Source organism: Abrus precatorius, unplaced genomic scaffold (genome assembly GCF_003935025.1).
Source record: "Abrus precatorius isolate BTA unplaced genomic scaffold, Abrus_2018 Scaffold4, whole genome shotgun sequence".
Taxonomy (NCBI): Eukaryota; Viridiplantae; Streptophyta; class Magnoliopsida; order Fabales; family Fabaceae; genus Abrus; species Abrus precatorius.
Genome location: NW_020874384.1, coordinates 9,340,186 through 9,412,274, shown reverse-complemented (window position 1 = coordinate 9,412,274; position 72,089 = coordinate 9,340,186). Strand labels below are relative to the sequence as shown.

At 29.8% G+C, this 72,089-nt stretch overlaps 4 protein-coding genes and 1 non-coding gene across 6 annotated transcripts; 3 read left to right on the top strand and 2 right to left on the bottom strand.

Annotated features, from left to right (window-relative positions):
* Positions 1 to 12,112: 12,112 nt before the first annotated feature.
* LOC113866410 lies at positions 12,113 to 12,219 on the bottom strand. Its single transcript, XR_003505049.1, has one exon. It is a non-coding gene; the product is annotated as a small nucleolar RNA R71 (small nucleolar RNA).
* A 29,206-nt stretch (positions 12,220 to 41,425) lies between these two features.
* Positions 41,426 to 42,249, top strand: LOC113866089 (ethylene-responsive transcription factor ERF022-like). The gene is made up of 2 exons (XM_027500979.1): positions 41,426 to 41,478; positions 41,598 to 42,249. The coding sequence occupies exons 1-2, from the start codon at positions 41,426 to 41,428 to the stop codon at positions 42,247 to 42,249; spliced, it is 705 nt and encodes a 234-aa protein (XP_027356780.1).
* A 7,452-nt stretch (positions 42,250 to 49,701) lies between these two features.
* Positions 49,702 to 52,029, top strand: LOC113865609 (probable beta-1,3-galactosyltransferase 8). Its single transcript, XM_027500292.1, has 8 exons — positions 49,702 to 49,854; positions 49,925 to 49,989; positions 50,092 to 50,285; positions 50,365 to 50,622; positions 50,974 to 51,061; positions 51,144 to 51,269; positions 51,520 to 51,629; positions 51,881 to 52,029. The coding sequence occupies exons 1-8, from the start codon at positions 49,702 to 49,704 to the stop codon at positions 52,027 to 52,029; spliced, it is 1,143 nt and encodes a 380-aa protein (XP_027356093.1).
* A 1,317-nt stretch (positions 52,030 to 53,346) lies between these two features.
* Positions 53,347 to 57,336, bottom strand: LOC113865834 (protein BEARSKIN2-like). The gene is made up of 3 exons (XM_027500608.1): positions 57,174 to 57,336; positions 55,197 to 55,474; positions 53,347 to 53,985 (listed from the first exon to the last, which is right to left on the bottom strand). The coding sequence occupies exons 1-3, from the start codon at positions 57,334 to 57,336 to the stop codon at positions 53,347 to 53,349; spliced, it is 1,080 nt and encodes a 359-aa protein (XP_027356409.1).
* Positions 57,337 to 64,842: 7,506 nt separating this feature from the next.
* On the top strand, positions 64,843 to 66,212 carry LOC113865383 (40S ribosomal protein S20-2-like). 2 transcript variants are annotated; one of them, XM_027499882.1, is made up of 4 exons: positions 64,843 to 64,888; positions 64,996 to 65,132; positions 65,232 to 65,345; positions 65,824 to 66,212. In XM_027499882.1, the coding sequence occupies exons 2-4, from the start codon at positions 65,024 to 65,026 to the stop codon at positions 65,964 to 65,966; spliced, it is 366 nt and encodes a 121-aa protein (XP_027355683.1). In that variant the 5' UTR covers positions 64,843 to 64,888; positions 64,996 to 65,023; the 3' UTR covers positions 65,967 to 66,212. The 2 variants fall into 2 exon arrangements, with proteins under 2 accessions (XP_027355683.1, XP_027355682.1); XM_027499881.1 differs by having other exon boundaries at positions 64,856 to 64,888; positions 64,999 to 65,132; positions 65,824 to 66,058.
* Positions 66,213 to 72,089: the final 5,877 nt, after the last annotated feature.

Here is a 72,089-nt window from a genome sequence, read left to right as displayed (position 1 = left end):
CTTTTCATGCACAATGTTGTACATTGTGTTGATAGTAACTAGTAAAGATACTCTGCATTGCACAGATATGTTATATATTTTTTATTAGTTAATTTAATTTAAAATTAATTTTAAAAATATAATTTAAATATAAAAAATAAAATATTTATTAAGTAATCATCAATTAATTATTTTTAATATAAAATAAAAAATAAAAAATATTTAATGAAAAAATAAATAAAAAAATATTTAAATGTAAAAGAAAAGTTATAAGAAGAAAAAACTCTTATTAACTTTTAAAATATATAATATATAAATATTATATATAACTGTCAAATTTAATTTATATTTAAAATATTATATTTTATTTACCAAATCATTCGTTATCATATAAAAATATTAAACATGAAAATTAGACAATTATTATATGATTTTAATAACAAATCATATTTATTTTCTAAATAAGTTATTATTTTATTATTATAATATTCAATTTATTTTAATTATTATAATTATTTGTTTTTATTTTGAGAATTTTAAATTTATAATAATTACTTAACATTTAATAACAAATAAAATGTTATAACAAAATCATAAAACATAAATTATTATTAATATTTTATTTTAAAAATTTTAATTTATTATCATAATTATAATATAAAATATAAATGAAATTTTATCTAGATTAATAGACTATACATAATTATGATATATCAATTTTTATTAATTTATTTTAAAAAATATTAAAATGATAGAAAAAGTAAAAATTATGATTTTACAATTTTAATAAATGTTAAGTAATATTGAAGAATATATTAAAATGTGCATGTGTTTCTATTGTTCTTCGAATCTTCCATTTCTTATTACAAGGCACGACATTTAGACTCACAGTGATCAAGTCTGATAATGGGCATAGACAGAATAATAAAACTTGTGGAATGTATGTTGATGAGTGTCATCTGAACAACTAATTAATTACTGATCAAACTAGCTAAGTTGATATATGTGTAGTCTTTCCACTCATTGAACGAGTAGACGCTGTTCATTAGCATTCCATTCTTAACTTAATTAAATAATAATAAAAATATATTAGCTGATTAACATGTGCAAATCCCAATCATTATTACATTTACATATACAGTTGGAAATCTGCCATATATTTGGCCTTTAATCAATGCCACTAGTCAGTCCAGAACTGGTTGTTTTAGCAATAGTGGATACCCTTGTTAATTAATTTTCTGCCTTTTACATTTGATTTTTTCATAATTTTAATTTTAAGTAAATATTTTTATTTTATTTTGATTTAAATTTAAAAAATAATATTTATTTGATCCATTTAAATATACTACAATAATAAAAAATAAAATTAAAAAATATAAAATTTTAAAATAATTAAAAATATAATTTTTAATTAACAAGTAAATGCACTTTAATTGGAATAAAAGTAAGTGTTTGAGACTTTTTAGTATCATTCTCACATAGATTATATACCAAGCACCTACTACTATTATTTTAAAATATTAAAAAATTAAAAGTTAAAAATATTTTGTTTAAAATAAAGTTTTGAAATTGAAAAAAAAAATAGCAAATAGAAGTCTAAAGTTTTTTTTATGAATATTATTCGATGATCATGCAATAATAGCAATCTTCTTATTTATATGTCACCCCAATAATATAGTATCATACTTTAAAATTTGTTCCATTTAATATTGAAATAGTGTTTAATTAAGTAGAAACATTAATAGTACTAACAATAAATATTGGAGAAGCAAAATAAATCAATTACATATTCATAATACAAATAAATACAATTTAAGTAGATAGTAATAGACTTATTACAAGATACCGATGTCATCTTTGAAGTTTTCTTTAAGAATGACTGAAAAGGAAGGATCGTCCAAGAGATCTTGCAACCTCAGATTGAATAATTGGAGTGAAGAGCTCATGGTTCTAGCACTAAAAAGAGAAGAATACACAAATGAAAAACAAGGAAAATGGAAGTATAAGGCAATGCGCCACTCCAAAGGATTGGAGATAAGCACCAATGCACTCACCATATAGAAGAATCCATGATAAGAAAGTAGTTCTAAAATTTTCAATAAGAAAATTCAGAGACAACTCACTCACTCAAGTAGAGACATTGCTGAAAAATGCATCAAATAAATCTCAAATCTTCAAATACACAGGAGCTTAGCCTATATATAGGCAAGCTAACTCAACCCAAAATGGTCTTTAATGGGCTTAAAAACAAAGAAAAAGAAAAGGGATGAGATTAGGCTGAATACATGCCCTGAAACATGGCCTAATACAAATTCAACAAAATACAAGAGACTCCATCCCAAAACTCAATGTACACGTGTGATCCTATGACCTCTATGTGGTGGGCCTCTAAATGTGCTACAAGTATGGATAAGGCCTGTTGAGTCTTTTTGGCCCTTGCCTTGGCCATAGGCCTATGGAAGGCCCAACGTAATGATCAAACATTGACAATAAGTTTTGTCAAACAATAGTTTTTCTTTACATCAACTCATTCAATTAAAATTACCAAACAAATACAAGTGGAATAAAAAAGGAAGGAGATCTATAATATGTCTAAATTATAATCACCAAGATAGATGCACAATCTTACATATAAGCAAAGCTTTGCATACCATTAAGCACAGTCCTACATACTGTGAATATCAACTATTGTAAAAAAAAAAGAAAAAACAAAAAAATAAAACAAAGTTCTATTTTTTCTTATTGTTATATTTTGTCCTATTTTACAAAGGGAGGGGAAAAAAAATTTTGTTTTAAGAAAAATTATAATTGATCTTTGCAAATTTAGAAAAGTATATTTAATTTCAGGAATGGAAAACTCTGCATACTAGAAGGTAATCCAGAAAATTCATAACCAACTTTTAACATAAAAAAGAAAAGGAGTAGAAATTTGGCCTTTTCTAAGGCTAAAAAGCATTAAAAAAAAAGGAGAGTTTTTTTATTTTTTTGAAAGAGAGCAAAAATTTTTTGAGGAGAAGGTAGCAACCAATTTTTATAAAAGAGCAAAATTTTCTGCAAGGGAGAGAAAAAATTTAAAAAAAGAAGATCTGAAAACAGAGAAGAAGAAAAGAGAGCAAAATTAGAAGAAAAAAGAAGAAGAATAAAAGTTTCAAAAGAGAAGAAAATACTAAGAGGAAGAAAGAAAAAGTTGCATTGTTGATTAGTGTTGGAGCCACCATTAACCAACATTGCATCCATCCCTCTAGAAGCTAGCTTCTGTTAAAGGTATTCTTCGCATCTTTCCTTGCATCTTTAGTGATAAACTCCTTCTACTAGTAATATGTTTTGAATCTTGATATAATGAACAACGGAAAAAATATTTGCATGATGTAATAACTAATAAAAATAGATGATCGTATGGAACAATAAATGGTAAAAACAAATGAGTAAATTCTCAAATCTTTCCTCTCTCTCTCTCTCTCTCTATATATATATATATATATATAATTTCACAGGCTCAAGGCTCGGTGTAGTAGTCACGAGTTTTTTTTTTCTTTTCGAATGAAGCATTTGGGTTATAAAATTCAAACTTTAAAATATTTTGATCCAGCTAAAGAATAGGTTATTTGATAAGTCTGTAATTAGGTCTTCTTTTATAGTCCATATATTCATATTTGACCTTTATTTTATTTGAGTTTTCCACTAATTTATATATTAATTGTGCAGTTTAGTATAAAGAGGCCGCAAGTAGATTTTAGGTGCATTCTGGGCCCAAATTGATGGAAGATTAGAGCTTCGCAGTAGTCAGCACGCCCAGACCCATTCAATAAGTACAGAGGTGTTTCGAGCCTATGTACGGTCGTGCTTAAGGCCTTCCATGGCCGCGATTATCTGCAGGAAGTCTAATTATGAAGAGTTTTTAGGGTTTTCAATCCCTATTAAAAGGGAGATCTCAAGCATCGTAAAAGGACCATTTTTACATCTTGGCTTTGGCTCTAGAATACATCTGATCTCGTCTCTCTTGCACGAGATCCTTGGCACATGCTTGGCGAGACTTGGAGCTTCAAGCGATTGTACTTGAAGACCGGGAACACATCTCACACTCTAGTTTGCTATTTCTTTTGATTATGGCTTTGTTTATGATTGTTTTAGTTCTTTTCTTTAGCATGAGTAACTAAGTCCATAGCTAGGGCTATGGGAACTATTGTTTATGAATTTATGAAATTTTGATATTTGAATCTAAATTTGATTTCCGTTTTGTGATTAGATTTTATCCTATTGCACTTCTTTCTTAATCCTAATTAATTATATCGTCAGGTGACCGTACCTCGGTTAATTAATAGTGTTAGAACCAAACTTAAGCCTGATGAAAACTATCATCTATATATCCCTGAATTTATCATGTGAATCATCGAAAAAAAAAAATGGAAGCATACCTGAATTCATGATGATAAGAGAGCGCTACAGTTTGGCCTTCCAGATCAACATGTATTCTCTTGAGAAAACCCTTTAGCAATCTCTCTGTTTCTTTCTGATAATGGGACGTCAGAAGAAAAGAACGTAGTGTGTCCTGGGGACTTAACCTATTTATAGACAAATAAGGTTGCCTTTTGGTATTTCTATTTTTACCCATCACAAAATAGAATTACCTTTTAGTTACCACACATTAAAGGTCCCATATCCTTTCAGATACATAATTGACCAATTTGATTTATTTGATCACTTTTAATTTGGCATAACCGAAGGTGTCCTTAATATATAATTATTCACATATAAGACCAATGTTGGATTAAGGATCCAACAATCTCCCACTTGGACTATATGTGTTACCTTATAATTATATAATTATCAAATGCATCTTTTATCAATTCAGTCCATCAATCATACCAACATAGGATCAATGCAGTCTTTGTTACATTTATCGTAACTAAACCCATCAATGGTCACGTATGTTGACACAAATGAATAACATGAATCATGATATGGATGTGTAGTATGGAATTCTCATGTAATGTGATCTTAACATGCCTAATTCCATAGGTCCTCCTTAAACCTTAGTGAGATCAAACCATAACAAATTCAGAGTTTAAATATACCAAAACTTTATTTCTGCAGAAAAATATACTTAAACCATACATATATTGAAAAATATGTCTACGTCATATAGAACATTCAAAAATAAAATAAAATTACAAACTCCCACTAAAACTGAATATCACTTAAAGACATAACACCCATACGAGCAGTGTGCTCATGAAACATTTTGGGTATTAATCTTTTAGTAAGCGGATCTGCAACCATGGAGTTTGTATCAATATGTTCTATAGACAACTGTTTACTCTGAACTCTTTCTTTAACAACCAAGAACTTGATGTCTATATGTTTAGACTTCGTTGAACTTCTGTTGTTGTTGGAAAATTGAACTGCTGACTTATTATCACAAAATAACTTAAGTGGCCTTTCTATACCATCCACTATACGTAGTCCTTTGACAAAATTTCGCAGCCAAATTCCATGATTAGATGCCTCATAAAACGCTATGAACTTAGCTGCCATAGTAAAAGAGGCTGTAAGAGATTGTTTAGCACTCTTCCACGAAATAGCACCTCCAGATAGCATGTATACATAGCCTGATGTAGATTTCATACTGTCTTGGCACCCAGCAAAATTGGAGTCAGTATACCCAATGATCTCAAGTTGATCCAACCTCCGATATATGAACATATAGTCTTTTGTTCTCTGTAAGTACCGCATGACACGTTTAACTACCTTCCAATGATCCAATCCTGGATTACTCAAATATCTACCCAACATCCCTGTAACGTACGCAATATCTGGACGCGTACAAACCTGAGCATACATTAGACTCCCTACTGCTGATGCATAAGGAATCTTCTACATTTCCTTTTCTTCAAAGGCATTCTTAGGGCACTGATCGAGATTAAATTTGTCTCCCTACAGGGGTATTGCCTGGTTTACAATCTTGCATGCCATATCTCTTTAGAACCTTTTCGATATAACCTTTTTGAGACAACCTAAGAGTACCACGAGAACGATCTCGGTGTATCTGTATGCCCAATACAAAATATGCATTGCCAAGATCTTTCATCTCAAAATTCTTAGATAAAAAACTCTTGGTTTCATGCAATAAATTTATATCATTACTGGCAAGCAAAATATCATCAACATACAAAACCAGAAAAATATATTTGCTCCCAGAAAACTTATGGTATATACAATCATCAACTAAATTCACCTCAAAACCACGCGAGGTGATCACATGATGAAACTTGAAATACCATTGTCGAGATGCTTGCTTGAGCCCATAGATGGATTTCTTAAGTTTGCAAACCAAATTCTCTGAATCTTTTGAAACAAAGTTTTCCGGTTGCACCATATAAATTGTCTCATCAATGTTACCATTGAGAAACACTGTCTTTAAATCCATCTGATGTAACTCAAGATCGAAATGTGCTACTAATGCCATTATAGTCCTGAAAGAGTCTTTAGAAGAAACTGGAGAAAAAGTTTCTTTATAGTCAATTCCTTCTTTCTGTGTAAATCCCTTTGCGATAAGACGAGCCTTGAACCTTTCCACATCACCTTTCGAATCCCTCTTGGTCTTAAATATCCATTTGCAACCAATGGGTTTCGCCCCTTCTGGCAATGGAACAAGATCCCAGACATCATTGTCCCTCATGGACTTAATCTCTTCATTCATGGCATCAATTTACTTTTGAGAATTAGAACTTTCCATAGCTTGATGAAAGTTAATTGGATCATCCTCTATCAATCCAATTCCATTCTCATGTTCTTCGAGATATATAACATAGTCATCTGGTATTGTTCTTCTCCTTTCTCTAGTGGATTTCCTTAATGGCATAGGTTCTTGAGAAGGAAGAGTTTGTTCTTCTGGAACAACTTCTTGCATAGGAAGTTCTACATTGTCTTGATTTGTTGTGTCTTGAACAGAGTCAGGAAAAGGATCCTGAACAATGCCAATAACACCTGTGGGAATATCAACATATTCCTCTTCAAAGACAAATTCTTTAACTATATCTCCCCTTGCAAAATTGACATCCTCAAAGAACCGAGCATTTCCTGATTCAAAAATTGACTTAGTTATGGGATCATAAAACTTGTACCCCCTAGATCTTTCAGAGTATCCAACAAAATAACAACTTATTGTTCTTGAGTCAAGTTTCTTTTCATTTGGCCGATAAGGCCTTGCTTCAGCTGGACAACCCCAAACATGAAAGTGTTTTAAACTAGGGTTTTTGCCTGTCTAAAGTTCATAAGGGGTTTTTCATATTGCTTTTGTTGGAACCCTATTAAGGATATATGCTGCAGTGTTAAGGGCTTCTCCCCAGAGTGATTTTGGCAAAGTAGAATGACTAATCATACTCCTTACCATGTCTTTAAGCGTCCTGTTTCCTCTTTTAGCAACACCATTCATAGTGGGCGAACCCGGCATAGTGTACTGTGGGATGATACTGCATTCCTCTAGGAATTTAGCAAATGGTCCTAGACGTTGTTCACCTGAACCGTCATATCTACCATAGTATTCACCACCACGGTCAGACCTGACGCTTTAATTCTTTTGTTGAGTTGGTTCTCAACTTCAGCCTTATAATTTTTGAACACATCTAATGACTTTGCCTTTTCATGAATAAGATAAATATAGCCATATCTTGAAAAGTCGTCTATGAACGTTATAAAATATTGTTGACCATTCCAAGCAACTGTAGGAAATGGTCCACAAATATCTGTATGTATAAGTTCTAAGACATCTAAAGTCTTATTGGCCTCAAATCTCCTTTTGTTGATTTGTTTACCCTTTATACAATTGATACAAATATCAAAATCTGTAAAATCTAAAGGGTTTAGAATTTCGTCTGCACAAGTCTTTCTATTCTCCATTTGGAGATATGACCTAATCGTTTGTGCCATAACGCAGCTGAATTCTCATTTGTTAATTTTCTTTTTATGCCTTGAGTACTTAGTTGTAAAGATTCATTAAATGAAGCAATCGTATCGATTAAATAAAGATTATCATAACTTGATAAAGAACCAGAACCAACCAATTTTGAATCATGAAACAAACTAAATTTTCCATTCCCAAATGAACAAGAATAACCAAATTTGTCCAAAACAGAAATAGAAATCAAGTTTTGTCTAAAAGACGGTACAATAAAAGTTTCATTAAGATCCAAATAAAAACCAGTCTTTAATAATAATCTAAATTTTCCAATGGCTTCAACTTGAACCATTTTGCCGTCACCCACATATATGTATCTTTCACCATCACTTGGTTTTCGGCAACTCAGGCAACCCTGCATAGACACACTGATGTGAGTTGTTGCACCAGAATCTATCCACATGTGTGTCTAGGTACAGAAGTTAAATTAACCTCAGAACAAACCAAATTGAGAAGCATACCTTTCTTAGCACGCCATGCGTGATAATTAGTGCAATGCTTCTTCACATGCCCAACAGCTCCACAAAAGAAACAACCATTGCCTTCAGAATCATTTGATTTCTTTTGTTGTTTCCTTTGAGGTGCTATAACTGCAACTTCCTTATCCTTTTTCCTTTTTAGTCCCTTGCCCTTATATTTTGAGGTAGAGGCAAGATGAGCACTTTCTGTCTTATCTTGCTTCAATCTTTCCTCTTCCTGAACACAATGTGAGATGAGCTCATTCAAAGACCAAGTCTCTTTCTGACAATTATAGCTCACCTTAAACTGACCAAATTGTGTTGGAAGAGAAATCAGAACTAAATGCACTAACAAGTCCTCAAAGAGTTCAAGCTTAAGTGCTTTTAGTTTTGAACCAATATGAGACATCTCCATGATGTACTCCCTAATGTTGCCCTTACCCATATATTTCTTTGAAATTAGGTTTGCCAAGAGTGTACCTATCTCAGACTTTTCATTCTTAACAAACCTCTTTTCAATTTCTGTAAGAAACTCTTTAGCTGTATTTATGCTTTCAGAAATTGTGCACCGAAATGCTTCCAGAATGGCCTTCTTCATGATCATTAGACTCATGCGATTTGACTTCTCCCCCACATTTCCATCTCCCTCTTATTTTCAGAGGTACTCTTATCTGTAAGAGGTGGGGGTGAGTCTATCCTTAACGCAAGGTCAAGATCCATTACTCCAAGAACTATCAAGACATTGTCTTTCCAGGACTTGAAGTTTGAGCCATTTAACACAGGAATAGAGTTGATATTGGCAGTAATATTGGCAGGATCATTCATAACTGAATTGAGAACAACAAACAGAAAATACACTCACATAAGTCTCAAAAATAAAATTAAATACAAATACAAATAAATCCTATTTCAAGATACCGGTAATAAATTAATATTTTATCTTTGGACAAAATTTTAATTATTCAATGATACCTTGACACGGTAATAAAATGCTAATAATAAGAACGTGTCAAATAAAAAAAACTTCCTTTGGGCTGATTTAATATTTACACGCAAAACTGAATAATTATTACGCAATTTATCACCACAAGCGTGTAATTACGTAAAAATACTAATCTTCCTTTGGACCGACTAGTACGCACATAAATTACAAGCTCACAACCTTTTTATATTTTAAAATAAATTAATTTACACAATAGAGGTCACTTTGGTGACATGTTGTTTCAATTAATTAATCTTAAAATATATATAAAACTCCTTAGTATTTGAATTTAAAATTAATTAAAAAAAAATTTGCGTAACTGAACGGCATATGCATAAAATATATATAAATATATTCTACTCGCAATTAAAAAAAAATATATCAAACGTATATATTTATAGATAATAAATCAAATCAATGGTGCATTCAATTAATAATATATATATATATATATATATATATATATATAACATTTATATATGTCTAACTTGAATAATATATATCGAGCATTGATTCCTAAGTTGAACGGTGCATAGATTCATAAAATATACCGTTTATATATGAATTCTACATTTCGTATCAATTCAATCAATTAAATAATCAAACGTATATAATTAACGAATCAATTAAACAATGAATCCGTAACTGAAATGAATTGATATATGTTAATTACTTTTCAAAATTGAAACCGAATTTTCATAATAATATATCCATATTAATCACGAAATCAATTATCATAAAAAAATGTCAATTTATTATGAACACATGACAATCATCAAATAATTGATTTCAAAATATCAAAAGAGTATTGTTTTGAATTCATATACCAATAGAAACACAAAAGTTAATACGCGTAGAAATTTAAATACCATTCTCATATTTATCTAGATTTATGATTGAATTCACAATTAACAAATAAATCAATCATGTTTCACGTTCATGCTCGAAAAATATCTGGAAACTAAACAATATCATCCAACTATCAAAATCCTTTGTATCTCCTTACTAAAAAAAAATCATATTGAAGAAACATGTCCAGAGAAAATGAAAACCTCCTAATGATCAAACATGATATATGTGCTCTGATACCAATTGTTAGAACCAAACTTAAGCCTGATGAAAACTATCATCTATATATCCCTGAATCTATCATGTTAATCATCAGAAACAAAAAAAATGGAAGCATACTTGAATTCATAATGATAAGAGAGCACTACGGTTTAGCCTTCCAGATCAACACGTACTCTCTTGAGAGAACCCTTTAGCAATCTCTCTATTTGTTTCTGATAATGGGACGTCAGAAGAAAAGAACGTAGTGTGTCTTGGGGACCTAACCTATTTATAGACAAATAAGGCTGCCTTTTGGTATTTCTATTTTTACCCATCACAAAATAGAATTACCCTTTAGTTACCACACATTAAAGGTCTCATATCCTTTCAAATACATAATTGACCAATTTAATTTATTTGATCATTTTTAATTTGGCATAACCGAAGGTGTCCTTAATATATAATTATTCACATATAAGACCAATGTTGGATTAAGGATCCAACAAATAGATCTATAAGGTAAAACGAGACAAAGGATTAGGTGGACCAAACCAATATTTCTCTTCTAATCATTATTAAATTAACAAGTTCATAGGTTCCTTAAGCTTTCTTAAATTGATGTCTTGCATGACCATTGGGAATGTTAATTTAGAGAAAAAAAATATTAATATTGCATGACCATTGGGTATTAATAGTATTTGTATGAATGATTGGTAATCACAAGGAAATCAAATTTAGAGTTAAACAGAAGAATAACATAATGGATTGAATGAGTAAACCCATATGCCCTAAGTTCTTCTCCGATAAGTTTAACCAAGACGTGCATTGTATTCTTTGCTCTTAGTTTTATAATTGATTTTATAAATTCTTATTTTTAATTAATCTCGTATCTTTGAAGCTTAAACAATTGAATTAGAAAAATTTTAGTAATTGGAAATCAATCCTTGTGGGACGATATTTCAGAAACTTAATTTAAGAACCCTTTTATTACTTCTCGATGGGTACACTTGCCCTCCGAACAAGTTTTTAGCGCTGTTGTCGGGGATTGCTTTTTCAATATTAAGAAAATCTAAAATTTAATTGATTTGAGCAATTTGTGTTTTACTTTATTTCAATTCTAATTTGTTCATTGTTAAACTTTTTTTTATTTTATAATTTTCGTATTTATTTTATTTTATTTTTTTTATTTCATAATTTCTTTTAATGTATGCTCACTCGTTCTAAGTGTTTTACAACTTGTTTATTTGATCCGGAAATTGAAAGGAAAGTTCGTAGACAAAGAAAAGAAGTAAGAGAGCAAAGAATGACAGAGGGAAGGAGATCGATCCAAGACTACATGACACTCAATGCCAGAGGCACTCCTGGAAGCATCGCGACACCTAATGTGGAGGCAAACAATTTTGAGTTGAAACTAGCACTCATAACCATGGTTCAAAACTTCATACAAATTTTGGGGGCATGCCTAATGAAGACCCCAATCTGCATCTGACAAAGTTCCTCCGATTGACAGATACCATAAAATACAACGAAGTCTCCAATGATGCTATTTGACTCCACCTATTCCCATTCTCAGTATCTGAAAGGGTGAATGCATGGTTTTCCTCACTCCCAGCCAATTCCATCACAACTTGGGAGGATCTCACTCAACAGTTCTTGGGAAAGTACTTTCCTTCATCAAGATCTTCCAGGCTGATGACAGAAATATGTTGCTTCCAGCAGAATGAGACAGAATCACTGTTCGAGGTGTGGGAGCGATTCGAGGAATTATTGAGAAGATACCCGCACCATGACTTTCCAACTTGGAGGCAGGTGCAAATCTTTTACAGTGGCCTATCCATCCATAACAGGGCCACGATTGATGCCGCCGCAAGAGGATATCTTAAATAAAATGGCATTTGCTAGCTTTCAGTGGCACACAACTGACACATATAACCTCAAAAGAAAGGAAGTTGCACCAGTCTATCAAGCAGAGAGCAGCAACCCACTGGTAAGCCAAATGGTAGCTCTCACAAAGCAACTGGAGTGCTTAATAAGAGCACAAGATCAACCCACAAAGTCGGTGCATAATACAGAGTTTGATCAGGAGGAGGTAAACTTTATGGGTAATAATTATAACCCAGGATGGCGCAATAGCAATACAACTCCTTGGGGAAGCCGCCAAGGAAATCAGAATATGCCCTATCGACCCCCCATGTGCAAAATCAAGGGGAGAAGATAGAAAGAAGAGAAACTCGCAGATTTCAATCCAATTTTCAAGAACAGATGATGCAATACGTGCATAGCTATGACAAGAGAATAGCAAAACTTGAGGCCCAGATGGAACAACAGATTGAGAGGAAAGATAAGAGGTTTGCAGAAATCAGAACTGAGATGAGGACTCAGTCCTCAAAGCTTGAATCCCAATTGGAGCAAATCACTAGTCTCCTCAGTCAAAAAGCACTAAGAGCACTATCGTCCCAACTAGAACCGAATCCTAGGGAACAAGCTAAGGAAATTACTTTAAGAAGTGGGAAAAACTTGAATGGAACACAAACACATGAGTCATGCATGCCTGTGCTTGTTGATCAATACACCCTTGCATCACTCTGCACGCCCATGTTGACTGAAAAAGAACGGCCGTGCTTTGAACAGCACGCCCATGCATACAATGAATGCACGACCATGCTTGGCCCAAGCAAAGCCGTGCTCACCGAAGACATGGCCGTGCTAGATGAGGAGAAAGGGCATGCTTGCCACCCAGATACGAAGAAAGAAACAAGGGAAGATATATTAGTGATGCCAAGGCCGAAAGTTCCATTCCCACAACAGTTGATGGGTAACCAGAGAGACCCTCAGTTCAATAAGTTTCTTGGGATCCTCAGAAAGCTCCACATCAATATCCCTTTTGTTGAAGCCATCTCACAGATGCCTAAATATGCTGAATTCCTCAAGGAGATGCTAAGTAACAAGAAGAAATTGGAAGAATTCAAGACAGTCGATTGAATGAGGAGAGCTCAGCAATATTTCTAAGGAAGTTGCCTCCTAAGCTTAAGGATCTAGGATCTAGGGAGTTTTACAATTCCATGCACTATAGGAAACTCTTATTTTGATAAAGCGCTCTGTGATTTAGGCGCAAGCATTAATCTAATGCCATTTTCTATGTTTAGAAGGCCAGGTATGCAAGAACCCAAGCCAACTTCAATTTCTTTGTAGCTTGCTGATCGCTCAATAACGTATCCTAGGGGCATAGTGGAGGATGTCCTGGTCAAGGTAGATAAGTTCATATTCCCTGCAGATTTCATTGTCCTTGACATGGAAGAGGATGACGAAGTACCCATTATACTAGGAAGGCTTTTCTTAGCCACAAGAAGAATAATAATAGATGTTCAGCAGGGGAAACTTACATTAAGATTGAATGATGACGAAGTAGTATTTAAACTTTTTAATTCACTCAAGCATTCCTCCATTTTTTATTCATGTAATTTTGTGACAACTGCAGATGCTACCTCCCTCTCCCTAAATGTGTCACAGGTGCAAGATGAATTAATAAAAGATGCATTGGAGATGATACTTACATTGGAAAGGAGGGATCTGCACAACACTAAATAAATAATAGATGAGATCTTAGCATTGAACAGTGGAGTACCTAGAAGATGGTTCGGGCGAAGGATATTTAAAGACCTAGGAGAACACTCTCGGAAAAGAACCAAGCCATTAGTCGAAGAACCTCCTGAACTAGAACTCAAACCTCTTCCCTCGAATCTTAAATATGCCTTTTTACACCCTCCATCTCACTTACCTGTAATTATTTCTGCCAATTTGACAGGTAGCATGGAGGAGAAGCTTCTGAGAGTACTGAGAGAGAACAAGGAGGCTTTCGGGTGGAGCATCAATAACATTATGGGCATCAGTCCTTCCATATGCACTCATAGAATTCACCTGGAGGAGAAGTTCAAATCAAAAGGACAACCCCAAAGGCGATTAAATCCCAATCTGAAAGAAGTAGTGAAAAAGGAGGTAATTAAGTTATTGGATGCTGATATCATATTCCCAATCTCTGATAGCCCTTGGGTGAGTCTTGTGTAGGTGGTACCAAAGAAAGGAGGGACTACTGTTATGCAGAATGAGCAACAGGAGCTCATCGCTGTCCGAAAGGTAACCGGATGGAGGATGTGTATTGACTACATGAAGCTTAACGAAGCCACTAGGAAGGATCACTTCCCTCTACCCTTTATTGATCAGAGGTTAGAGAAGTGAGCTGGGCATGAATATTACTGTTGTTTAGATGGCTATTCTGGTTATATGCAAATACCCGTAGCTCTTAAAGACCAAGAAAAAACTACTTTTACATGCCCCTATGGTACATTTGCATATAAACGAATGTCATTTGGATTATGTAATGCCTCTGCTACCGTTCAAAAGTGTATGATGGCTTTATTTTCAGTTTTGTTAGAGCAGTGTATTGAAATCTTTATGAATGATTTTTCTGTATATGGCACCACATTTGATAGTCGTGTACATGACTTAAATTTAGTTTTACAGAGATGCAGGAAGGCCAATTTGATTTTAAATTGGGAGAAGTGCCAGTTTATGGTTGATGAATGCATTGTTTTAGGGCACAAGATGTCAGGAAAAGGTATTGAAGTAGACCCTGTCAAGATTGAGGTTATTTCTAAACTACCTCCCCTACAAGTGTCAAGGCAGTCAGGAGTTTTCTAGGGCATGTTGGGTTCTATAGGAGGTTTATACAAAACTTCTCAAAAATAACAAAACCCCTTTCTGAATTATTGGCTAAAGATGTAGAGTTTAAATTTGATGAAACATGTTTATCTGCTTTCATGAAATTAAAAGAGAAATTAACAATTGCTCCTGTGATTGTGGCCCCTGATTGGTCTTTACCTTTTGAGCTAATGTGTGATGCAGCTGTGGGAGAGTTCTAGGACAAAGGCGAGATAAGGTGTTTCAGGCCATCTATTATGCAAGTAAAACCTTGGACGACGCTCAGCGTAATTACACCGTTACAGAGAAGGAATTACTTGTTGTTATCTTTGCATTTGATAAATTTCATTATTATTTACTGACCATTTTGCCATCAAGTATTTGTTGTCAAAACAGGATGCTAATCCAAGGATTATATGGTGGATCCTTCTCCTCCAAGAGTTTGATGTGGAGATTAGAGACAAAAAAAGGAGTGAGAATGTCGTAGTAGACCATTTGTCTCAATTGGATGCTTCAGTAAGGGAACCCACAGTGAAGGAGATCAAGGATTTTTTTCCTGATGAGAGGCTCCTCGCAATCTCTAAGGCACCTTGGTATGCAAATTTTGTAAATTATCTGGCAGGTAATGTAACTCCTAAATTACTTGACAAGCATAGGCTTAAAAAGTTTTGGTCTGATGTGAAGCATTATATTTGGGATGAACCTTACCTCTTTTAGATTTGTAGGGACAATATGATTAGGAGGTGTGTTTTAGAGAGTGAAGTTAGTGAGATTCTTAACCATTGCCATTCTAGGGAGGTGGGAGGTCATTATGGCCCATTGAAAACCACTCATAAGGTCCTGTAGTGTGGTTTTTATTGGCCTACTTTATTTAAAGATGCTTATTTGTATGTTAAGCCATGTGATAGGTGTAAAAAAAGTGGAAATATATCTAGGAAACATGAAATGCCTCTTAGTAATATCTTAATTTGTGAATTATTTGATGTCTGAGGCATAGACTTCATGGGGCCTTTCCCCAAATCCATGCATAATGATACATATTAATAGTTGTTGATTATGTTTCCAAATGGGTAAAAGTTGTAGCATTACCCACCAATAATACTCGAGTTGTGATTAAATTTTTAAAGAAAAATATTTTCACTAGATTTGACACCCCTAGAGCTACTATTAGTGATGGTGGCACCCATTTTTGTAATAAACAATTTAAAGCTCTTTTGACAAAATATGGTGTCACCCATAAGATGGCCACTCCTTATCATCCCCAAACTAGTGGGCAAGTTGAGATATCTAATAAGGAATTGAAAAGAATTTTAGAGCGCACTGTTAACAACTCCAGGAAAAATTGGTCTCTAAAATTGGATGATGCACTCTGGGCCTATCACACTACTTTCAAAACCCCTATTGGTATGTCCTCTTATCGTTTGGTTTTTGGTAAAGCATGTCACTTACCAGTTGAGCTTGAACACAAGGCCTACTGGGCCTTGAAGTTCCTAAATTTTGATTCACAGGTCACAGGTGAAAAGAGATTGTTGCAGCTCAATGAACTGGATGAATTGTGTTTTGAAGCATTTGAAAATGCCAAGTTATACAAAGAGTGTACTAAGAAGTGGCATGATAAACACATTTATCATAGGAGTTTTCAAGCTAGTGACAGGGTTGTGATCTATAACTCTCGGTTGAGACTATTTCCTGGAAAACTGAAATTCAGGTGGTATGCCCCTACAATGTGGTCAAGGTTCTCCCATATGGAGTACTAGAAGTGTCCAAGCATGGAGAAGAACCCTTCCGTATCAATGGGCTAAGAGCGAAGCTGTATATAGAAAATGTGACCCCTCCTGGTCACACGATAACACTTGACTAGCCCAGACAAGATGTCAGGCTCGCGACATTAAACAAGCGCTTCCATGAAGCGCCCTGTGTTATGTTTTCTTAATTATGTCTCTTTTCTTAATTTTATTTTAAGTTTTCATTGTTTTTACACATCATGAAGAGGGTAGACAAGAAATGCACGGTCGCGCTTTCATACAGCACGACCGTGCTCAATGAGAACATGGGCATGCCTCCCCTGAACACGCCCATGTCAGAAAAGGTACTTTGGGGCGTGCTTTCATTAATAAGCACGACCTTGCTTCCCACATGCACAGCTGTTCATGTGAGCAGGATTTGAAAAATAAAAAGGGGGAGGGGTGGACAGATAGTGCACGCCCTTTCTCCCCTAAATAGAAACAGAGCACTCCTACACACTCTTCTCATTTTTGTCTCTTTTCTATAATTTTGGACCGCATTCATATTCAGGTACGTGTTCATTCTTATTAATTGTTCATATTTGATGCTATTTTGGTACGAACTCCTTTCCCTGTGTTTTGTCTTTAGAATTCTTTACCTCTGCGTGGTCAGCACGACCGTGCATATGAACTAGGTACTAGCACGTTCGTGCTTATGACGAGCATGGGCGTGCTTGCATTACAAGCACAACCGTGCCATCTAGGAGAACGGTCATGCATGTTCACTTAGACTAACAATTGCTCTTTATTTTTCTTGCAAAAATGCCTCCTAAAAGAGCTCGTGAAGGCACCTCCACTGCGCCAACAGCGTACGAGATTCAGTTTTGAGGTGACCAAGGTGCAGTAGAAGGATACTTGCATTACAAGCACGACCGTGCCATCTAGGAGAACAACCATGCATGTTCACTCAGACTAACATTGGCTCCTTATTTTTCTTACAGAAATGCCTCCTAAAAGAGCTCATTAAGGCACCTCCACTACGCCAACAGCGTACGAGATTCAGTTTCGAGGTGACCAGGGTGCAAGAGAAGGATACCGCAAGCGCCTGGACACTTTGCTAGGGTTCGAGTTCCTCCCAACATGCTATTTGGACGAGAATGTTCTTCAAGAACATGGTCTTTGGAAGGACGTCTCCAGATACATTGCAGCCATAGGATGGGAAGGCGTCCAGGCTGTGCGAGCACCGACATACAGGGAGCCAGTCTTGGAGTTCCTGAGCATATACACCGACAACTTGCGGGTGCGTTTCCATATGACCACCCAGCGCGACATGAAGTTGGCAAAGTTCAACGTCTACTGCTGATTCGAGACGGAGGAATCAATCCAGACACACGCATATAGGGATGCATTGGTAGAGATACCTCCAGGCTATTCTGAGGACACAGCTTGGCAAGAGATTACTGGCACTCATGACGTCTACAGGGCCCGACTCGCGAAGAGCACCGCCATTCAAGATCCAGCTCTGCGGGTGGTCCACAGGTGGCTTATGCATTCTATTTTCGCACGCAGTCAGAGTACAGGTAATGTAAGCTCTCACCACTTGTTCATTCTGTGGTGCATGCTTCACCAGCGCCGTGTCCTTCTACTTTCATGCATGGGCCTTGGAGCACGTCTGAGCACCGTGAAGACTGGCTACATTTGTGTTGGGTTCTTCTTCTCTCGCCTCGGCCTCAACCTTCAGCGAGTACACCGAAGAGACACGAAGATTGCTGAGATGACCCCACTGACTACAGACACGTTCTACCGGCCCCACCCCATGCACCCACCAGAGAGGAGCCAGCAGTACCAGAGTAGCAGCCTGAACCTCCTCTTGCTGACGAGGACGGTGAGTTTCATGACGCTTCAATGGAGTCACCCTCATCCCCTGCTCCTGCTCACCACCCAGATCTACAGCAGTTGCACCAGCATATTGATGAGAGGATGGATAGGTACGAGACTCAACTGGCTGAGTATTCTGCATCGGTCCATCATCGCCTTGACTAGTAGGAGACCCAGATCGCAGAGCTGCTCCGCTTGTTCCAGCATCATTTCCCCCCTCCCCAGTGACTTATGAGTTTCATTATATCTTTTATGTCTTTTCTTTTAGTTTAACATCTATTTTTCTTATGTTTATTTCATTTCATGTACTTGAACTCTAGCTCTTTTTATATATTTGCTACTGTAAGCTGGTCTACTATGTGGGTATTTTGTCTCCATATCATTGCAAATATTCAGAGGTCAACACTATGAGCATTATCAAACGCCCAATTCCACTAGACAATATTTTTTCCTTTTTCTCTTATCTTTATTTATTTTTTTATTTTTTTCAAACATAGAGGACCATGTTTTGTTTTAAGTATGGGGGACTAGTAGTTCCTAATTATGATTGTTATTGCATGTTCTATTAAGTGAAGTGTCTATGCTAATTTTGTGATAATTTAAAACTTTTTCCCTCATGGAATCCAATTTTTCCAAATAGAAGAGCATGTTGAGTAATTATTATTGACATTATACTTTTATTAGGAAACTAATAATTAGCTAAGTTCCCTACTTTTATACTCTACATTAAACTTTAACCCCACAGATGTGAGTTTTGAGCCTTAAAAGGAGATTTCTATCTTAATTCAATTAATTGTACCCCCTTTCCTCATTGTTTTGTGTTATTATCTCTTTAGGATTTGTGCTCTAGAACTTGACTTGGAACCGACTTGAGACTTCTCTTTTTAATTGCATATTTTAATATGATTGAGGCATAATAGGATTTTTTTTTTATTCTTGGCTTTCCGCATGTTTGAGATACAACTAGTTGTCCATTTTGAGCTTTATTAATTTTCTTGGTCCCTTACATTAAATTTATAAAAATATTTTGATGACCTTAAGTTTATGAATGGAGCAATTGAGCTGTTGAATTGTTTGATAAATTTTCCTCTATATCTCTCATGTGCAAAAAGAAAGAAAGAAAGTATGAAAAAGAAAATGAAAGAAAAGAAAAGAAAAAGGGTTATATATAATTGAAAGGAGAGAAGAGTAGAGATATTGTTCACATACAAAAATATAAAAATTACTCCAAGAGCTTCATTTGTAAACTTAGGGGATGTTTATAATTTTTATAATTTATTACCCCTTTGTATATCTCTTTCTTTCATTTATTTCACCTCAATTATTATAACCCCTTGGCCACATTATAACATGAAAAAAACCTCATGATTTTTACTTGCATTTAATTTATTTAGTAGAGAGTCAGTTTATAGTCAAGCCTATGGTAGCACACTCTTCTTTAGGAGAACTGAATGATATCTTATTTTGTCCCTTAGTGAGAGAGGAAAGTAGAGTACCTCAGTTTGATGTTTGAGTGAAAAGTATGGAAATATAAGGTTCTAATTGAGAATCCTTTTCATTGCTTATGCTCAGTGATATTACTCTTGTTGCTCTCTTTATCTCCTAATCTCGGGTTCCTTGTGTGGTATTATGTTTTAAGTTATTATGTTACTCTTAAGCAGCACTTTGCTTGAGGACAAGCAAAAAGATAAGTATGGAGGAGTTGATAAGTCTATAATTAGGTCATCTTTTACAGCTCATATATTCATATTTGACCTTTATTTTATTTGAGTTTTACACTAATTTATATATTAATTGTGCAGTTTGGTATAAAGAGGTCGCAAGTAGATTTTGGGTGCATTATGGGCCCAAATTGATGGAAGATTAGAGCTTCGCAGCAGTCAGCACGCCTAGACCCATTCAATAAGCACGGGGTGCTTCGAGCCCATGCACGGTCGTGCTTAAGGCCTTGCACGGCCGTGCTTATCTGCGGAAAGCCTAATTATGAAGATTTTTTAGGGTTTTCAAACCCTATTAAAAGGGAGATCTCAAGCATCGTAAAAGGGCCATTTTTACATCTTGGCTTTGACTCTAGAATACATCTGATCTCGTCTCTCTTGCACGGGATCCTTGGCACATGCTTGGCAAGACTTGGAGCTTCAAGCGATCGTACATGAAAACTAGGAACACATATCACATTCTAGTTTGCTATTTCTTTTGATTACGGCTTTGTTTATGATTGTTTTAGTTCTTTTCTTTAGCATGAATAACTAAGTCCATAGCTAGGGCTATGGGAACTATTGTTCATGAATATATGAAATTTTGATATTTGAATCTAAATTTGATTTTCGTTTCGTGATTAAATTTTATCTTATTGCGCTTCTTTCTTAATCCTAATTAATTATATCGTCAGGTGACCGTACCTCGGTTAATTAATAGATCTATAGGGTAAAACGAGACAAAGGATTAGGTGGGCCAAACCAATCTTTCTCTTCTAATCGTTATTAAATTAACAAGTTCATAGGTTCTTTAAGCTTTCTTAAATTAATGTCTTGCATGACCATTGAGGATGTTAATTTAGAGAAAAGAATATTAATATTGCATGACCATTGGGTATTAATAGTATTTGTATGAATGATTGGTAATCACAAGGAAATTGAATTTAGAGTTAAATAGAAGAATAACATAATGGATTGAATAAGAAAACCCATATGCCCTAGGTTCTTCTTCGATAAGTTTAACCAAGACGTACATTATATTCCTTGCTCTTAGTTTTATAATTGATTTTATAAATTCTTGTTTTTAATTAATCTCGTATCTTTGAAGCTTAAACAATTGAATTAAAAAATTCTTAGTAATTAGAAATCAATCCTTGTGAGACGATATTTCGGGAACTAATTTAAGAACCCTTTATTACTTTTGGATGAATACACTTCCCCTCTGAACATTATTCCAGTCCAATTCAAAAATATTTGATTCAAAAACTAATAATATATAATAATTTTCTTTTTTCTTTTTCTTTTTGTTAGTGTTTATTTTATTCACTTTTAACATATTTTCATAAAAAATACTATACTCCTTTTTTTTAAAAAAAATTAGTTCTTTCAATAATAATAATAATAATAAATTTTAAATTAATTAAAATATAGTTTTAATTTTTGTTCCTTTAATTATATTATATCGTACTTGTATTTTATTTGTAAAAGTTATTCCTTTCTATAAAAAATAATAAAAAATAATTAGTGACAAACATAAAAAGATTTTCTCACAATAATTTTCATGTCTTCATTTATATTTAATTTGTTTATTTAGTTTAGGTTTATTTGTTTTCTGATATTATTTTTCTTTATTGAATTATATAATTTTTAATGTTAGTGCAATTTTGTTTTATATTCATGTTTTATCTTTTTACATCATGATTAGTGAATTATATTTTTTTAATTTATAATTTTAATGAGTAATCCTTCTACTATCATTTGTTTTAATTGTTCAAGCTTATGTTATCTAAGTTTTGTGTAATATAAATTTATATTACATTATTTTTAATTAATTGGATAATTATCTTAATAATCAACCAAGAGACATTTTTTTCTTTTATAATGCTAATGTGTATCTACTCTATCTTTATACGTTATAAATTGTCAAAACCTATATATAGCAACGTTACCTTAGGTTTTATGGCTTTTTTATTTAATTAATACATATTTAAAAACAAATTCCTAAAATAAGATTTATTCTAAACTATTTCCTTGTCTGGGGCTTTTTTTTGCCAAATCATCACCAATATCGGTCATGCACCGACGACAGCGTTTATTTTATTATATTTTATTAGTCTATCGGCCACTCACGTCCGATACTATACCAAAATATGACATGTGGAAATTTTAAAACGCCAGAAAAAATTGAAAAAAATAAAAAACCAATATCAGAAAAGAAGGGACGATAGCAACTAATTTATTAATTTTTGCCCACAGTGTATCGGCCAGATTTGGTCGATACTAGTTTACAATTCGACATGTGGCGAGAACGCAGTAGTATCGAACTTTCTGGTAAATTTATTATAATATTGTAAATTAAAAAATAATTTATTATTTTATAGCAAATCTAAAACAATTTCTCAATCTGGAGTTTTTTGGCCACGTGGATCAATTTTTTGCCATAACGGCTGGCGAAAGTAATTAATTTTTGAATTTTTTAATATCTATTTCGCCACAAAAAGTATGAAATATGACTTCTTAGAGCGGTTACTTTAAAACCACTCTCATAAGTCTATTTTAGAGAGCGGTTCCTTATGAACCGCTCTCATAAGTCTATTTTAGAAAGCGGTTCCTTATGAACCGCTCTGAAATTTCGATATTAGAGAGCGGTTCCATTTGAATCGCTCTCAAAAGTCATGTTAGTGAGCAGTTCCATATGAACCGCTCTCTTAGATTTAAAATGAACAACTGGGGAGATTTTGATACACGTGGCAACATCTGAGATGATTCGCGCTGCTACTGGCAAAAGTTTATTTCGCCCTGCAGTTAGTGAAACCGTTCAGGCATTGTAATTATATAAAACTAAATATAGTTTACTTGAGTTAAATAAAATAATTATATAAAACTAAATATAATAATTTATACTTAGTTTGAGTGTAATAAATAATTTTTACACCTATAATGAAGTAAAATTTTAAAATTGTAAAATTTTAAATGCAGTAATCATAATTTATATGAAATGTATGTATAAAATTTGCATGTAAATAATAAATTTTTTTACTTTTAAAAACGTAATATTATTTATATGATTATAAACTAAATGTAATATATGTAAATTTAAATTAGAAAAATGAGAAAATAAAAATATAATTAAATTTTATGCTAGTAATTAGAATTTTGTATTTATATAAAATTTATGTAGATTTAAATTAGAAATATAAAAAAATAATGTAATTTAATTTTATGCAGTAAGTAGAGTTTTGTATTTAAATAAAATTTGTATGTAAATAATAATATTTTTTACTTTAAAAAATGTAATAGTATTTATATAATTATAAATTAAATGTAATTTATGTAGATTTAAATTAGAAATATGAAAAAATTAAAATGTAATTTAATTTTATGCTAGTAATTATAGTTTTGTATTTATATAAAATTTGTATGTAAAATTTATGTAGATTTGTATTTAGAATAATTAAAAATTTATATATCTTTAGTTATAATATGTATAGAATATATGTTAGTATATTTAAAAAGAATTTATTTATTTAATTTTGTTTATATACCTGATTTTTGCATTTATAATATATTGTAATGAATATAATATGATGTCATTACAATGTGATAATGATTTGTTAGAAAATTTGTTTAACCTTTATAAAATATGTATTATTAATATGTTAGTAAAATATATATTATTATTATTATTATTGAATGAAATTTTTTTACTATTATTTTTTATTGTTGTATAGATGGCATCATCTTCACAACAAAGTAAGGTTATTAATCCCGAGTCAGAAGATCCATCAAAACTAACATAACTAACATGACTTTTGAAAGCGGTTCAAATGGAACCGCTCTCTAATATCAAAATTTCAGAGCGGTTCATAAGGAACCGCTCTCTAAAATAGAGTTATGAGAGCGGTTTTAAAGTAACCGCTCTAAGAAGTCATATTTTCAAAAATTAAAATAATAAAAAAAAAATGAGTATCGGTTAATTTGTAACGATAGTATTAAAATTGATTAAAAAAATATGAGTATCGAATGCTGGACGACGATAATATATTAAAATAATAATAAAAATGTATTATCGTTTTATTTTGTCTGATATTCATGCGATTTTGACAAGTGTCAATTTTTGGTGTAGTATCAGTAATATTGGAACGATACTCTATTAAAATAATAATAAAAATTTACTATCGTCTATGCATGTGCGATACTGCTGCTGAGTTGGCAAAAAAAAGCACCAGACAGAGAATTAGTTTTAAAATATACTTATTTTAAGAAATTATTTTTAAAAAAGTATTATTTAAATAAAAAAGCTAGGTTTTATAAACTATCAATATATTAAAAATTTTATCCAATTTCTAAAATTAATCAATTATGTTTTTTTTATTAAAATTTATCATCTAGAATATTTTCATCACATTAATGCAGCGATTTATGTAACATCTTATGCTTTGTGTCATGCCTGTAGTATATTAATGAGAAAAATCTGTAATACTTTGTGAGCAGAAAGAAACCGTGTATGTACAGTAACCCCTAATGTCAACAGTGACATAAGCCTGATGTCATCGGTGACATCATCGCTTACATCATCACTGACCTCACGCTGACATCATTGCTTATGTCATCGATGATCTCACGCTGATATCATCGCTTACATCATCAGTGACATCATGCTGACATCATCGCTTATGTCATCAGTGATCTCATGCTGACATCATCGCTTACATCACGTTGACACTGACATCATCGCTTGCATCATGCTGACATCATTACTTACATCATGATTGACGCTGACATCATCGCTTACATCACATTGACGCTGACATCTTCAAAAAAATTTCTATAAATAGGGGGCTTCACATGAAATTTTCATTCCCACCCAAGGTTCTCGAAGGTTCTAAGGTCATATCTCGCCATTTTCTCCTATACTAAACCTCCTAAACTTAGATTTCTCTTCAGATTTGTGATTCTACGTCTGTTCTAAAGGATTTCAAGTAAGTTTCTCTGAGTTTGAAGTTAGATTTACCGTTCGTTTCTCTTCTTCTTCTTTTTCTTATAGATATTCATGATGTTCTTAGGAAAACCTCCGTTCTAGAGTTAAATCTTTGGTTAAATCCTTGCAAAAGCTCTGTTTTGAGGTAAGGGGGGCTCTACTTTATCATTTTGTTATGTTTATTACTTGTATTCTCATAGATCTTGTCATGTATGTGATTATATGTGAAATAATCTCTGTTTTATGAGAAATAATCGGTGAAAAGTGAGAATAATTAGTTGTTTATGTGATTTTATGATGAGTACATGGTGAAATTGTGATATTATGTTCAAATAGGGCATGATAAGGTATATTGAGGATGATTGATATGATTTTATGATTTTGTGATATAAAATATACGAAGAGATGGATGTTTCATGTTTGAATATATTGTGTTTTATGTAAAACTGATGTGTATTGTGAATATGCCATGGTTTGATGTATATAATGAAAAGTATGTGGAAATATAATGAAAAATATGTGTAAACATGATAAATGGCATATGTGAACATGTGAATATGCTCAAAAGAGTATGAGATGGAAAAAGATATGATGTAAATAGTTACAGAGACACACTGGGGAAGTGGAAGATGGAGACGATATGGGATATCTTGGGGAAATGCAGGGTAGTGAGTGACATTCGGGATTGTGCACAGAATATTGTGTTCGAATGCACCACATGGCCACACACTCATTTCTCGACTTGACTCCTAACCATTACCTTCGCTAAGGGGCCGTCTATTGCATGCGTTGTATCCGTATTGCATTGGGCCATCCGGCGACTATTTACATGGATGTGTAAGACCTCGGGATAGAGGCATCGGATAACTGTGGCCACAGGGCGCAGTAAGCGCGGATGAAAGTAAAAGAAATTGTGAATCTATGGAATATAATCTGTGTTGAGATGAGAATATGCTATATATGACACTGTGATATGTAATGTCATGATGTTTTCTTTAATCGTGATAAGATGTGTGTGATGAATATGTGTTATGTATGAGTGGTAGGGTAGAGACTCACCCTTACACAACATTTTTCAGGAAACCAGGACGAATAGTACCAGGCTCACAGTGCATGGATGGATGAGAACTGCTATAGGACTTAGTTATTTTGAGTATGTAATGAATATTTTCAGTTCTATAGCGTTCTTTTGAAAAAGTTGTAAAACTACTATTTCTTTTTATTACTGATGAAAATTCTAGAATATTTGTTTTTCTAAAGTACTTATGAATTAATGAAATTTTACTCTATGAACCTTATGTCATTTCCATGTCTGTTTCTATTTAGAGAGTTTTTGAACGAAAAATTTACTCTACTATTTAACTTTTTATGAAAATTTATTATATATTGAGAAAAGAAATATAAGTCGTTACAATTTATAGTGGTGTTATGTAACGTTTCTACCTTTATACACTTTAAATTATTAAAATTTTTGTATACCAACATTACCTTAGGACCTATGCAATATAAAGTTTTAATTTTTTATTAAATAAATATTTTCTTTAATCAATTTAAATATATTTATTTCTTTCATTAAATAGAATTAATTTCATATTTTAATTTTTCTTAAGTCATATTTCAAATTTTGATAAATTAAATAACTAATTATTTCTTCATTTTATTATACAAATTTTTGTAATATCGATGTGTGATTTACATTGCTTTCGATTGTTTAATAAATTATAAAAAATTTATTTATAGTTTACGTTATCCTATATTTTCTTTCAACATAAATTATAATTTAAATATAAATTCAAATATTTCATTTACAAATAAAAAATTATTTTTTATGATTTATAATATAGTTGTGATCTTTCTTCACTTTCTGTATTATTTTTTATATGATACATGTATGATCGCGTTATCTTATATTCTAAACATTATAATCTTATGAAAATAATTTTAATTTCAAAATAAATTTTCTTTTACTAAATTTATTTTTAATCAACCAACTTCAAAATTTTTATGATAGAACTACGTGACTTTGCATTTTTCAGTGCACCGATACCTAGGAGCACGTAGGAGCGAGAAATGAACCTATCAAAGTCAAAACTATTTGAAAAATAATTTTCACTTTCCTAAGAGACAAATTAATATTTCAATAAATAAATTTTTCTTCTTTAAAAACAAAATAGCAACAATTACTGTGTGGGAGGTTAAATGAATATTTTTGAAATAAAAATAAATTTGCACAATTAATTTAAGGTAATTGTTATTTAAACAGACATTGTAGGTTGCTAATAGTTTCTTATATGTAAACAACTCTCGAGCTCATTCTTGGTTTCAAAGATCACATTATTTTAAAAGAAAGCTTTCTTAAATAAACTTTGGTGGCGACTCTTTTAATTTTTTAGAAAACATTTTTTATTCTTAAAATATATTTTTCTTAAACATGTTTTCGCTGTGTAGTTGCGACCCCTGAGTTGCAACATAACCCTTGAGCACTATCTTGCATATCCTTAAGCATAGTCATGCATTGACACGAACAATACTAATTTAGAAAAGAAAAACAACCCTAGGTCGCAATTCTTTGTGAACTTCAAGAACCTAAGTCATGATTTCTATAATTATCAATAACCTAATAATAATGTTGACTCTAATACCACTTCTTAGATTAATTTTTATTAATCCTAATAGAACTCCATAAAACTAAATCTACAATACACTAGGTGACTGAAGACGAGAGAGAGATTTAGGAATACCTGGATCTATAGAGCTTTACGATGTAAATGCAGTAAAATTTGAATTCTTTGGTGAATGCTCTTTAGTATTATGATATTCGTCAATCAGATCTCTTTACCTCAGATAAGGCTTCTTTGATGGGGAGAGAGTATATTGTTTGATACGATGTACTAGGAACCATGACCACACTTTTTGTTTTAGTCCTATTAGGATTCTTATGCTTGATCTAAATCTTTCATTTAATTTACAATTATATTTAACGAGTTATAATTTATTACTTTACTAACCGTTAGATGTAAGTTAAATGAAAGATTCAAATCAAGTGTAAGAGTTCTCCATATATATATATATATATATATATATATAACTTTTAGAGATTTCTTTTTGTAAATATTAAATTTTTTTTAGTTAAACAATGTCATGTGTTTAAGATTGTTACCTAAGTGATAAGTTGTATCTTTATAACTCATCACTTAATAAAAAGAAGTTGACAACTGAAATTAAAATTTAAATCAATTAGAGATTGAATCTTAACAACAAAAGAACTTATCATAAAATGTATTTTTTTATAGAGACTAAAAACATAATTAAGTCCCCGATGCACGATATTTCTCTGCTAAGGTTTCAAGATCCCTTTTCTTTTTTCTTGCAAACAGCCACAAGAGGCACTGCTAGGGCTTCTTTCCCTAGCACCACTTGAGGGTCGTGAGTCAACTTCATCTGGGGGTCACATTCGTGGTGCTAACGAGATCAATTTCCTTTACTTGGGCTCTATTTATGGTGGAGTTGAAGGCATGGAACGACATGAAGTTAAGAAACAGTCTACTGAGGAACTCGATCTGATGTACTGAAGCACAAAGAAGGTTAAGGTAGCCCATCGGAAGCAATGATCTTGTGCATGTAAGAGGATACGAGACCTGGAGATCTAAAAACTCATCAGGAGTCTTCTGTACCTAAGTCCTGTTAACGTTTGTTCTTATAAAGATATTGTCTTAGATTCTAATGACCTAGATCTAATCCTTAATGATGAAGATATTGTGAAATCTGTGTTGGATGACCTTAACATTCCTACGGAGATTGATAATTGTTTTGATCTTGTTGATAATAATAGAAGTTTATGTCCTAATATTAGAATCCCCTTAGAGGACTATGAGGTTGGTGTTCTCCCTGGAAACTCACTCTTATTGTTAAGCTATTGGGTAAGTCAAATAGCTTTAGCTACCGAAACTAGAATTAGGTAACATTTTGGGAGAAATGGGAATTTAAAAATTCTGGACTTAAATAATGACTTCTTCTGAGTTAAATTTAAAAATATTAACGACTATAAGTGTAACTTCTAAATTTTATAATAATATTTTGATTATTAATGTAAGCATGTGTATTATTATTTGGACGTGCATTTTGATTTATGATCAGTGGTGTGAATAAGTACACGTGTATGTGTGTATGTATATATAAGTATATATGTATGTGTGGTGATTTAAAATGGAATGATGACTTGTAGTTAGGCTGGATTGATTGGAAATATAGGCCGAGGTTGAATTACAGAGGTATCCTTGTTTTAGCAGGAGGATTCTTGCTATAACGAAAAGGTCCTGTGCAAGTTTGTGTGTCTTTCACTGTAGCGAGAAGGGTGTAGGTGATGAGGGGGCCATTGTCGCATTCTTGTTGTAGTGAGAAAGCAACAGAGAGGGGTAGTTTTTTGGGCTTAGTTTTGCTGTAGCAAGAAGGTCTCGCTATAGCGAGATTATGTAGATAGTTTTCTGGGCTTTGTTTGATATTTTCGCTGTAGCGAGAATATCACGACCCTGAGGTATTTGAGGGGTTTAGGGTTTGAAAAATGCATTTTTCATTCTTTCCCTTCACCTCACCTTCGATTCTCTTAACCTTTTACCCTATTTCACCGATTAAATTACCCGAAAAATTATTTGCACCCTAGATTGAAGATTATGATTGTGTTTTGGGCGTTTGGATGTAAGTTTTATGAGTTAGAGTTTTTGTTTTTACCCTCTCTTCATTCTCCTTGATTTCTCATGGAGTTTTCTATGTAATTCAGAAGAAAATTTGTATAGGGAACAATTCTACCATCGATTTCGTAGTAGGTCTTCATTCTGAGGTAAGGAGGGATTCTACCCTATCTTTTGGTGTTTAGAATTCGTTTGTATTATTATGTATTGGAATGTGATTGATATAAAACGTAGAAAGATGTGTGTTTTGATAAAAATGATTTGATTGCAATAGGGTTGTGATAGAAATATTGTGTGGAGTATAGCGTGATTGACATTGAGGAATGAATGTGTGTGATGAAAATGTGGTAGAATATATGTGAAAGACTTGTTGGTTGTGATTGAGGCATGTTTGGAATTGGTAGAAACTATGAATGGTTACAACGATACACTGGAGTGTAGAAGATAAAAGCGGTAGAAATACCATGGAAAAAAAAGGGTGGTGGTGAGCCTTTCTCCTGACTCGGCCTCTGACCAATACCTTTGCTAATAGACTCGTGACCACACATGTTGCATCTGTGAGGTGGGGGCTAACTAGCAATCATTCATAGTGTGAAATTGAGTAAATCCCCGAGGTTGAGAGCGTTAGAAAACTGTGATCACAATGCCACAGTGAGTGTGACTAACACTAGTACAAAAAATATTTTTTACAAGAAGATTTTATATCGGTTTTTTGTGAAACGAGGTAGAAAAAGATACGGTGGCACTTTTGAAATTTTTGCAAACTTTTCTACATCAGTTGTCAAAAGAACTGATGTGAGAAGTACTTTCTACATCGGTTATTTTTATAACCGATGTAAAAAAATACGGTAGCATTTTTGAAATTTATGCGAACTTTTCTACATCAGTTCTTTTACAACCGATGTAAAATGTATATTCTACATCGATTATTTTTGGAATCGATGTAGAATCAATTCAAATTTCAAATTTTCATATACGCACCAGCGAAATAACATAAATTGGAGACTCGAACATAGATTTTTCTTAAGTTTCTAAAACAACTTTTGTTCTGTTAGTTAGGTGGACAACGAACATGCAAAGGTTTTCAGGTACATCAATTATTTTAATTTCTTCCAATTTTTTGTTGTTTCACTTTTTGTTGTTTCTTCTTTCTTATTAAACCACTTGATGAACATTGTATCTTCTTTATGTTTCAGATTCAAACAAAGATGAATAATAATGAAATACGATGAACACAATCAACATGACAAACACAACGAACACGAATAACTTGAAGAACACGATGAATATGAAGAACATGACGAATACCATAAACACTGACGTTTATGAATTTTAATTTAACTTTGATAATATTGACATCTCAGAGAAGAAAAATACTGACATCATTGACGAAGATGAATATTAAGAACATTTTTAACGTCAGTTATTATAAACAACCAATGTAGAAAGTGACATTTTTTATATCAATTTTTAACAACTGATGTAAAAAGTCTTAAACTTTCTACATCGCCTATATCTACATCAGATACAGAACCGATGTAAAAAGTCTCTTTTACCTGATGTAAAAAGCCTTTTTTCCACTAGTGAATGTGCAGTGAACGCACGTGAGTGTGTGAAATGATTGAAGGTGTAGTGAGCGCATTTATGTATGAATTGATGTGCAAACATGAGTGTATGTTGTTAGAAAGAATAAATGGATGCTTTTTTAAAGCGTAATTTTATCATATTAGATATTGTTATGAAATAGAAAAGGTGAGTCTATATGTTTGTGTGTGTGATAACGTAGAGGACTCATCCTTATATTTATTTTTTAGGTGACCAAGATCAACATTAAGCTCAGTGAAGGAATGGATGATACTGCTATAAGACTTAGAAAATTATTTTAAACCTTGTGGTGTATTAGATAGGTCTTGTAGCATTTATTTTGATTTCAAACTTGTAACCCATCCCATATTTTGAAATACTTGATTGAAACGATGTATTTGAAGTTATTTGAAAAGAAATTTCATTATTATAGTCTTTCTAATTTGCGAAAATATGATTTATTTAAAAATGATTATTTGAAATTAATTAAGGTGTTACAATAAGCAAGCACTTTTTGAGGGACTCTGGCTTATTCTGGATCATTACCTGTTAGCGCAGAGATGGAGACCCCTATTTAGACCCAAATATTACAAGTTGAAAAAAATATATGTGTGGGTGTGTATCCTTGATTTACCCTTAGAGCTTTATAATAATAAGATTTTATCGCAAGTAGGTAACTGTTTAGGGTCAATGCTTAAGGTGGATCTCTTTGATCTCTAGAGGCAAATTTGCTAGGATTTATATAGAAATTGATCTAAGAAGAAATTTTATCCCTATCTTTAAAGTCCAGGGGCAAGAATTTAAGGTTAAGTATGAGGGATTACATCTTATTTGCTTTAATTGTGGAAAATATGAGCATAAACAAGAGCAATGTATTGATATTCCTTCCCTTAGGCAGAATGAATGTGAGGAAGATCCTGATAAGAATAATAAGAATGTTAGCAATGAGGTAGAAGTGGATACCCATTTTGAAGGCTTTAAGGATTCTAAAATAACTGATCAGGTGAGTATCCTTGGGCTAGATAAGGACCAATTTGGTCCTTGGATTTTAGCAAAAAAGGCCTCTAGGAGGAAATTTAGCTCCCCTCATCCTTCTGGTAACCCTATGAATCCTTCTAGGAAAAGAGAATCTTAGCTAGGATCTAGGTATGATATCCTTGGAGAAATTGATCAATTCTTGAACCTAGATTCAGAGGATGAGAACATCGGTAATTTAGGCTCTCTGGCCACCAATAAGTCAGTAGCCAGGGATCAGTTTAGTTATAAGAGTGGTAATGGTAGTAGTCCAAAGATTAGTGAGGCTGGTAGAAAAATCAGTAAGTTGAAGAATGTAGCTAAAATTGGTAAAGGGAGCAAAAGGAAAGATGTTTTGCCTAATCTAGATAAGATAGACCCCCAAGTAATAACAAGGGCTCTTAGGAGGAGATTGATGATAAGGATAGCAACGATACTCTCCTTTTAATGAAGTATTTCCAGAGTAACATCTAGAATAACCCTATCACTAGGCAATCAATCCAGGACCTCTTAGGCCTTAACTCTCAACTGGTTTGGAAAGATCTTGAGGCCAGGAAACAAACCCCTATTGATAAACCCCCAGATTCCCCTCTCTCAGTGGATTTTGATGTAGGTAGGATTTTAGGTTCTTCCCAAGCTGAGCTTAAGACCAGCCTGATGTCTCCCAATGAGTTGCCTTTGCAATTGAAGGATGTTAAACCCTCTAACCATTAAGACTATGAACGGCCTTTTTTGGAACTGTAGGGGTACTGGCAGTAAGACTTTTCATAGACTCGTTAATGACTTAATTAGAATTTACAACTTAGATTTCATTGTGCTTTTTGAACCTAGGATCAACTCTTCTAAGGTTGACTCTATCCTTAATAAAATTAACCTAGATGGAATAGTTAAGGTTGATGTTATAGGGTTTGCTGGTGGGATTTGGTGATGTTGGAACACCAAAAAAGTTAAAGTTAGTACCCTAGCCACAAACAAATACATGATTCAACTGAATATTAATAATGGACAGTGGGACTGAATTCTTTCATCCATATATACTAGTCCTCAAGAGAATAAAAGAGTTGAGTGCTAGAATCTTCTTTCTGAATTTAGTGCTACTGTTAATAAGACTTAGTGTTTAATAAGAGATTTTAATTCTGTCCTATTCCAGCATGAGAAGTCTAGGGGTAGACTTGCTAGTATGTGCCTGATCTAGCAGTTTGCTAACTAATTGGATTCTTGTGGTTTGTAGGATATAGGTTTCAAAGGAAATCCTTTCACATGGCATAAAGGAGATACTAGGGAGGATTGATAGAACTGTTGTTCATAATGCTTGGAGAATGTTGTTTCCAAATAGTTCCTTAATTCATCTTCCTCTTTTAAAAACTGATCATTCTAGTCTCTGGTTAAAAATTAAAGATAAATATGGTTATAAACCTCAAAATAAATCTTTTAAATTTTAACTCTTTGGATTTATCATAGTGATTTTCTCAATCAAGTTAAAAATTCCTAGTTAACTTCAAGAAGTTGAACTGAAAATTTATCTTGTTTCCAAAAAAATATTTCAGAATGGAACATTAATACCTTTGGTCATATTTTTAAAAGAAATAGAAGGTTTTTGAATACGATTAGGGGCATTTCTTGTAAATTGGCTTTAACTGATAACCCTTTCCTTGATGAAATCTTTGTGGAATGAGTATCAAATTACCTTAGATCAAGAGGAGCTATTTTGGGCCCACCAGTACAAGTTTAACTAGCTTAACTTAGGTGACAGGAATAATAAATTTTTCCATAAAGTTGTCCTAATTCGTAGACCAAAAAACCTTATTAAAGCCCTTAAAAATGACCTGAATAATTGAGTTTTTTATCCTCAGAATCTTCAATCTATGACTGTGAACTATTTTAAGAACATCTTTTTTTTTATCCCTATCCCAATAGTCCCCCCTTCGTAATGTCTCATCATCTCCCCTTAAGGACTCTAAGTTAGTTGTTCTAAATGCTGATTTGACTATGAAAAAAATTAAATCTGCTATTTTTAGTATAGAAAATTTGAAATCCCTTGGGCCTGATGGATTTTATGCCTTATTCTTTATAAGTCAATGGGATTTCCTAGCTCTCTTTGTCTATGACTTTGTCAACAACATGTTTAATATCCCCTCTAAGATCTCTGAGGTTAATGCTACTTCTATTGTTCTTATTCCTAAAATTGACAACTCTGTCCATCTTAAGAACTTTAGACCTATCTCTCTCTGCAATGTGAGTTATAAGATTATTACTAAAATTTTAGCCAATAGAATTAGGGGATCCTTAACTAGTCTTATATCTACCAATCAATCAAGCTTTATTAAAGGTAGGTAGGGTATAGATGATACCCTAATTCTTCAAGAACTAACCCACTCTTTTAATAAATTAGGGAGGTAAAATGGGTTTATGATGATTAAACTTGATCTAGAAAAGGCCTATAATAAGCTTAGATGGAATTTTATTAGGGATACTATTTAGCATATTGAGTTTAAACCTGAATTGTAAGAGCTAATTTATCAGTGTATTTCTTCTCCCTTCATGTCCATTAGCTGGAATAATGGTAATACTACAAACTTCAGTTTTAGCAAGGGTATTAGGCAGGGGGACCCAATTCTCCCATATATTTTTGTTTTTTATGTGGAGAAATTAGCTCACTTAATCAATGATAAAACTAGTATTGGAGAGTGGACCCCCCCTTTTTTTTAATAATGAGGACCCTCAAATTTTTCACCTTTTTTTTTTGTTGATGACATATTTTTTATTGCTAAAACTGGCAGCCACAATGCTAAGGTGATTAGTGCTATCCTTAGTAATTTTTGCTCTGCTTCTAGGTTGTCCATAAATAAAGATAAATCTTTAGTTTATTTATCCAAAAACCATATTTTGGTTCATGACATTAGCCACACTCTGGGTATTAATCATTCTGCTCAGCTGGGTAAATACTTGGGAATTCCAATTAGTCACCTCTGTCCAACTAAACAGGACTACGCTTTTTTAGTTGATAAGATTAGGAAAAAGCTTTCCATTTGGAAAATGAAATCGTTGTCCATGGCTGGGAGAATTTTTCTTGCTTAATCATCTATTATGAGCATTCTGCTTATTTTCTACAATCTATGCTCATCTCCAAGGTTGTGCGCAAAGAAATTGATTCTCTATGTAAGAAATTCATTTGGAGCTCCTTAAAGGATAGAAAATATAATTTAATTAGCTGGGATAAAATATGTAATCCTAAGCTGGAGGGGGGCCTAGGTTTTATGAATATTCACCTTGTGAATCAAGCTTATTTTATAAAATTATGTTGGAGGCTCATAACCTCCTCTAATAATTTGTGGACTTGGGTTGTATAATAAGTATAAGTTTTTTCTGGGAAAAGTTCCCTCTGCTGGTAGTTTTTAGAATCACTCTCATTTGTGGCGGAGTATTCTCTCTGTTTGGCAGACCTTTTATAAAGGTCTTGGTTGGATCCTTGGTACTGGAATGACCATAAGATTTTGGAAGGACATTTGAGTCCATGATCATCAACCTTACTTAGCTCAGCTTTGCACCCTATTCCTGAGTTTGAGTTAGAGAATCCCCGTAGCTTTGTTTTCTCATAATAGTCAGTGGGACTGGTCTAAAATAAAGCCCTTGCTTCTTGAGTCTATATGTGTCTCTATTACTCAAGTTAACCCCCTTGCCCTTGTAAGGGAGCAGGATTTTTATTTTTATTTTTAGAATGATCAGTAATGGTAATTTCTCAGTTAAGTTTGCTTATAACCTCATTTCTTCTGCTGTACAGAACCAGTCCTTGCACCTTGACCTTTTCAAGCTTGTTTGGAGCTGGGATGGTCCCCCAAAGATCAATATCTTCATGTGGAAAGTAGCCTATGGAAAACTCCATACTAATGTTGAAAGATTCAATCGAAATATGTTTAATTCTTCTTCCTGTTGGAGGTTTATTGAGGCTAATGATTCTGTTATCCATGTTCTCAGAGACTGTTGGGCTAATTTGGAATAAACTGTTCTCCCCTAATTGTTGGGTGCCTTTTTTTATTAAAAGACTGACTAGCTAGATTACTTTTAATCTTACTAAATCTAGTTTTTTCCTTTTCCCTGACTGGAAGCTCCTGTTTGGAATTGTAGTGTGAAATTTGTGGAATAATAGAAATAAAGAGATTTTTCAAAATTCTCCCATGTCTAGTGAATCTCTCCTTAATAAAATCAAAGCTGACTTTGATTTCCTTTTCTTTTGTGGCAGATTTGGTTGGAGAGTGAGAATGGATTGGCTGGGGCATGTGAGCTTCATCAAATGGCAGCCTCCTCTATCTTTCCAGTTTAAGCCAATGTTGATGGTGCATTTTTCACATTTTCTAGATTTTCCAATTACGGTGGGCTCATTAGGGATAGCCTTGGCAGGTTCATCTTGTACTTCAATAAAGCTTTGGACTTTTTCTCCCCCTAGCTGCTGAACTTTGGGGAGTCTTTTGGGGTCTATAGCTTGTTATTCTAAGAACATCCAAGTAGTTTGGGTTGAATGTGACTCAAAGTATGCAATTTCCTTACTTGTAAACATACAGAGTTACAACTATCCTTTGTTTTATGTTATTAGTAAAATTAGAGAGTTATTGAAAGGTTTTAAGTTTTTTATGTTTAGTCATGCCTTTAGAGAAGTCAATCAATGTGCCAATTGGCTGGCTAAGTTAGAGTTTGAAAATGGTCTTCCCTATTTCTATTTTGATGAAGCCCTTCCCTCTCTTGTATCTTTCCTTAATTTGGATTCTTTAGGTGTTTGGTGTCCTAGATGTTTAGTTTAAGTCTTTGTTTGTTGTTGGTCTTTTAAGTCTCATTTATTAGCAAAATAATAATGATAATAATAATTAAATCTGTAAATTTTTAATAAAAAAACTATTATTTGTTTAATTTTGTAATATATACAAATAATTTATAAAAATATTCTCATAAGCAATTCAAAAAAAAAAATTGTTCCCATAACTTCTTAAAAAATTTAATTAATTAAAAGTAGTAAACTTTTATTAAAATTTATTATTATAAAGTGAAATAAAAATTATTATTTCAATTTCTTAAAATTTTATGACTGATATTAATAAAATTAATAATTTAAATTATAAACTAATGTCTTTAAAAATTGATTAAATTAAAAAAACTAAAAACTATATTAGATATACATTAAAATTATAAAAGATATATGTTGTTATATTTTTAATTAAAAAGTTAGTTATATCCTTTATATGTATAGAATTTTAATAAAAATGAGGATATTGGCTACTTTTCTTAACTAATGGATCCAAAGAAGTGTGGCCCTTTGAATGTCGGTCAAGAGAGTGAGGGTCGGTTCGTGTCATGCTGTTATTATTATAATTCACATGCAGTATTGAACTTATCATATTGAAATGAAAGGGTTTTCTTTACAATTTTATATGTTTAAAAATGTTAACATTAATTTTAAATATCCGAAAATAACAAAATTTTAATAAAAACTAATATTAACATAGATATATTTATATATTTTGAAATAATTTAGAATATGAGAGGATAGCAGTGGAAGAACAATGCGTGATAGAGTGCATAATTGGAGTAGCTAAGGTACAGTTGTTGTAGTAATGGGAAGAATAGGACAAGTTCCTGAATCCTGCAAGAATAGGGTAAAAGATGGGAAGGACAATACGTACGCACGATCGTTTTGAGTTTGGACGTTAATGGGCGTGAGAGTCAACACAGAGTGACCAGTGCCTGCCCACTTTCTCTATTCCAAACTCATTCCCATTTTATACCTTCTTCTTTTGTTCACACCCAGCTGGCTTAACGCGTTTATCATCACCATTGTACATTGCTGCTTCTCTGTCCTTTCTTCCCCCAATTTAGCAACATATCTTTTGTTTTTTCTTAACAATTTTATAATATTTTTTTTTTTTTATATTTTAAAATATGTATATGCAACAACAAGTTATGCATATATTACATACAACATCAATTTTTAATTATATTTTACAATTTTTGGAGGAATAAAAGAAAATTTTCTCCTGAATAATGTCATGCTGATGCACACATGACCCTTATTGACCCGTGGGGTAAAAGATGTGGATTCATCTCCCTTGATTCTGGGAAAATGTTACCATGCACTATTATTGTAGACTGTTTATGTACAGGTGTCGCCTTGCTTAACCTGTTGCATCCAATCCGGGTAAATCAAATTTAATTAATTTTTTTTATAAATTTAAATTGTGATTTCAAAATATGAAGATAATTCTTTTTGTGTTTTTAACAATATTTTTACTATTTTATATATTTTTTTAAAATTTTTGAAACTATTAATTATTTCCAATTTCTACAGTAATTTAAAATATTTACTCATCAGTAAACTCTTAACTAAATAGAAAACTAAAGCCCCCATTCACATTGTATCTGTTGTAACGTAGATATTTTTACATTATTATATTTTTATATCAAATATTTTTTTAAGTTTAAACCTAAGAGAACTTTCAAAATTAAAAAAAAATACGATTTGACTTCCTTGATATAAAAAAATATGTAAAATAATAAAATAAATTTTTATTTATCATATAATTTTAAATTTAATCATATTTATAAAATACTTCTCTTTAAACTATAAAGTAGATAATACATAATTTTTTTTTCACTTTACATATTCTCTTACTTTAAATAAACTTATTTTCATAAATCTTTTTATATATTTTTTATCATTTAAAAAGATTATAAAAGAGAACTAAATGTGAATGAAAGAAACATTAGCTGCATCAGCAAGAAATAATAAATGTAGTTTCGATGGTTAAGATGGATATCCATAACTAATATGAAGAATTATTAGAGACACTAAACTTTATTAATCAATCTGCCAAAACATTAGTCTTATATTAAGTATGTTAAATGCGCATTATTCATTCTTTTATAAACGATCTCCTGATATGCTAGATAATAGCTGAATAAAGATAAAATCAGAGATTTTTTATTAAATTAAATCTAGTGCAGTTTATGAGTCGTTTCACATAAAACTTTCTTATAGCCAATTTCTCTTACTAGAATTAAGCTATGATATATACCAAATAATTGTGCATTAAAGTTTGCTGTATTACTTAAAATATTAATTACATAAAAATATTTTATATTTATTTTTATGATACTTGTTAATATGATCTAATTTTTAAAATAAATTTTAACTCTTTGAAAATGTATTTATAAAATAAATTCAATTTAAATGTATTAATAGTGTACAAATATTTAATTATAAATTATTTTTATAATAATCATTTTAAGAACTATATCTATAATATATTTTAATTAAATAATAATATAAAAAAATTTACACGAATGCATATGAAATTAAAATCTTAGAAAATTTATCAGTACTGTATTATTCTAAAATAATCAATTTTATAATTTATCTTATAACATTTTGATGTTATTTTATCCATTAAAAGAATATGTTTATTTTTTTAAAATTAAAAGGTTGATGTTAAGGCATTGCGTGGAGTATATGCTAGTTCTATTGCACATTTTAATTAACCTATGAATTCTCATAGAGTAATTACCAGATTAACTTAGAGAAAAAAATATTTATCAGTCTTAATTCAAAACCTAACTAATTTAACATTACATTGGTGAAAGGTACATAAATGGCAGTAAGTTGTTAGAATTGTTGTTAAGAAGTTGCTAAGAACGGAGTGGAAAGTTACCGGACAAAATTAACACTAATTGTAATGTGTCAGTTGTAACCTAACCAACTTGACATGATAAAACTTCAACTACTTGACAAAGGAAGGATGGTATATAGCACCTTCCGTCACAAATGACAAGTAAGCGATGCCTATGAGGAGACAAAACCTATTAAGCCTACTTTATATTCATTCGTACATACTTCACATTGTGCAGGACAATAGGCTCAACACAGGTTAAGTGATCAATTAGGACACGCCACTTCATGTCCTCCAGGGAATTATCCTTTACCATAAATTAATAATATTTTTCTTTTTAAGCAAGACATTTTTTAATGATATAATGTTCTTTTGTAAACCCAATTTCTTTTATTCAAATTTCAAAGTTTTTATGTTTGCATTATTTTTTCAAAATTTGAATTGTTAATCAGATTAAATTAATTATTTTTATTTTTTTACCTTAAAATTGTCCTCCATTATTTTTATTTTTAAATTAATTACTTTAAAATCTACGTTTATACATCATAAGCCTCTCTTAATTCGTTCAAGCTTAAAAAAATTTACTGCATAGCTATTTTTCTTTTTACTCCAAATTTTACTCTTCTTAACTTTAAGAATATACTACAATGTTTTTAAAGTCTTTTTTTTAATATGAAATAACTGTTATAATTTCCGTAAACTTATTTAAAAAAATCTTGTAAAAACTTTATATTATAGTATATTTCTCTAGAGCAGCTTAATCTATTAATAGTATAAAATATTATTAAATAAAGGGAAAACACTTAATATATTAAAATTTAACAAAAACAATTATTATTTTTAATTTTATAAAATTATATATATATATATATTTTTTTTTTTTTCTTGGGCAGTAATCCATTGCATTTATTTTATGGTTTGGAATAAAATTGTTATTGTATCATTCAAGGAGGGATGCAATTATGACAAGGCCTAATCAAGCTTTACCATCTTATGTTTATTTGAGACTTTTTATATTTGCAAGCAATTAATGGACAAACAAAGTTAAAAGAAAATTGTGGTTAAAAATGAAAAGAAATAGCGATGGTTATGATGGCAATACGACAGGGGGAGTTCCGAATGGAGATGCGGATAAAGTGTGCTTGTTGAAGTCACTATCATTAAAAGCAAAATCGAGTGGGAGCCACCCAGGCACAAAAAAATGCCAGCTAGTTTCGCTGTACTGAATAGTACGTTCACAGTTCACAGTTCACAGTTCCCAAACCACACTCTATCCCTACATAAATGATAAACCCTCCATCCAACTCAACTCGTCTAGTGGGAGTTTGGAAGAATCACGGCCACAGCTCATATTCATGTGCATCACTGAGGAACCTGAACCCACATCCTCCAAACGGGGCTCAAGGAAGCGAGCGCGGGACTCCAACTCGGCATTCCGCGGTGTGCGCAGACGCAGTTGGGGACGCTACGTTTCGGAGATAAGGTTGCCGGGTCAGAAAACCCGGATATGGCTCGGCTCATTCGGCTCGGCTGAGATGGCGGCTCGAGCATACGACTCTGCGGCTTTCTTCTTGAAAGGAACCTCTGCCACCCTCAATTTCCCCGACCTCGTTGACTCGCTGCCTCGCCCTCTCTCCTCGTCCAGGAGAGACATACAATCGGCAGCGGCTAAAGCGGCTCTCGAGCCTCCGCCACGCTCTTCTGCCAAAAGTGACTCGTTGGAGATGGAGTGGTGGGAGCATTTGGAAGAACACTCTACTTCGACGACGTCGTTTCAGGATGTGAAGGAAGCTCCTCTCATGAGCCCTCTCAGGGTGGACTACACTTTTGGAGAATTCTCATGGAATGAAGTATTCAATCTCAATGACGACATGTTCATGATGGCATCAACATCAACTCTTGTTTAGTCTCTCTCTCTCTCTCTATATATATATACACCTTTTCTTTTCTCTTAAAGCGCTGGTAGTAGAAAGTGTATAAAGTCTTAAACGTCACTCTTATCTTTTTCTTTTGCATTCTATTTAGTTTTTGTGAATAACGGTTCTGTAGTTTTCTGAAGCTTGCTACAAAACTGATGTATAAGTAGAAGAGGAGAAATTTTAAGTTGAAGAAAAATACTTTTCTGGGTTTTTTATTTGGGGACACACTCAAGAAAAAATTGTTTAATAACGGTTTTTACTATTAATTATGTGATTGAAAAGACGATTGTATCAATGGTATAAACACCAGTTATTAAGTTTAAGTTTAAACCACTAAAATTAATAAAATTTGGTTGAAAAATAAAATATTTATTATATTTAAAATATAAATGTTTGGAAAAAATAATTATGATAAAAAATTATCAATTTTATACTTAAACTCACTTTTAAAAATTGAAATATTATGTTAACATGTTTGGTAAGTATTAATTAAATTGGTAATTTTCAAAAATCATATGTCACTTCTTATGAATAAAAACATTTATAGGTTAAAACAATAATAATAAATAATATTTTTATTGAATTAATAATATTATAGAGTTTTCTTTAAAAAACTATTTTTGAAAGCAAAATCTTAATATATAAATCATATTAATTAGAAGTTTTCAACAAGAAATATTTTTTTTAAAATTAAACTTATTTACACTCACATTTACAAATAATTATTTAAAAAACACTAACTAAATAAAAAAAATAATTATGCTTGTAAATTATAAATTAAATTTACACTTTTTTATTCTTACTGTTAATTTTTTGTAATTAATACAATTATTTATTTTATATTTTTAAGAGAATAAAATGATATTTTTTATTTTAAACTTTATTAATATCATTTATCTCTGCAGTTCAATATTTCTTTTACTAAATGATAGTTTAATCTATCTGATATGATTATGCTAAATTTATACACATAACTTCACATGCTTTTATTATATTTTATGAATTATTGTATATATAATTTTTGGATAGATTTTACAGAGTGCAAACATTAAAAAAGTAAGTTCATTAAATAATTATTTTAATTGTGTTAAGTTGAATTTGAACTTTTTAAGTTATTTTAAACACTCGATATACATTTTGTTGTGCAGTTAATTACTTTATCAAATTATCATTTTGAAGTTTAATTTGAATTTAATTAAATTTTTTATTTAATATATTATAATTAAGATATGTAATGGTATTTTTGTTTAATATGAATACCTAAGTAACATAGGATATGAGAAGGAAAATTAAAGTTTTGCTATTCATGAATATGAATAGTTTTTTAAAATGTGAATATGAAAATGGATTTTATAGTACCTTATTGTGAGATGTATGTGGGTGTCATCCATTGAAAAAATTTGTTCGATAAGAAGACTTACACCCCGGCTAAAACCTTATTTTTATTTTAAAAAGTAAAGAATTTTTTTTTCTTTCTATAAATTAATATTTTTATTTTTTATAATTTTTTAAAAAATTATCACTTTAAAAATTTTTTAAAAAATATTTTTAATATTCTTTTTTTTTAAATTAACATTGCACTAAAAAAATTGATTATTTTAAAATTTTACTTAAAAAATATCAAACGAAAAAAAAAACTAACGTTGAAAACGTTTCAGAATTTAGAAAAAGATTTTTAATCCTTTTCTTCTTAAATAATTAAACTTCACTGATTCCTCTTTTTTTTTTCTTAAATATAAAATCTAAACATAACTTAAAAATGTAACAAATATAAATACATAAAATTTTAAAACTTACAAAAAAGAAAAATAACATTACATCAAAATTAAAAATAAATAATAATTAAATTAAATCAAAATTTTATAGCAGATAGTGTACAGGAGTATGATTACTATTTATAAATTTTACGTACAGATTAGATAATTTATATTGTATAAATGATCAAAAAATTTAAAAATAAACTCAAAATTTATAACATGTTCATAATTAAAAATAAAAAATCTTAACCTTTTGTCACATAAATAAATAGCAATATAAAAAAACCATCCTAAACAAAACTTCTTTTTAAGAAAAATATATATTTTTTAAAGTTTCACTAAGTCCTGTATATTCAAAAATTCTTTATTATTCAAATTTTATTTTGGTCTGTGACTATACAGTTCCGCTTTAGCGTGTATAACTCACTATTAATAATTGATTAAACTAAATTAAATTTAAGAAGTGTTGAAAAGTAGAAAAGTTTCACATTTGTTATATATATATATATATATATATATATATATATAAAGTAGCGAGAATATAAAAAGATGGAGTATAACACTACAAAAAAATCGCTCATATATGGTGGTTAAATTTTATGATTGGTGACAGTTTTAACTGTCTTTAAATAATTTTTAAAAAACTGACGTTAAAATTGTCAATACAAAGTCAAATTTATGATAAATTTTTAAATTTGCAGCGGTTATTTAGCAGCAGTTCAAAGCTGCTGTTAATTTGAAATTCAAATTTCAGACTGTGAGCGATATTGTTATGTTTTTGGTAGGGACAGTGTTTTATTTTTAGCTGATAGTACTCTATTTTTTGCTTCTACACTTTTTTTTCTTTTTTATCTTCTACTCAATTCTTTTTTTTACTATTTGGTTCACATTCCATTTATTTTTTAACATTACAACATATATATTATATAATTTATAGTGTAAAATCATTGGGAAATAGCCATTTTTGGAGGAAGTAAAAATGATAGTAAAAGATTACTAAGGTTAACTACTCTCGTTGTAATGTAAAATTGCAATTGGTCTTATTTTAAAAGTCAACATTAATGTTAAGAGGTACTAAAAGTTATCTCCTGTTCTAAGTTTAGTTAAATTTAATTTCTAATAAGATATAAAAGCTTCTTTAAATGTTACAACAGCTTGTAAACTTCACACATGAAGGAAGGAAAATGGGTTTGCTATAAATTTAGACTTACTATGTTAGGTCATGAATGAATGAATTAGGTGTAATTCTTAACTTTTTATTGTATATATTTTTACTTCATTTAGAGCTTAATACGACTTATAGTAGATCTAACATGGGACTCACTTGTAAATTTATTATTATCATATCTAAAAATAAAAATAGATTAAATTGTTTAATAGAATCTTATAATTTAACTTTATATGCTTAATATTAATTTACATTTGTCTCAGTTATATTTATTGTTACTTCATTTTATCTATTATTTTTTCACATAATTACTTATATTATATATAATTTTTTTTATTTTTATATTCAAGTTAATAAAATATTTTTTTCAATTAAGAGTAATAAAATATATTTTTTATTTAAAAAAGTCTTAGTATAAAAAATTAATAGGTTAAAATATATTTTTAAAAAGTATAATATAAACTTAATAAAAAACTTATAAGAGTAATAAGGTAGATTTAACCTTTAAAATTATTAAATAAGTCAGGCTTATTTATATAAAATTTAATCTAATCTATTTTTATCTTTAATTATATCTAAATTTATTATAAACACATTTTTTGATACACTTTGAGTGAAAATAATTAAATTAAAATTAAGACTTGCATAATTTTTAATAAATTTTAACTAATAACTAAAGTTGAATTAGAAAAAATGTATTTAGAGAGTGCTAACTTTTAGCAATCAAGATTTTGTTCATAATAAAAACATTAAATTTTGCTTCTCATCTATGTTGTTTTAACTTCTTCAGTTGTAGGCTGAAAAGAAGAATGAGATGGGAGCAGATTTAACTGCTTTTCAGACCTCTTAATTGCATCAACCTCTTTTTCTTTTCTTAATACAGAAAAACAAATTGAAACTAACTAGTGACTGATAAAGAAATAGAGTTTGAGAATTTATTTTTATTTTGCACTACTGTATTCAACGACTTATCATAACTGAATTAACAGAGTATAGCTATAAAAATTGATACTACTGTGAAACCAAAATAAAAAAAAACTGTTCTAAAAGAGGTGGGTAAAAACGTATGAAAAAAAAATTGTTCAGATTTTATAATGTTATACTTAATTAATTGTCCACATAATATAATTTTATTATACTTAATTAGATATTTAATAAAATTTATTTATTTATAATGTTATCAATATTAATTCTATTAAGCTATTAAATAATATAGAATAATTTAATCATTTAAAAAACTTAATTCTATATATTTTTATTTTTATTATCAACAACTAAATTTATAAATTAAGAATATATATTGAATTATTATTAGTCTTTATTTATAATATTTTTATAATAATTTTATTTATTTAAAAAAATTTAATATATTTTTATGTTTAGGTATTAACATATAATTTTGTATATATTTATATTAAAATCATATTTTTAAAATTTCATACATTAGTTAAATAAACATATTTTTATTTTTAACTTATTTCCTGTAGTTTTTACTTTTATTTAAATTATTATTATTCTGATGAGTTATTTTTTTTAAAAAATATCATATCATTTAATAATTATATAGTAAAAATTTTACTAGAAATTTTAAATTATAATTATTAATAAATGATGTATCATATAAATTTAATTTAATAAATATATATAAATGAATAAATAAAAAACTATAGCATATTTTTTTTAATTTTATAACTCATATTGAAAATTTTGTTATATTTAATGAATTATTAGTATAATTATTTATTTTTAAATTTTATAATGATGAATAGTTTTATGAGATTATGAAATAATATAAATTTTATTTTTAGATTTAAAAATAAGAAGTTTTATGTTATTTAAAATAAATTTATTAATTTTATCATATATAGTTATTTTAGTTTATCAAATATTATAAATTTATTTAATTGACTCTAGAAAACACTAAATTATACAAATTTTATTTTCACAGTACTGTTCTAATATGTGTGATATTTTTTTAAAATAAATTTTTTATATAATAATAAAAAAATAATACATTTTAATTTACAGACATTACCATATAGTTTTTTTTATGTACTTATACTGAAATTATTATATTATCATTTTTAGTAAAATTATGACAGTAATAACAAAAAATATTTATACTTTACTTAATCAACATGTTCTTTTTAATCTAACATTTTAAATTTATTTATTTTTATTTATTAATAAATAAATAAAACTAAAAAATATTAAAAATATGTATTATATTATTATCAATTTATTATGTATTATAATTTTGTAATTTAATTTATTTCTCATAATTATGAAAAAAATATACTTCTTAGGTAGTAAATAAAATATTTGATTATTTGTTAATGTCATCATTAATTTTTATTAATTAATTTAGAGAATTTTAAAAAAAAATTATATAATAATGTTAATATTCTAAGTATGCTGATATTTATTTTTTATCTTTTAAAATTTATTATAATTATTGTTGTATAATATTTATTTATTATAATTTATTTTAAAATAACTAATAATATGTATCACAAAAAACTAGTTTAAAAATTCATTTATTTATTTGTTAGTATTTTTTAAGATGCAATATATTATTAGTTTTATTATTACCTTAATTTATTATTTTTAGAAATTTAAAATATTATCTGAATTGTATTAATTTTATTGTTATTAAATTGATAAATTATTATTTAAAATTATTTTATTTTTTCATTTCAATTAAAAAATCCATGCAATGTACGGACATATTTATTAGTTTTTTTCATTTTATTTCACCAGTGTATTCAACGTCTTATTATAACTAAATTAACAGAGTATAGCTATAAAAATTGATACTAGCTGTGAAACCAAAATTAAAACCTGTTCTTAAAGAGGCGAGTAAATACGAGGGAAAAAAAAAATCTGGGCAGGGCTAATTGTTACTAGCTTTGTCACCCATTGCGCGTGAGTTATCAACTTGCAATTGAGAAATTCTTGTATACATTAGGATATAACTTATGTGCACTGGCCAATCAATTAAATTTAAGTCTTATATAAGTGTTTAATCATTTCAAAACGACAACGTGTTAATTGATAGTTGATTTAGGTTCATAAGTGTTTAAATTAAGCGTACAAGAGTGTCTACCAGTACTTGTTAATTCATTTTATTTTTATAATTTTTACTTTCTTAACAGTTTTAAATATGCGACCGTTGAGGATATCCATTTTCTTTCACAGATCGGTGAAGATTTAACTTATAATAACAATAAGCTTTATCTAATAAACGAGGTTGGCTATATATCATATTATAATGAATTCAGTTAAAAATTAAATTTTTATAATAGTATTTAAAAGCAACTAAGAATTTTAAGCACCATAATTTCTGGCCTATAGTTCCATCCAACCCTAAGATATTTCTGAAATTGGTAAACTGTAGTACGACACTAACATGTGCTGCTCTCTTTCTATATCATCTCGATTTTAACACGCAGACAGTTAGTTTAGGCAGCCAGCGAAGCTTTAGTGCACACGTAATTGGTGTTAGAGAGTTTGCCCACACATATAGATGAGTGAAATCTTTTTTTCTTGTTAATGGCTGAATTTGTTGCATCATGAAAACCACATGATCAAACTGCCAATATTCTGCCTATCAAAACATACCATGTATCTATAATGGCATTTATAGAGAGCTAGAGACATGTACATTGTCAGAAATTGCTACTAATGACGCTTATTATTTTCTTATTTTAAGAATTTTCAGTCAATAGTGACATGACCCTGCAATCATCAAACCCATATTTTTCAGGTGATATATTGAACTTTATCTACTCTTGTTATATAATTCTGTTCATTATTTCATATATCACCTTCGTATTTTTCATAATTCTGGGGTCTACGTAATTTGTAAAAAGTAAAAGTTGCTTGGGTATATTGATATTGTACAACTAAGAAGTAGAGATTAATAGCTAGGAAGTTTAATTAGTGATTATACTTGTTGTAGCAAGATTAGCATTTTGTTAATTGTCAATGATTTTAGAGCCCTTCTTCATATACAAGGCTGCCCATATGTTTTCATCAGTTACTGACTGACAAAATAGCATAAAAAATAACTTTTTGTCTATTCTAAAGCAAGATTCACATTCTGCTTCACACTTTCATTGCTTTTTATGATAAACATCCCACTCATGCTCACATGATATGTTCAAGACCAACCGTTATTTGATGGCCATGATGGCTCGAAAATTGCACTAACTTTCCTGTACAAACAATTACATAAACAAACGTAGATCACAAGATTTTTGCTTATAACGGTAACCCACATTGTTTTATAAACTTTCTTTTACTTAATTCCTGGGACCTAACACGGCAGATCAATATGTGTCCAAGCTACAGTTTTCTATATAATGCTTCAGCTTATTTTTCATGTCCTAACACCTTTCTATGAAAACTGTACCCAGGGCCCAATTTAATAAGTCCAAGGTGGTGTCATCATCAGAAAGCAAACCGATCACCGTAGTCTCCTTGTGGCCAAGGAAATTAGGTGAGATCAAAAAGATGAGAGGAAAACCAGCTTCAGGAAAAACCATTTTCTTTCTATGCATTGCATGCTTTCTTACCGGGACCCTCTTCAGTGGCCAGATATGGACACGACCCTCGAACCATGAAAATGCATTACTGCCAGCCAGACGCGACTGTGATCATAAGCGAGTGAGTACATATAATTTGTACAGTGCTTAATTGCTTCGTAGAAAAATTAAATTTTCAATCTTTCAAACAGAAACTGATTGAAAGCAGACCCGGTGATGTAATGGAGGAAGTCTCTAAGACCCATCAAGCTATAAAGTGAGATATATATCCTGCACTCACTTTTAATTTTATATGATATTGCATTCATTAATAATATGCCTGAAATGAAATGAACCGTTTGTGCACAAATTAAAATAGGAGTCTTGATAAGGCAGTTTCATCATTGGAAATGGAACTGACAGCAACTCGGACAAGCCAAACTGGTGGGCAGCACTTGCGGCAACATGCTTCTAACCACAGCATACAGAAAGCTTTTGTGGTGATTGGTATTAACACAGCCTTCAGCAGCAAAAAGCGAAGAGACTCGATACGTGAAACGTGGTTGCCTAAAGGTGCAATAGTATTACAAAAAACCCCATTAACTGAATCAATGTATTTTATTTGTGAAACTCATCAAAACTTGCTAAACAGGAAATCAGCTAAAGGAGCTAGAGAAAGAGAAAGGCATTGTCGTAAGGTTCATGATCGGGCACAGCGCTACACCAGGAGGCATTCTTGATAGAGCAATTGATGCAGAAGAGGCAGAACACAAGGACTTCCTCAGGTTAGACCACGTTGAGGGATACCATGAGCTATCCACAAAGACTCGTCTCTTCTTCTCCACCGTTATTTCTATGTGGGATGCCCATTTCTATGTCAAGGTAGACGATGACGTCCATTTAAATCTAGGTACGTGTTTTAAATCTTAATACGTATCCGTATGGACATGACACAAATTCTTAAAAACAATAAAGGAATGGGCATAATTTAGGTGATTTCATTTTGCTGTATATTTACAATATTTAATAATTTTTATAATATAAAATTAATAAATTTAATTGTTAAATTATTTTATAATATTTTTATGACCATATATATATATATATATATATTAATAAAAATATAAATATTTTATTAAAATAAAAATTTAATTTTAATTGCATTTAAACAATAAGACATAAGTTATGTCCCGAAGGAATCGCCTTATCACGCGAAAACGAGTATATTAAGGTGTCACATTTTTTTCTCTTTGTCGTACAGGTATGCTAGTGAGTACACTTGCCAAGTACCGATCAAGACCCCGGGTTTATATTGGTTGCATGAAATCTGGCCCAGTTTTATATCAAAAGTAAGCTTTTTCATTTTTCTCCAATCATCAATAGTCATTTATTTTTTGTAAATGAAGTAACTCGTTTTAACTTGTGTGGCAGAGGCGTAAAGTATCACGAGGCTGAGCACTGGAAGTTTGGAGAAGAAGGAAACAAATATTTTAGGCATGCCACAGGCCAAATATATGCCATCTCCAAGGATCTTGCTTCCTATATATCTATCAACTGGTGACAATCATTCTTTCCCAATTTTCAATTTCCCAGCTTTAGTTGCATTCATTGGTAAATCTAGAATTGTATTATCTTCTACCTGTGGCAAATGCCTTGGTTTTCATTAATTAAATGGAAAGGAGCAAATATGTAGTACACCCGAAAAATGGAAAAGAACGACAAACCAAAGCAATCATTGCTCTTTAGTAATTAACTATTAGTTAAATATATATTAGAATAGAGATTAACATGCAAATTTACATTGCAGGCCCATTTTGCACCGATATGCGAACGAAGACGTGTCTTTGGGCTCATGGTTATTGGGCCTAGAAGTTGAACATGTCGATGAGCGCTCAATGTGTTGCGGAACTCCTCCTGGTAAGTTTCCCTTGTTTCTATTTTTGTTGTGTTATTTCAATCATTAAAAATTAATAATATCATTATTATTTTCAGTTATTTATTTATTTATACACACATATTTTAAATATAAAAATAAAAACAACTTTATTGGTACAAATAATATTTTCTTTTTTTCCTTTAATTTTTGGACTTTGTCCTTTGGATAAAAAAATATTATTTTTTATAATATCATAATAATAATATATTTTTTTGGATGTCTGTACACATAGACTGTGATTGGAAAGCAAGGACAGGAAACGTGTGCGTGGCATCTTTTGATTGGTCATGCAGTGGTATCTGTAAATCGGTGGAGAGAATGAAGGATATACACAAAGCTTGCGGGGAGGGAGATGGAGCTGTTTGGAACGTTGACCTCTAATTTATAGAATAGAAAAATTATAGTTTTACTACATTTGATGGAAGAGAAATTGAAAACATTTCCTAAAGAAATTTGTTATCGGGTTTCGTTGAGAGGCCATATCTATAGTAACTTTCTTTTGTTAGCTCCCTCTTCTATCATTTAAAAATGACTTTATAACTAATAATAATGAAAACTATTTTATCTATTTAAGCACTTACTATAATTAAATAGAAGAAGTAAATGGAACCTAATCTAGTTTAGTTTTATGATACTTTGCTATTTAATTCCATGCATCAGCTTTCTATTTTTCATAATTCTAACGTAATTAAAGTGTAAAAACAATAATGTTCTCTCTCTTTTTTCTTTTTACACGTGTAATGGGATAATTTTTATTATCTCCTTTTATGTTTATAAGTGTTTTTAAAAAATATATTTATGAATTAATACAAATTTTACATTAAATGTCTACAGTTTAACACAATCCTCCTTTATTTAAATTTGAATCGAAAAATAATTGAATTATTGTAAAATAAAATAAAATCTGTTAAGTTTATTTACACTTGCGCAACTTAAAATTATATTAATAACCCCCTATAGTTATTCATCAAAGTATATACTTTTTTCACTATTAATCATGAAAATACGGCTTTTAACAAAACTCCTGAAACACTGCCAAAAAAATCATTCATAAATATTTTTTTTAAGAAATTATTTTACAGTGGTTCTAAATGATATATATTTTAACGCTTAACATGTTGACAAACTTACCAAAGCTCCTAAAAAACGTTGTAATCAATAAATCATTTTATAACTTTTTGATAAACCCTTTAATAAAATACTCATTTACGCATTTTATAAAGCTTCTTAAAACAGGTGTTGTAACATGATTCATACTTTAAAACATTATTAATTTTTTTCAATAATTAAAATAGCCATTTTCAAACAATCAAAGTATTCAACGGACTACTCATCAAATAATAATAAATAAACATTTAGTAATCACAAACACACTCACAATAGTCACCATCTATGCTAATATGACGAGAACATTATAAAGTATAACGATTATGGTCAAATATCAGACATACAATTGATTATTAGACAGACAATTAATTAAAACCATTGTCATTGCATTTTTGAATTGATACTAAGGTGCTTGACAAATAATGACTTAAAATATTATAATCAATGAAATGTTCAAATAAAGTGAAATATAGTAAACAATCTTTAATCAGTAGAAAAATATAAATGTCTTTTTTTTGCCCATATTTAAATGGTTAGAATTATCTCTAACCTTACCCTTAATTTGTTTAATGTCAATATGAGAAGGGGAAATCATTGTTTTCCATAAGCCCAAAAGTTCATTTCTCCTCTCAATGAAAGTTGGTTGATTTGGTGAACAGACTGTGGATTTGCTTCTTCAAACCGAACTCCTTTGGTTGAATCTTCATTTCCAAGATGGGAGGTCACGAGCCTATCAAGAACACCCCATTCATTTATTCCTTCACCTCTTCCAACACCCATTTCTTGATTTGGCTCGCATGAGGCAGCTTCCATGCCAGATTCTGAAACTTGATATCTTAAACCATCACTGCCACTCTCACAATCTCTTGGGTTTGTCATGAGTTGCTTTGCGGTGATAGGGGTGTCGGACGGTAGAGATGATGCATATGAGTAGTCATAAACCATAGGTTTCTGAAGAAGAGGCTGTGCCTGAAAGAGTGAGTATTGAGGGTTTTGCAAATGTGGGTAGTGTAGAGCAAGCTCAGGCTTATCAAGTTCAAATCCTGATGGGTTCTTCGAGTTTTGTTGTTGATGTAATAAGTAATGATTTTCTCTGTGTATGAAGGGGCGTGTATTGCAGGTTGAGGAATTATTGATTTGTTGGTCTGCATTATGTGTAGAGACACCTTCATTTCCAATCTTAAACAGGTTTTTCTTCTTGAACACTCTACACACCACCCAGCCATCTTCCTATAAATATAAAGAATTTTTATTAAGAATAAGGATAAGCAATAAAATTTTATTAAAAATATATTTATTTTACTTTTATAATTTTAATACATTAAATATATTTTTATAATATTTTTATTTATTTATAAATACTTAAATCTAATTTTAAAGAATGAAATTAACCAAACTCAAAAAATAAATCATAAAAATTGTCTCAGTATATTTAGAAGATGTCGCGAGTTAATTAAATTTATTAAAATAAATGAAAAAATGGAGTTGCTTTCAAAATTTTAAGGAATAATTAAAAAATAATTTAAAATTTTGGTCTTTAAAGTGAGATCAAAGTCAAGAATTTTATTTTGCATGGAGAAGAATAAAAACATAATCTCAGTACACCTCTTGTAGATATATCTATTTATAAATGATTACTTCGTATTTAATTGTGTAATCAATAATAACATTAAAAATATTTTTTCTCTCAATAGTTTTTTTTTTATTTCTATATATTCTTTAATGCAATAAGAAAATCAAACTTACACCGTTCTTAAAAAAGAAAATATTTAAAATTTGTATGAGAAATTTATCAATTAGGTAAGCATGATAAGAGAACTTCTTTAAATACAATTCACTAAATTGTCCCAACTAAAATACTGCTTGAAATGAGAAAGTTACCTATCTGTTAAAGTTAAATTAATCCCTTTAAAATAGCAGATAAGCTTTTATAAAATACAATTCTCTAAATCGTTTGAACAAAAGTGGCACTTTCAAAATGAGAAGTTTTAACAGAGTGTCTTGATTAATTAACTCATTAATTTAAATTAAAATAAATAAAAAAATATCAAACTATTTCAATTAATTAAAATTATGTTTTTAAAAGAAGAGGGTTAATGAGATATCACAGTTAAATTAGCCTTCTTTTATTAAAATAAACTATTTAAAAAATTGTTTTAATTTAGATAATTAATTTATAAAAATGAACGTAAAAACTTTAAAATTAACGAATAGCTAGTCACGATTCATATATCCTAAAATAAAATACAAAATCAACTGGATATGACGACGAAATTAATTCATTAAAAACTTTTGAGTTTATTTTTAATTAATACCAAATGAATTAATAATTAAGAAGATAAAAACATATAATGCAATTAAATTCAAACCTGCAACAAAGTTGTAAATATAATAATTATAATCTAAAATTGAAATTAACGGACAGAGGGAGAAAGACATACATTAGTATTTCCTTGAGGATCGTTGCCATCTTCCAAACGGTACTCATGCATGATCCAATCAGTCTTTTGTCCATGAGGAGCTCTACCTTTGTAAAACACAAGGGTTTTTCTCATTCCAATCTTCTTGTAGCTATTCCTAATGCATTTATCTCTTCCTGTTGCTTTCCAAAACCCTGCATTTGTTGCTCTGTTAGTCCTTGATCCTGTAGGGTATTTTCTGTCTTTGTGACTGAAGAAATACCACTCGTTTTGTGGAGTTGAGCCAATTCTACATCTTTCTGTTTGCATAAAAAATAATATCTAACATGAGCAAACTCTAAACAAAAGATGTAATAATTGACCAAAAAGCTTTATTTCATTATTTAAATTTTCAGGAATATATAATCTTCTCCCATCATAGTTGTGTACTTCTTATTTATTGTTCCCTTGGGGTAATTTTATGGTTTAAGTACTTGGGAAAAATTTACAATTATAATTCAATTTCTGAGTTTTTTGTTGATATGACTTCTAAACATTGACATATCATTTACAACAGTTTGTCTAAATATCGTATATTAATTATGTGTGCCTAAATAATCGAGTCTCGAGAAAGAACTTAGAACTTGATAATGTCATTAAAAATTGTAGGAAATAAAATTAATTATATATTCAATGATGTCCGCTAACAATAATTGTTTGCTTTAATTTATCAAACAATTTACTCATATTATAAATTAATCTATATTTTAATTCTTGAATGAAAATTAATTTTAAGAAATGTTTTTATAGTCACTAAAATATGTTCTGTTTTAATATTAAGTATTTAATTTTTTACTTAATTACATTTTTAATCTCTATACTTTAATATATGTACTATTTTAGTTTTTTTAGTTTTAATTATTTATATTTAGTTACTTTTATTTTTTAAATGTTTTAATTAAATCTTCTATCTTAAAATTAAAGATTTTATTATCTTTTATTTTTATTTAAATATTCTGTATACTTTTTTCACTTATTTGTATACATCAATAAAACGCTATACTTTTATTATATTTTTATTAATTATTGAATAAAATTTTAGAGTAAAGAACTTAATTTAAACATTTAAAAAATTAGAGTGACTAAAATTTAGTAATTAAAACTAAAGAGACTAAAACTACAAATGTATAAAGTGTAAAAACAAAAAGTACAATTAATTTTTAGTTATTTTATTTATAATGTTTTAACATACTACCACTTAATTTTAATTTTAGATCTAATATACTATATCAAATTAAAGATCTTGATTCATGCTTGTAAATTAATGATTAAAAAAAATTATTTATATAACAAAATATCTTTTAAATAAAAATCACACCGGAGTAGTCATCTCCACAAATTATGTCATGTGGCCTTCAATTCATGTTTATAGAATAAAAGGACGAAGCATATTAGGAAGATTATATTTAACACTGGCTTATACTTTATTTAAGATATTGTTATTTTTTAAATATGCTAGTAAAAATTTTTAATAATTAAAAATAAAAAGAGTTTATAACTTTTAAAAGTTACTACAATTAAGTAGCATTTAACTTATTAAAATCTAGTTATCAATAATTTTATTTTTATTTTTAATAATTATTTACACTTAAAATAAAATAACTTTAACCCCTTTTTTTAGTTTCTAATAAATTTTAAAAAGTTATATAAATATGTTTATCAGATAACTCTAATCCAATTAAATAGTTATAAAATATAAATTTATAGCTAATTTTATCAAACAAAACCTAAATAAACTAAATCTCATATTTTCATAAAATTGTCATTATTAAATATGTTAATTTATTCAAAACTTAAAATCATCAAAATTGAGCAGTCAAAGTTATCCCTGTATAGACACACGAATTGTGTACATAGTGTCGTGATGAAGCTCAAAGCTTAGATGATCAAGAAACGAGATAATAAAATAGTTAATGAATGGAGTAATAAGAAAATTAACGGTACTTTAATTTGAATTACCTTGCAAGTCCCAAGGCTCCATCTTGTTCAAGTCCACCTCTCTTATAACATCCATGTCAAACTTCTGAAAGGAAACCTTTTTCTTCAAGTAGTAAAGAAGCAGCTCTTCATCTGTGGGATGAAATCTAAATCCCGGGGGCACACCACCATTAGACGAACCCATCAAATCTCCAAAGTCAATTCTCAATCACTTAACAAGTAGTTGTCTATGGATAATACTTATCTCTCTCTTTCTCTTTGAACTTATTGAAGAAATTCTAAGCAATCGATTTGTGGGTGGTGTTGCAAGCATTGCACTTATATACCTTCATGGTTGTCAACGCCACCATTACGTACACACTTTGAACATAGTAAGGGTTGACGGCCAGTGACTACGCCGACGGGCATGGTTAAAGCTACCTATCGTAAGAAGCAAGTTTACGTAATGAATGTAACCAGCATGATTGTTATTTTCAATTGTTATCTTTTATTATATTGGATTTTATTAGTTTATTTTTTTATATTCTTTCATAGGGTTCCCCACAAGCGTAAAGGAGGGTAAGGTACACTCTCCCTATCCGTTGCTATACAATAACCTACATTATAGTTTTTTGTTTTGGATAAGAATAAAAGTTATAATAATTGAACCTAGTTAGGGACATTATTAAGGGTGCATTTTGAAAAGCTTATAAAAAATTAATGAAAGAAATTATAACTCTAATAAATTTTTTAATACATTTTATTAAGTGTTTTTTACATAATTTATTAAAATAAACACTTTTTAAGTTAATGTCAACGAGTGTTATGGTTCAAATTATATATTAACCACTTATATAATAAGCGTTTATTGAGTAAATACTTGATTAAGTTATTATCTATACACACTCTAAGTAAAGAAAATTAAAAACAAACTATGTATAATTAGTAAAAGGGAAGAAGCTTTTAAATAACCAAGGATTTAACGTATGTGCAAAATCAATTTCATTTTTTATCTATAATTTAACGAGGCGTTGTTAATATAATTAACGAAATCCGTGTTAAGACTGATCTAATACGTCTTATATTGCTTGAATTCAAATGATTTCCATATATCGAATAACAAATTCTTTTTAGTACGAAATATTTTGCATGAAAGATCATGAATAAAATATTATAAAGTAACTTTAGTAAATTATTTATTTATCACTTTGTTATGGATGGATGTGCGTTTCAACTTATTATATGGAATTATTAGGCGTACAAAAAAGAGCAGCTTGTAATTAATCAGCCTATTAGTGTTATGCTATTGTTGAATAATATATTCCACGCGCTTCCCAAAAGACTGTGGACTAACTATTGCAATAAAAATTAGTTTACTAGTTTTCTTGAAATATTTAAATCAGTAAATGATCCCGAGAATTAAAAACCAATATAATTTATAGGTAATTTGATTGTTCTTAAAGCAATGTTTGGAAAAATAGCTCCTAAAGCATCTTGGGATTTCCGCATTACATTGGACGTTCGAAATTTTATACTAATAAAATTCTTCTTCATGGATAGTTTTTTATGTAAATTATTGACAATCATATAAAATTTTAACAAATTTTGGGTTTAGTCTTAAATGTTCATGGATACAGTTGGAGATGTAATCGCCGTAGCTGAGGCATGCACATGTGAGTATGACCCGAAGTGCCTTCAGGTTGATATGGTTGATTCAATTGCACGCTTTGTTTCTGTACTTTTTCTGATTTATTATCCCCCATTCCCGATGGGGTTTGCGATCTTGCATATGAATCGCACATATGACATGTTTATAAAAGATACACTAAAGTTACGTACAGAGTATAGTAGGCTAATTTCGTTTCTCTTTAGTTCTTTTTCTAACATAGTTTTAGGGTTTAAATATATAGTGAGTTGAGACAAAGAAGGAATACAAAGCTAGATAGCTGCAAAATGACTTATATAGTTTCCTAACAAGCATCAATCACATCTTCGGAGAAATGACAAGGTTAATTAACTCATGGAAACATCAATTTTCTAAGTCCATTTGCTCCATGCGTGCATGTTTCTCCTATAGACTGGATACTGTAAATTCATTGATGACAGCTTTTCGCCATGTATGTTGACTCAAGTTTTGTACAATAAAAGGTCATCTGTATTGGGAACATTTGGAAGAGTTTAATTATAATAAATTTATTTAAATTTATAAAAATATTTATTTTAATGAGATTTTTATTATGATTTATTAAAAAAATTTAAAATTTATTTTAATACATTCTATAGTCAAAGTTTTGATATAAACACTCACATGATAAAAGTTTGTTCAATAAATACTTAAATTATACTCATTATCAATTTTAAACAAATTAAATAATAAAAAATCAATAATTATATTTTCATAAAAAAATATGATAAAAATATTAAATATTATATTTTTATGCTTTTTTTTTTTACTTTTAATAACAACGGAAAAACTTATTATACTCTTAAAATTAGATATTATCTTAGTAATTGAATAGATAAAAAGAAATAGAAAAATATTTAATTTCTCAACTGATACCTTTAAAAAAGCTTAGAGAGATACTTACCAGTTTTGTAAAAATATTAGTTAAGAAAGTAAAAATATTTTCTTCATTGTTCTATCTATTTATTTAGGAGGATGATAAATAATTTAAAGAATATAAGTAATATTTTTGTTTAAATTGAAAGTAAAGAATTATTTAAAAATATAATATATAGCATTGGTGGATTTTTTTTATAAAAAAAAACATTGATTTCTTGATTATTAAGCATTGTTTGACTTATAAAAAAGGAGGAAATGTGGAGAATATTTTATTTGGTCAATAAAAGGAGAGGAGGAAAGAAAAAAAGTTATTATATATTTAAAATTACAAACTAAAGCTATTAAATAAAAATAATTAACTTAATGTAAAAGTTTATCTTTCCTCTTAATCATACTATTTTTTTAGAGAAGTTAATTAAAATTAAATGCGGAGGAATTTTAATTATCTCTATCCCTTATTCTTTTAAATTAAGAGTCAAATAAAAAAACAAAAATTATGAAAATCTTTTCCTTTTTCAAGATTTCTACTCTTTTCCTCGTTTTAAAATATAACAAGTTAAAACTTGCTTAATAACAAATAAATCACCTTTAAAATCCTTAATGCCAATTTCTTTATAACATAGAAAACAAAGATATGGGAGATGGAGAAATAAAAAATATGATAGAAAGGAAAAAAAATTTAAAGTTACAAAAAGTTCAACATAAAGCGACCTAAAATAAAGTGTGTCACTTTTTCATATTCAAATAAGTTTGGTTGTTATTATTTAAATAATAATTACTTTTTTTATGAACAAACAACCGTCATTAAATTATAATTTTTTCTTAATTTTTAAATATTTTTACATTTTTTACTACAACTTTATTAATTACTCTACTCTTTTTATGTTTCAAAATAAAATTGTGTGTCTTTCATTTGATTTTTAAAATATAAGTGTTTAGAGATAAATAATCAAACCAATTACAATATGAACTCAATCATTCATTAAAGGATAATAATTCTTTAGTTAAGGACAACAAAATTTTGATTTATAACCACTTGACATTTAGTGATATAGTAAGACAAATAATAACATGAATATAGTTATTTTTTCCAATTTATGATAATTAGTATTTTCTTAGGGTCTTAAGATGTTTGTGAAATTGTAAAAAAAAAAAAATTGTGTTAAGTCTCAAGATGATATTATTTTGTCACAAAATGAGAAAAATACTTTGATGAAACAAAAGAGTAAAGATCAATAAGCACTTGTTCAAAGCTTAGATGAAGTTATATTTGAGGTAGTGTCTAATGCAAACACATCTAAAGAAGCTTGAAAGATTTTAAAGACTAACATTGAAGGGTTGACAAGGTCAAAAATGTGCAATTACAAACTCTATTAGGAGAATTTGAATATTTACATGCGAAGGAACCCAGGCCTATTTTGAATGTTGGTAATAGAGCAATAGTTAGTGTAAACCAAATAAAACGATATGAAAAAAAACAGGTAAAGGATGTTCATGTAGTAAAAAGAAAATCTTTCGTTCCTTAATCGTAAAGTTTGACTATGTGGTTTAAGCTATTAAAGAGTCAAAAGATTTAAGCTCATGTCTGTGGATCAGTTGATGACTTCGATTCAAGTCTATGAAGAGAGGTTTAAGCGAAGACAAAAAAATAAAGAAAAAAAATCAAAGAGGACATGAAAAAGAAGGAGGATGTGGTTGTGATTAAGAAAGAGGAGTAAGAGGAGATTATGATAATTTTGATAATAATAAAAATAATTATCAATCCATTAGGAGTTATAGAAGAGGCAAAGACAATTTTGTTAAGATAAATGAAAGAATGTATGATAAATATTATGTTGAATGTTTCAATTGCCATAAATATAATTATTACTCTTTGGAGTGTATAACAAATATTGAAAAGAATGTCAACTTTACAGAAAAGAAAGAAGAAAAAAAGCGAACATTATTGCTAGTAGTTAATAATAAAGAAAAGAATGACAAATGCTTATGGTATCCTGACAATGGAGCAAGTAATCACATATGTACAAGGAAAAAATTATGGAGCTTGATGAGAAGGTGAAGAGAATGTTTATTATGTCTTTAAATTAAAAAGTAATATTTTAGGTTTGAGATAATATGAAATTATTATGAAAAAAGATTATTATTTATGGCTTAGAGATCAAAATTCTAATTTAATTGACAAGGTGTTGAATGCAGTAGTTGATTTAAACATCGAGACCATTGAAGCAAAATATTTTGTAGGCCAACACTAAAAATGAATTATGGTGTTGGAACATGAGATTTGAGCACTTAAACTTTAGTATAGTCAAGGTTCCATTAGATGAGAAGATGATGAGAGAATATCTTTAATTAATCATCTCAATAAATTATGTGAAGCATGTTTTGTTAAAAAACATGTATGAAGAATCTTTTCTAAAGAAGTCGAATCAAAAGTAGAAGAGTCTTTCTAACTTATTTATATCTACGTATGTGGTCTTGCTTCATTTAGTAAAAAATAAAAAATAAAATCTTCTTTATTAATGATTTTAGTAGGAAGACTTGAGTTTATTTTTTAAGACAAAAATCTTATGCATTTGTAACTTTAAAAAATTTTAAAATACTTATAAAAAAAGTGATTATATAATCAAATTTCTAAGATCTGATAGAAGTGATAGATTAACATCAAAAGAATTTAATGACTTTTGTGAAAAGTATCTGATTCTTTGTCTTTTAATAGTTAATAGAACTCCTTAACAAAATAGAGTTGCAGAGAGAAAAAATAGAATTATTCTTAATATGACAAATATGTAAGTTAAAAGTTCAAAATATGCTTAAAGAATTTTAGGCAAATTTTTTACTTGTGCAATTTATTTGTTTAATCTCTCTCCTACAAGAAATATAAAAGATCAAATATTGTAAGAAGCATGGAGTGGAGTGAAGGCAAGAGTTAACCATTTTAAAGTCTTTGTGAGCATTGCATATGTTAATGTATCTAACTAAGGAAGATCAAACTTGATGACCATAGTATAAAATATGTGTTTATTAGCTATGATGCAAGCTCAAAAGGCTATAAATTGTACACCTAAGTAATGACAAAATAATGGTGAGTCAAGATGTTGAATTTATAAAGAATAAGCTTGAAATTGAGAGAAGAAAGAAGATACTTGTAATATTTTCCTATACTTTGAAGAAGGAGATTAAGAAACTTCACCTCTTTTATCAACTCACAAAACCTCGTTATCTTTTGAAGAATATTTGACGAAGAAAAATGAAAAGTTTTCATGAATTATATGATAAAACTTAAATAATAAATTATTTATTTTGTTTATTTGCTAAATGTAAACTTTTGAATTTTGATGAAATTATGAAGGATCTAAAGTGGAGAAAAGTCAAGAACCTAGTATTTGATAAGCATAGTAAGCATATAGATACAAGATATTACTTCATTAAAGAATGCATTGTCAAGAAAAAGTTGAGATTTATGTAAAGACTCAAGATCAAATTGCAAATATTTTTTCTAAATCACTCAAGTTTGAAGATTTTAAAAAAGTGAAAAGAAGACTTGGTGTGTGAAAGAATTTTTTAATTAAGGAAAGATTTTAAAAATAATAATAATAAAATAAAGTAATGGAGTTGCAAAGAGGAAAAGTTGTAAATAAATCTGTGTTAGTGTAAATAAAAAATTATAATTCCTTAGTTAAAAATAATGACATTTTAATTTATAACCACTTAATATATCACTATTGTAAATAATGAATTATACTTATGTATTTTTTGACTAATAATAAAAATTATCTTCTTATTTCAATTATTCTCTTCCTCCCTTTAATAGTATTTACTAACTAAATAAAAAGGAGCATAAAAATCAAACTTAATGTATTACTATTATTCCTAGTACACTCTTTATCTCATCTCACAATCTATAATGGAGGGATGAACATCTCCTCTAATTCCTTATGGCTTAATGCAATTATGATATTGATTACTTTGATAAATTTTACATTTTTTTTTCACATTTCACTTTATTAGAATTTTGTGTATTGATTTACCTTTTTATGATAGACTAATAATTAATAATTTAAATTTATGTTGGGCGTAAATTTTACAATACTACAATATATTATTTTTATTAGTAAACATGTTTATAGAATGAATTTGATCGAATTATGTGGTAAAAGAACTTATTAAATTATATTACTTTTTTATTTACTAGCTATGATTTGAATAAAAAAGTATAATTCAATTAGTGTATTTTTTTGAAAAAAAAAATCATAAAATTGATTTCAATCAAATATCACTAAACTATTTTAAATTTAATTGAAGTTTTAGTTTTTTTTAAAGAAAGACATAAATAAATCATAAAAATGCAATAAATATAGTAAAAATAAATGTAATAAATAAAACTCTCCTTTTTGATAATATATTACTGATAATTTTTTTATTAATCTCAATTCTTAATATTAAGTTTAAACATCTATAAATATCTTTTAATATATATATATATATATAGAGGCAAGATCTTCTTACACCAGTATAAATTTAAAAACTCTTACACCTAATCTGAGTCTTTCATTTAACTTAAATCTAACGGGTTATAATTTATTACTTTACTGGCTATTAGATTTAAGTTAAATGAAAAACTTAAATTAAGTCTAAGAATTTTCAGACTTACAACAGTATAAAAAAATTATTTCTCTATATATTATACTAAAGTTATATAATATAATAAATACTAATTTTTAATAAAATTTTATTATTTATATAGCTCTAATGTTGAGATTAACAAATTTTTTATTAATAATCATATTTATCATAATACATATAAAATAAGTTTAAATTATGATTTATTAGTAAATAATATTAAAGTATAAAATAATTATTTTTAGTTTATTTTAAAATTTTGATAAAATTATTAATAATTTTTTAAAATAAAATAAACTAAACTAAATACACACAATCTTAATAATAAATGGCCGTTATTATTTGGATCTAGAATTAATAGATATTTTCATCTTGAAAAGAGCTTCTTCTTTTTTTTAAAGAACACCAGAGTGCCTTTAATTGGTTTATAAGTGGGCCTGCAGATGAGGCGGCCCATTTCTTGAGCCGATGAAAAACCCTAATAAGAATGATATAAACCTGAAATTCTTAGAGACCTGTTTTGTCGTCCCCAGATTACAGAGCCGCATTGTGCCTACAATTCTGAAAACCAAAGGTAGATAATCTATCAATTTCATCTTCATCCCAATTCTTCTTCACCCCATTCTTTCTCAAATTCTCTATTCCTTCTTATTCACTTTATATTGTTAATTTTGTGTGCAGAGGGGACCGTAGTTGCTTCGACGAAACAATGGCTTACGCGATGAAACCCACTAAGCCTGGCTTGGAGGAGTCTCAGGAGCAGATCCATAAGATTAGGATCACCCTTTCCTCTAAGAACGTCAAAAATCTCGAAAAGGGTATCCCTCTCTCTACTCTTTTCTATCATTCAATACTCATCTTGTTTTCTCTTTCTTTTCTTCATCCTGATTGTTGTGTTTTTTTTTTCTTGCTGATAGTTTGTGCCGACCTGGTTCGTGGTGCCCAGGACAAGCGCCTCAGAGTCAAAGGACCTGTTAGGATGCCCACCAAAGTTCTTCACATCACCACCAGGAAATCTCCATGTGGTGAAGGTAATATTAGTTTAAATTGGCCATTGTATTTTTGATTTACTTACTTGCTAGGTCCTAATTGGAAATTGGAAACATAGTCTTGTAAATTTAATTTGGCATTGATGTATTCCCTGGTATTTTTATAAATTTTATTTGACATATTGATGTATTCCTTGTGTTTCTATAAACGTAGCCTTATAACTTGAGTGAGCGCCCATTGTGGTTATGGTACTCCTATGTCCTTTCTTCTATATTTTTATCGTTTAAATTTGGTTGCACCTTTATCATACTGACAATATTCGATTGTTGCTTGGTGATTTTAGATATGTCATTAAGGTAACCAACATGAGTAGAATGTAATAACAATGATGTTTTGTTTTAGTCTTAGGTATTGTAATTGTCCTGATCTATCCAAGAGCTAGGTGTATTTTGGATTTGTTTTCTTCATTTGGATTGAATTGTAACCTGCCTTGTCTTCATGTTCTGCCTCTTGTCTTAGGCACCAACACTTGGGACAGGTTTGAGCTGCGCGTGCACAAGAGAGTCATTGATCTCTACAGTTCCCCTGATGTGGTTAAGCAGATTACCTCAATCACAATTGAACCTGGTGTGGAGGTTGAGGTGACCATTGCCGATGCTTGATTTTGGCCCATATTTTTTTTATTCCGCATTCTAGTTTATTTTGTAATTTAGCCTTTTGGATTGGAATATGTTGGGTCCAATACACTAGTACACTAGGGTTAATGCATTTCCTTTTGCCGTTTAAAATTTTGAAGTTTATTATTCTGGTAGGGGTATTGACCTGTGATTATCTTTTCTTTTATGTTTGTTGACATTCATGAATACCATGAGAAATGTCATGCTCAATACGTTTTAAAATCACTCGTTACGTATTTTTAGCTTTGGATAGAAACTATAAGTCTCTTTTTTGTTATGTTTGTTGCAAATCTAATTCTCAAGTTGAATCTAGTGACACTAATAAAGAAAAGACACAAGAACAGGCAAAATTCTGCGATTTGGATAATTTAATGCTATTAAAGTCATCTCGAAAAAGAAGGCACATCTTTTTTCCACGTAGAGGTAATTTGCTTGCTGCTGAATAATGATCTTATCCACAGAATTTGTGTAATTTAATTTGCTACAAACATGTTACCTTTTATTGTTTGTAACTTAAATTCTACAACTGCAATTATTTTGGTACAAGTAATATACTATTTAACAAATTTTAACCTTAATTTAAAGTTAATAGAGTTTTTAATATAGATTCTTAATAATTTTGTTTTTGTGTATTGAGTTGTATTTGTTGAGTTAAAGATGAGTGCCGTGTCTTTTATAGCTCTAAAAAAGTTCAAACATGATCCTATATCTGAATAAATCTAAATGAGAAACAATTAGAGTGTACTTTTTTTTTAGCATATTTAACATATTTTTTAACATAAACAATATTTAAAAAGTGTTTTGATTTTTTAAAATTGATAAATTACTAAGTGTTAAAAAGAGTGTTGTGCTGTTATTCTTCATTTTTAAAAAAAGTATTTAAGTTATTTAAATTGGGTTTAAATAATACAAGATTGATTCAAAGCATTGGTGTGTTGCATTTTACACATAGAAGGTCCTGTCTTGTCAAATGTATATGTAATACAATTAGCTGAGCAAATTACAAACGGTTTTGGAGTTAGGTTTAAGTGGCTTGAAGAAACATTCTTTCACTTTTGTGTCGGTCAATTGGCATTATTTCACTTGAAGAACAAGGAGAGGCCTAACTTTGAGAGCTTGGGCTTAAGATGGATTGGGTTTATTATGCAACTTGGCACAAAATAGGACCAGGCTGCTTGAGAAAATACTAACTCAAGGATTAGCGTACTAGTTTGACAAAAAATAAAAGATTAGGTTACTGGTCAAACGAATTGACTTGTTTCTCTGGTTTCTTAAATTATTTTTAAATCCTTTTAAGGGTTAGAGATTAGTGTTCACAGCCATCAAACTCAAGAGATTTACATTTAACTTACATTGTTTAAAGATAAATAGAACATAAAGATGATTTAGAAGTTAAAGAAAATGAATTTTTTTTCATCAATTTTTTTAATCTTTGCAAAAAAGAAAAAGGATTGTTTCATCGATTTGTATGAAACTTTATCATATATAATTTTGTAACTTTTTATCTTGTATTGCAAGTTAGAAAGGTCGTTGTTTTATTTATTTTAATTTTGAAAGATAAACTGCAATAAATGCTGTCTCATATCTGTATTGATAAGTATTGAATAAAGGTGATAAATTAATCAAGAATTGCAAGAGGTAACTATAAGGACTGAATATAATGTTACGCCGCAGAGTACCTTGAAATTGAAAGACGGTCTGTTAGAACTAAAACTTGTTAGAAGAGTGTCATTATTGATAGATCAATTCTCAAATGCTATTCACTCTGCTCCATGTTGCAGCAATTTTGGATTCCTGTGTTTTTTTTTTTCCTGCATATTAAGACACCTAACGCTTTACTTTCATGTTTTACGTCAAGCCAAACACAGCACAGAAATCTTGAAATAACTGCCTTTTCCAGCCATAAAGCTACTGCAACAGTTGCATCTTTTCCTATCCTTCAGCTGTGTTAAGCCTTTAAAAGCATCCGTCATATAAATTTTAGGTTAATTCTTCTGACCATTATCCAAATTATTTATAAAACATATTCAAATTTTTAATAATAAAGGTGAGATAAGAAAACACATCTTTGAGATTAAAAACAAAACAAAAAAAACACAACCCACTACTTTATAAATCACATGATTGATAAAATCAATAATTACTGCGTGGACATAATTAAAAAATCATCTAACTAGTATAAAATTTCAAACTATATTGAAAATGTAACTGATACTGTTGTGATTTATAAAGTATAATTAATTATATGTTGTATTTTAACGAGTGATGTAATCAAAAGAGTTCAAAAAAATTCAAATAGAATGAAAAATATATAAACCACAAAAAAATATATAGTCTACAAAATCAAGCATTCTATTAACTGTCTCAATACATATATACTTTTATACCATAACTTTGTTAAAAATTGTTTTAATGGACTGTTTTGAATTGAAATTTAATAAAAAAGGTTAAAGGAAGTATAAAGAAAGAAAGAAGAATGGAAGCGAGAGAAAGGAGCTGCTGTTAAGGGAAAATGTTCGTAATCTTGATTGTTTTTCGATACATTAGAATCACATATTTATAGTCATTTGTGTGGATACAAACAACACATATTAATTGCATAAATCCAAAATAAGAACGCTTTTTGCAGAGAGGAGCAACGTGTTTTGAGCTTTAGCCAAGATACGTTACTCAGGAAAAATGGCAGACATTCCTTCCTCCTTGATAAGTTATCCATTAATGTTGTATCCTACTGAAAAGGAGCATGTTGGTTCCATAAAAATTGGTCGCTTATAACAGGTTGATAGTTCCAAATAACTTTTCTTATGCAATGAACGTCTGTCTTCCTAGAAATATAAGCCTTTTGCAATGATTCAGTGTTGTATGTCTATTCAGCTTTGTCTTTTCCTAACGAGTGAATCCTTGCATTTTTGTTTCTTGTATGACATCCTAGGCGTGGATTGTTGATCTGGGGTATATGCTCAGATTATTACCTTTGTCAGCTGCGATATTTCATTTAATTAAAGATTAACATAAGTGTCCAAAACAATTATCTCCTTGCGCCCATGAAATAAATTTGATGTGGTAGAAATATTTCTTGGGTGCAACACTCTCTTACCGAAAAGAAACTTGGTTTGATAATCTCAAATTCACCTCTGATTGTTGCCTTTTTCCTGCCTCTACTTGCATTGACAAATTGAAAGCTAACTTAGAAATTCTTGATATAAAGTATTCTTGCCTTTTAATTGAAAAAAAAAGATAATAGGGGAAATTTTTTGCTAAATATAATTGAAATAAACTATATTATGTTGTTATTATGACATATGCCTTCTTATTATGACACTTTAATGATTTAGAAAAATATGTTATTTTGATAACTATTGTCATTGTATTTTGTGACTTTAAGGAGAAAACATGATTTTTAGATTTTTTTTATAACATTTGTAGTTGTGACGTGTTGTGCGGTATATACATATGTGATATAATTCATTATGATGCAATGTAGTGCGATATTCATAATATGATATTTTGTATTTTGAGAATTCTAATGATATTGTTGTGCCCATGAGACTTTGTAATATACTTTCGTGACATGTATATTTGATATTTTTGTATTACTAATGTTAAATTTCTATCTTTTGTAGTATGTTATGTTGTTGTATATTCCTCTAATTGGTTATATTTTATATTATTCATTATTTGTATTCATGTGTATATTAAAAATTTTCTTTTGGTAGCTTGTGTTATAAAATTAAGTTATGATAATATGTAATTTTTTTTTAAGAAATATATGACTACATTATAAACATCTCAATTTCTTAAATGTATGAAGTGAGGAAGATAAATATAATGTCATAAAAAATAAGAATATTAGATATAATGTTGTTAATAACAACATTCAATTATATAAGCATAAACATATAATATATTGAATAATTACACTTATCATGTTACATGTTTTATTTATATATGATAGATTTATAAATTAGCAAGTATAAAAAACATGCAAATAATATTTCAATAAAATTAGAGGTTATATAGATTTATAATGCTAGTGCAATATGTATGTTAATAAAGGCATGCTTACTCTTTAATGCTAACTGTTTATTTTCATTAATGTCTCATTTTAATTTATAAATTCTCTGCTAGGCTGATTATGACACCTCTTGTGTTTTTAGCATTATCAAATAGATATTGTTTGTGGAGTAGAAGGTTATGTACTTCCTGAGTCCAAGCAAGTTAAAATATATAGGTGATAGCAATTTTGGTTTGTGAAGCTATTTATAAAATTTAGTTGCATGAAGTTGCATAAAATATTTTTATTTACTTCCTATATATCTTATTTAATAGAAGTAAAGTTGTCAAAAAATAGTAAAAATATGGTGCAAAAAATACTCGTATTAGTGGTGTCACAGATGAGAAATGGCAACGGAACGAAAGATTGCTTTAAGAAAATTATAACATTCTAAAATCAAAAATCCGTACAATGTATATTTTATTCTTAATCATTTGAATTCAAACATCAGTTTCTAAATATAATAAATTTATTACAACAAATTAGTGAAATTTTCTTTTAAGTTTTTGGTATGTAGATGAGAATTTCAAACTTTGTAGTACTAATATAAAAATAATAATAAATACTATAAAGAGTAAATAAATATCACAATTAAAACTTAATATTCTTCATAGGATACCTAAATATACATTACATATATCAACATAAAATTTTTAACTGTTTGTCAAAATATATGAGACTTAAAACAATATTTACATCACCAAAATATTTACATCATATAAACAAATATAAGTTTTAGAGCAGTCTCAAATATAATCTAACACTGAAGATCAATCTTAATCATCGACCTCTTGCTAACTCTCTATCTCGACTAAATCCTCCGAATCCAGATCATCATCTGATCCAGGTAATGATCGTCTGAATCAGCCGTGACCTCTGTGCCCGTAACGCGCTCGAAGGTCTATCTGGACGGTCTTTCGAGATGGTCATGGTCACGATAGGTGAATAGATAAGTGAAAGCTGCCGAAGTCCTAACCGTATCTCTATACATATATATACATAAAGTCTAATGTATTATACTCCTAGGAAAATCAAATGGATTACTACAAAAGAAATCCATCTCTAACATAACAAAAGTCCCAGCTTCATTCTCCACAAGAACAACAAATTTAAAATAACACAATCTTTGATATTCGTCAAATACATAATTTAACCTATTATGTACTAATCTATCTATTAATCTAACTCTTCCTTGAGGCTCCATCATCCTGGTTTCTTGAAAATGTTAGTAAGGATGAACGCCTATTCTATCCTATACAAAACATTTATCATAAAATTATAATTTATAATGTAAATACAATACATTCAATCTCACAAATTCATAATACAAACATATTCACATCATACATAATTCAATTATTTATTATCCATCATTCGTTTTCTTATTCCAATATGCACTTCCAGTGCACTATGATCACAGATATTGGCTCCCCAGCATTTCTTGAAGTCTTACTCAACTAGGTAAATAGTTGCCGGTTAGCCCATGCACACGGATATAACATATACAATAATTGGGCCCCTTAACAATGACATAGTCAGAAAACGAGTGTGAAGCCATATAGCATATTCGCTCTTAGAAAGAGTGTGTACATATAGGCGAATGTCACTCACCACCCTATGTTTCTCCCAAATTTTCATCGTCTCCAGACTCTATACCCCATTGTATCTTTGTAACTATTCACACTAGATCCAATCCATATCCGACTCTTAAGTCATTCTCAGAATTATTCTTTTTCTCATTCATAAAATTGTGCTTAGTAAAGCACTTCCAGACTAATTCATTCCAATTTGTCCTCCTCATACAATTATTGATATCATTATAATTGTTAAATCCTTTCAAATCAATATCATTTCAGCATATTATTTTATTCAGATATATTTCATTAAATCTTATAATAACCACTCAGCAAGTTTAATAACATTTCACATCAAGTACTCATCATATAATGCATATACCAATCATTTAGTCTAAACAACCAATCAATCCAAACAATCAAACTAACATCTTTTCATTCATTATCCACACAATAGATATCTCAACCAAATATTCTCAT

Bases quoted from the DNA above. Each gene is read 5' to 3' on its own strand.
- LOC113865834 (XM_027500608.1), bottom strand. From the start codon at position 57,336: ATGGGTTCGTCTAATGGTGGTGTGCCCCCGGGATTTAGATTTCATCCC. The intron at 55,475-57,173 runs GTAATTCAAATT...TTATGCAAACAG, and splicing joins GGAGCCTTGGGACTTGCAAG to AAAGATGTAGAATTGGCTCA. The intron at 53,986-55,196 runs GTATGTCTTTCT...TTATATTTATAG, and splicing joins ATCCTCAAGGAAATACTAAT to GAAGATGGCTGGGTGGTGTG.
- LOC113866089 (XM_027500979.1), top strand. From the start codon at position 41,426: ATGGTTATGATGGCAATACGACAGGGGGAGTTCCGAATGGAGATGCGG. The intron at 41,479-41,597 runs GTGTGCTTGTTG...CACAGTTCACAG, and splicing joins CGAATGGAGATGCGGATAAA to TTCCCAAACCACACTCTATC.
- LOC113865383 (XM_027499882.1), top strand. From the start codon at position 65,024: ATGGCTTACGCGATGAAACCCACTAAGCCTGGCTTGGAGGAGTCTCAG. The intron at 65,133-65,231 runs GTATCCCTCTCT...TCTTGCTGATAG, and splicing joins CGTCAAAAATCTCGAAAAGG to TTTGTGCCGACCTGGTTCGT. The intron at 65,346-65,823 runs GTAATATTAGTT...CTCTTGTCTTAG, and splicing joins GAAATCTCCATGTGGTGAAG to GCACCAACACTTGGGACAGG.
- LOC113865609 (XM_027500292.1), top strand. From the start codon at position 49,702: ATGAGAGGAAAACCAGCTTCAGGAAAAACCATTTTCTTTCTATGCATT. The intron at 51,062-51,143 runs GTAAGCTTTTTC...CTTGTGTGGCAG, and splicing joins GGCCCAGTTTTATATCAAAA to AGGCGTAAAGTATCACGAGG. The intron at 51,270-51,519 runs GTGACAATCATT...TTTACATTGCAG, and splicing joins TCCTATATATCTATCAACTG to GCCCATTTTGCACCGATATG.